General features: G+C 34.7%; 5 protein-coding genes across 16 annotated transcripts; 2 read left to right on the top strand and 3 right to left on the bottom strand.

Moving 5' to 3' along the window:
- Positions 1-9,082: 9,082 nt before the first annotated feature.
- On the top strand, positions 9,083-12,733 carry LOC110092514 (uncharacterized protein At3g27210). 2 transcript variants are annotated; one of them, XM_020817095.2, is made up of 4 exons: positions 9,083-9,490; positions 11,557-11,637; positions 11,758-12,163; positions 12,352-12,733. In XM_020817095.2, the coding sequence occupies exons 1-3, from the start codon at positions 9,364-9,366 to the stop codon at positions 12,159-12,161; spliced, it is 612 nt and encodes a 203-aa protein (XP_020672754.1). In that variant the 5' UTR covers positions 9,083-9,363; the 3' UTR covers positions 12,162-12,163; positions 12,352-12,733. The 2 variants fall into 2 exon arrangements, with proteins under 2 accessions (XP_020672754.1, XP_020672753.1); XM_020817094.2 differs by having other exon boundaries at positions 9,084-9,490; positions 12,380-12,733.
- A 3,468-nt stretch (positions 12,734-16,201) lies between these two features.
- LOC110092512 (nuclear pore complex protein NUP54) lies at positions 16,202-27,888 on the bottom strand. 2 transcript variants are annotated; one of them, XM_020817093.2, is made up of 10 exons: positions 27,770-27,873; positions 27,203-27,727; positions 27,076-27,129; positions 26,600-26,659; positions 26,403-26,513; positions 18,086-18,151; positions 17,930-18,016; positions 17,736-17,837; positions 17,386-17,532; positions 16,202-16,479 (listed from the first exon to the last, which is right to left on the bottom strand). In XM_020817093.2, exons 1-10 carry the CDS (start codon positions 27,794-27,796, stop codon positions 16,342-16,344), a joined length of 1,317 nt encoding a protein of 438 aa, XP_020672752.1. In that variant the 5' UTR covers positions 27,797-27,873; the 3' UTR covers positions 16,202-16,341. The 2 variants fall into 2 exon arrangements, with proteins under 2 accessions (XP_020672752.1, XP_020672751.1); XM_020817092.2 differs by having other exon boundaries at positions 27,203-27,888.
- Positions 27,889-30,516: 2,628 nt separating this feature from the next.
- LOC110092483 (F-box/kelch-repeat protein At1g67480) lies at positions 30,517-39,104 on the bottom strand. 7 transcript variants are annotated; one of them, XM_028699601.1, is made up of 5 exons: positions 39,034-39,104; positions 33,678-33,747; positions 32,660-33,563; positions 31,707-31,883; positions 30,517-31,238 (listed from the first exon to the last, which is right to left on the bottom strand). In XM_028699601.1, the coding sequence occupies exons 3-5, from the start codon at positions 33,175-33,177 to the stop codon at positions 30,785-30,787; spliced, it is 1,149 nt and encodes a 382-aa protein (XP_028555434.1). In that variant the 5' UTR covers positions 33,178-33,563; positions 33,678-33,747; positions 39,034-39,104; the 3' UTR covers positions 30,517-30,784. The 7 variants fall into 7 exon arrangements, with proteins under 7 accessions (XP_028555434.1, XP_028555498.1, XP_028555521.1 ...); XM_028699665.1 differs by lacking the exon at positions 39,034-39,104 and adding an exon at positions 38,926-38,959; XM_028699688.1 differs by lacking the exon at positions 39,034-39,104 and adding an exon at positions 38,774-38,835.
- A 9,272-nt stretch (positions 39,105-48,376) lies between these two features.
- On the top strand, positions 48,377-50,544 carry LOC110092509 (SWI/SNF complex component SNF12 homolog). Its single transcript, XM_020817089.2, has 2 exons — positions 48,377-50,116; positions 50,197-50,544. The coding sequence occupies exons 1-2, from the start codon at positions 48,648-48,650 to the stop codon at positions 50,267-50,269; spliced, it is 1,542 nt and encodes a 513-aa protein (XP_020672748.1). The 5' UTR covers positions 48,377-48,647; the 3' UTR covers positions 50,270-50,544.
- A 6,349-nt stretch (positions 50,545-56,893) lies between these two features.
- LOC110092467 (norbelladine 4'-O-methyltransferase) lies at positions 56,894-64,933 on the bottom strand. Of its 4 annotated transcripts, XM_020817025.2 has the most exons (7): positions 64,355-64,933; positions 59,452-59,620; positions 59,239-59,356; positions 59,038-59,120; positions 58,302-58,446; positions 58,027-58,158; positions 56,894-57,343 (listed from the first exon to the last, which is right to left on the bottom strand). In XM_020817025.2, the coding sequence occupies exons 3-7, from the start codon at positions 59,296-59,298 to the stop codon at positions 57,050-57,052; spliced, it is 714 nt and encodes a 237-aa protein (XP_020672684.1). In that variant the 5' UTR covers positions 59,299-59,356; positions 59,452-59,620; positions 64,355-64,933; the 3' UTR covers positions 56,894-57,049. The 4 variants fall into 4 exon arrangements, with proteins under 4 accessions (XP_020672684.1, XP_020672685.1, XP_020672686.1 ...); XM_020817026.2 differs by lacking the exon at positions 59,452-59,620; XM_020817027.2 differs by lacking the exon at positions 59,452-59,620 and having other exon boundaries at positions 59,239-59,415.
- Positions 64,934-71,677: the final 6,744 nt, after the last annotated feature.

The following is a 71,677-nucleotide window of genomic DNA, read 5'->3' on the forward strand; positions in this document are numbered from 1 at the left end:
AGAGGGTAACAAACTTTTTAGAGATATTAGTCGTCTACGTCGGTGTAAATAGGATGTGTTAGTGATCGTTTTAAAGGTGGTTGTCAAGCTTGTTAGCAACATGGTTGTAGATCAAGTGTCAATGACATGCGTCAGTTTTTATTGGTGATAATGACTATCGATTTTATTAGCAACAACAAACAATGATCTTTATGGCATCAACATTAATGTGAACAACAAGAGTTAGCATTAGTGTCGACAACATGTGTCAGTCTTATTGTTGACTAGAAGTTATGTTGTTAGCGATGACATACAACAATTATGTATGTGTTTGCATTGGTGTTAATGACAACCTTGCTAATATTGGGAATCATCAATTTCGATGTTGATGTCGAGCATCTTTGTTAGTTTTGACATTGGTGTTGATAGCATGTGTCAGTTTGGTTTATGATTGTCAGTGTCGACGTTGGTGTCATCGGCGAGCATTTATTTTTGGTCTTCGCAAACAGAGCTCTTGATTCTCTACCTTGGAATCCTTTTTTAGCCCTATCTCAATATCCTCAAATGTGTATAAATGATGTTTATTTATAATTTTTAGAGAGTGACATTCTAATCATCTCAATAAATAATTAAACTGCTTAGTCATATGGTTTGTTTTGATCTCTTTAATAATACAATAATTTTAATACTTTAATGTCATCAAAATTGAATAATCTTGAGCATCATGGATTCCTTTTTATGCTTGTTTTGACTAATGACAAGTAATATTCAAATATCGGAAGTGTGAATCTTACGATTATACTTTTGAGTGTTTGATTTAGATCTATTGGTTTGAATCAAGTCATTTTTGATATCATCAGATTCATCTTATAGAAAATATTTATTTCGATTATAATTTTATCAAAATTAGAGTTCAAATGATTGCCAAGTTAAGTTTATAAATTTTGAGAACTGAGAATCGCATCAAAAGTAGTGCTTGACCTTGGAACTTTTATTTGGTCCGGTCACAGGACGTAGCTCTACGTTCGGCTGCCAGTAGAATCGCGCCACGCATTATCACTATTTACCGCGCGCCTCGACAACCCGACTTGGAACGGACCAAGGATGGCTCGGTATTTCTCGATTTTGCTAGGTATTGCTCGATATTCCTAGGCATTGGTCGATTTTGCTCGGCAATAACCAATACCGAGCAAATACTGAGCAATACCGAGTAATACCGAGCAATACCGAGTTGTACTGAGTTTTTCAGAGCGGTATTTCTCGATATTGCCAAGCAATATCGAGCAATACCGAGCAAATACTGAGTAATATCGAGCAGTACGCAAACATAGCATTCCCGGGTTCCGGTCCGGGTCAAGTCGTCGGGCTGCCCGATAAAGAGTAAGAGCACGTGGTGACATGTTATTGGCGGTGGAACGTAGCTCTACGTCCGGTCAGAGGACGTAATAATTGTTATTGACCTTGATCGATGGATGCTCAATATTCAATTAATTACAATATTGTATTCATCTCAAAACATTCAAACACATCCTAGTTAGATTCTCCCCAATTATTTCACAATCAAAATTTTTTTATCTTTTTAATTTTTCAAGTAATTATTTTTCTGTTTGACACACATTAATTATTATAAGTCAGCTGTCATTCACTGAAAGGATGGAACTAAACCATTCTTATCAAGTTTTGTTGATAAATATTTTTAATATTATTAAATTGATTAATAATATTATTAATTTTTACATTAAATCTAATGATAATAATAATATTATTATTACTATTAACCATTGTACGGCAGGGCCCAAATTCAACTCATCTTATCCGATTAGAAATTTAGAAGAATCTGATAAGAACAGAGCGTAATATGGAAGCTTTAGCTAGCTGTATGACCAATAATATTAAATTATGCAACGTGCACACCATTTTACATGCAATTGAACCGATGAGACGTTGTTATTGAAGAATAATTTATTTGTTTATATGAATGAACGTGGCATTTAATACATCGCATGGCGGGCCGGATAAGTTAAATTATGGAAGTTGAGGGCCAAAGTAGAAAAACTTATATTGTTTTATAAATTTTTAAAAATAAAAATTGAATCTATCAATTGTTGTCAAAATTTTATATTGAGAAAATCTTCATTTTCTTAGAATTCGTCATTCATAGAAGATTTTTATTTTAATTTAAGAGTCTAAGCTCATTATAAAATGGATTACTAAAAATATAAAAACTACACAAATATGCCCACCAAATAAAAAATTAAAAAAAAACATATGTATATGAGGGGAAGCCAAAATTCAGAATCTTGGACCTAAAAAAACACGGGACAAACGTTTGGGCTCAGAGGCGGCCAAAACGCCAATACCATCAACGGGTGCATATATCTTGAATTTACTAACTGATTGCACTTAAGAAAAGATATACGAGTCCAAAAGCGTTGTTATGAGCCATAGAGTACTAGGCGGCCAATAATCATGTCAGAAGTCGTCACTTCCTGCTTGTCGGCGTATCATATCATATCAATATGTCTCCTTATGCCTCCCTTTTTGTATCATTTAAGATTACACCGTAAATCTTATTTTAAAAGAATGTCCGTTTGCCCACCCTCCTGTATAGGATAATATGTCTCCAACCAACTTGAATTGATCAATCATTTTTGGCTAGTCTTTCTTGCATTTGATACAACACTCAATGTTTAGTTTATTGTATTTTATTCATGGATATGAAATTTGCATATGAACAAAAATTAGTGGAATTCATGAAAAAAAATAGTGTTTTTTTCACATGTATGTATCCACGATAGCTGAATTATAATAAGTATGCATATCATATACTCATATAAAAAAGATTTCAATAATCATTTCTCAAATTTCTAAATTTATCAAAATTACATAATTTCTTTTCAATGTGTGTGAATGATTAAAATTATAACATACTAAAAGTTATAGGATAAAAGTTTGCTAAAAATTGATATATCACAATTTTTATAAAATTTTGACCAAATTAAAATTCATAAAATACAAAATCGTTAAAATCAGATGTAGGGTAACAATAGCCTTTCTCCAGACTAGCAAATTTCTTAATTGAATCGCCTAAAAAAAAAAGACTCTACAATCCCCAAACCCAAGGATTCTCTCTTCTTACCCTCTCTTGTTTTATCATTTCCCCCTATTTATCTTCTTTGTTAAACGAAACAAGAATGAAGAATGACTTTTGATAAAATATATAAGTGGATTGGGATTTTTTATAATAAAAAGTAAGCGATATATTGGTAATTATAATTTTTTTTTTAAGTTTTTAGTATGAAATTCATATAATTTTTTCTATATCTTCAAATATGGAACTCTAAAATTTATATAAAAAAAAAATTAATAAAATATCCCAACATGTCTAGAAGACTTTGGAGAAATCAGTTTGAAAAAAAGATACCTAATGGTCCCAAAAAATTCACTTGTACACACATGTATCATTTTTTATAAGGAATTAAAATTAAACAAGAAACATTTTATTTTTGTATATACACTACCTATAAAATTAGAAGAAAATTGTTATAATTAAATCACAATAATATCTATGTTATGGGAAAGATGTTTTACAAATTGGACTTATAACGACTCTTGAAATATAATTTGTATATTGAAAGTCAAAATATGAATTATTACATTAGTCCCAATCGTGGTATCAAAGTAACAACCTAATAGAAGACATAACCCTGAAAATGATAGCCTAAGAAGTAGGCCCCAACATATGGGAGGGAACAAGGATAAATCAATAGGTGTATCATGGCTAAAACCCAAAAAAAGAGCCTCTAATGTCATGTTAATTTTAAGAATTTACTTTAGCTTGAGTGCATTTTTAATGGTGGCCAAAATGGGGGAGACACTAACAAGTTTGACATCAAATTTCCGATAATTGTTTTCTCCTCAAATGTGGTAAATGATTTAGGGAACAAAGGCGCAAAATATTGTTGTGCATTTTGGATAAATTATCTCTATCCTTAACGTTCTCCAAGATTTGGAGCAAAGTGGTTTTAAAAGGAAATCTGAATGTTTAAGGCAACTAGCCTTTGGGAATGGCATTGGAAAGAGAGTAAGAGAAGGAAATATAATATATAAATTTGCCTTGCGCAATTATAAAGAATCCACTTTATTGTATTTGAAATAGTAACACTAGCCATTTTAAGCCCTTAAGGAATAGCCAACTATGAATAAATAAAGTATCTACGGACGTAGTTTTTGTGCCGAAACAACATTCATCAATTAGTCATCAATATATCATGGCAGAAGAAATTTATGAAGTCTTTGGTAGAAGACTTAGAAGGCCATTCCAAAACAATTGATCAACATGAATAAATATGTTCTTGAAGCTCCAAAAGGCAAAGAAAGTAGGAGAATCCATCCTCATAGCTACGGAAAGAAAAATTTTTGATGGTGTGGTCATAGGGTAGTGATTTGAATGAGGCATCATTTGTATTTTCTTAAATAAAAATTTTTATTAATCAAAGGGTTTCAAAAAAGAGAGGATGACACATCCCCAATTCAATGGAGTGATTGGTTTTGAGTAATAACAAACTTATAAATACAGATTGTGTGTGTGTGTGTGTGTGTGTATATATATATATATATTTATATATATTTGTTGCATTCTATATAGAGATGTATTTGCTATTAAACCAATTTGAGAAAAGATTTTTGCTATTCGAATGTTCGGGATGTTATTAGCTATATAGTTGAAGGATAAGGCAACAATAGTGGGATGACAAAGGCCTCCTTATTACTTAGGATGGAAAATGTTCCCCCACACAATCATATGGATTTAGTTAATAGTAAACTCACCATGTAGAGTAAATTTTGAGCACCACTTATTAATTATATTCATGCATCCCATGGGAAAGAAAAGAGACATACCCCAATAGCCAATGACATTACAAGTAAAAAAATTTCATGAGTTGATATCTCCCCACTAAAGATATACATTTTACTTTGTATCCATCTAAAGTGAAGCAAATTAAATTAATGAGAGGCCATAAATCAGCAAGTATAGGCCTTGGAGAACGAAAAACTCAAGTAAGTGAACAACATGAGCAAAAGGTTAAAGCCACTTACATCACATAAATTTCCATGGTTAGAAGTGCTTCTATGGAAGCAAATTTGGGTTTTAATGGGGTTAACCACAATATTGGAAGCATTTTTGAAGTCCCTCAAAATTTGGTTGAGATATATAAGTTTAGAAGAAGTGGCTTTCCAAAAAGAATGACATTATCAATATATAGGAGGTAGTAGAAGTGCTTGACCCAAGTAGATATGACAACATAGTATTTTCTTTCATTGATGGAATCATCTAGGAGGATAGAGAAACCATCCATAGCTAAGTGAAAAATATAAGGGGAGAGTGGACAGTGGAGACATTAGAAGAGGAGAAGTATTGACCATTCGATTGGAGCAATGCACATTCAAGGTAGAAACTTCAATCCATGATAAAGAAAGGGGAAAGCCTTTGGTATGGATTATGTGGATGAGATATTCTCGTCTAACGAAATCAATGCCTTTTTAATATAAAGTTTAACACAAAAGTAATGAGATCTGCTTGAGGAGTTAAAGTTGCCCATAATGTCATTAGTCAAACCTGGTTAACGAAAGCCTATACTATTTGATGTGGAGAGAATAGTTTGGTATTGAATTATACCAACTATAAAAGAGCCCCATGTAAGAGAGGTTGAGGAGCCCGACCTAAAACATGCATTTGTTAAAATTAATAAGTTTGTTTGGTGATAAAGGAACACCACTAGCCTTCTTCTCTTAATATCTACATCAATTAAATTTTCTCAAATCCAATCAAGCCTCCTCACTAAAGTTGGCAAATTTTGACAAGAAATAACCAAAGGTCAGCTCTCTCTCTCTCTCTCTCTCTCTCTCTCAAAAAAAAAAAAAAAAAAAAAAAGGGAATTGGCTGCATACAACACTTATAGATGAAAGGAGGAGATTGACTTAATGGAGAAAAGACTATGGATTGTTTTTTTTTTTTTTTTTTCATTTGAGAATGGGGTAAAAGGAGAACTAGGAGTTGTCCCATATGATCCAAATTCTCCTAAGACTATTAGAGGAGAAGTTATTGCATTCCCCTTCATTGTGGAATAGGTGATGAGTAGACATGAAAAAGTGAAATTAAGAAGAAAGGCATTAACCCTAGCTTCCAAAATGCTAAATATGTTCAATCATTTGAAAGAGATAAGGTTCTTATAGTGAAAATCATTATCAATTACATTAAAATATCTAACAAACATTGCTAGTGATTGTGTGATGATGGCAAAGTAGATTAGATACATTTCTATTAGTGATGTAAAAATATGACCAATCCTTCATAGATTAAAAAGGATTGAGGCAAACATATTATATTATGTTGATGATAGATGTCATGGCTATTACTTAGAATTGATTGTGAGCCAAGTTAGTCAATTGGTTAGATCCAATCAAACCATAATAAAACTTAGATTTGCATGGGGAGTGTAAACCAAAAGAGATCCAACAATTGTAAAACTCATTTTTAAATTCAAATGCCTGAGCTCATAAGTGAGGGCCAGCCTTTTAGTATTTTTATCGTAATACATTTTTTAATAATCTAGTTTAGTATTAAACCCAAAGACTTCTATGCCTTCACAATCTCCTCATCACATGAGATCACTCAACAGCCATCACCACTCATCAAATTGAATATCACCAAGTATTATTCATTTAGATTTTACTCAAAAATTCAATTCAAGGTACTATGAGAGTCACCGAAGTCTTGCCCAACAATGATAGAACCCATCAAAATCCCACGGAGTCATAAATTACATGAATTACTCTATTCAAACTGAATCATATATATTATAATATTACTTATTGGGGAACGTGAATCAATGCATGTATGAAGTTTAGCCTAATAAATCAGATCCATTTTAAACCTAAAAGCTTTAGTTTATGAATTTGAACCAACTACTTAATATTTATATATAAAAACACTTTAATTCTTTGTTATACGAACTTAAATCCTCAAGTGTCTTACTAGTTTAGAATTAATGATTAATCAATACTTAAAGCATTCCTTAAATGCCCATTCTTAAATATGGATATAAAACTTGAATCATAAATTATTCCACATAAGTTATTCTCAAGATCTATAGCAGGAGTTGCCCATCATAATTTTCTTCTATGGTTTTAGAATGCAGACTAATGTAGCGATTTACATGCAATATTTTTTTTCTTTTCTAAAATCATGTATGGGCAAAAGGTTATATGTACGAGATAATCTTAGAAGATTTAGAACATCATAACATTAAAGATTGCTATCCTTTATCACACTTTTTTTATGACTAGAGGTTTTGAGGATTTATGAGACTTAGCATTGCATTAAATAACTAAAGTTTTCCGCTTAAGCTAATCTTAGTATTGTGAAAATTTTGGATTTCATCTTCTTATTTATGTGGGTTGATTTGAGATAAGATTTCTAATTGTTTTTATTTTTATATAAAATTTGCATGTTATGTTCTTACATAATAGAATTTCCTCCCTTTTATTGTGTTGATTAAACTCAAATAATGTGAACAAAATGAATTTTGCACCTACAATTGTAGCATTGATGTTAATATTACATGAATAGACTTGGAGCTCCAAAAAGATAACAAATGGATGGCCAAGATGAGCTTAAAAAATGAGATGTCATGTTAATATTTTTTCCCCCAAAAAAATCTCTTGATTTTTAATATTTCTTTTGATTTTTTTGCTCATGAAAAATACAAGAGCATATATATAGTAAATGTTAACTGAATGTCACTCAATAATTGATAATAATGATAAGTAAATGTTAAAAAACAATGAAGAAAAAATAAATAGATCTCTTTCACTCATTCATGTTTTTGTCTTATTACACATTTGATATCATGGAATTTTTTATTTAATTTATTTTCTAATATATTTTATTTATAATAATTTTAAATAATGTGAATTATTTGAAAAGAGTTATGTTATATGCCCACTTCATTATTCCTTCAACATAATTAAGATCATATTTAAGAAAAAAAATTAGTATTTAAACAAATATTAACTTTTAATAAAAAATGACTAAGAATATTTTGACTAAGACAAAATGATCAAATCCCATCCAATTAGGGGTGCAAATGTCGAGTCGAGCTTGAGTTAGGGGTGTTTAAGTCAAGCTCAGCTATCCAATACCGAGCTAGAGCTCGAGCTCGACTCGACAGAGAAAAAAAAAACCTCGACGAGCTACTCGAGCTATAATTCGAGCTTAGTCCGTCTGTCGCCAGTGCCAACGTCGTTTCCAACATCTGTCCATCGTAACTAGTTGCTTGCATCGCCATACTGGCTTCTTAGCGTCGTCGCTAGCTTGCTTCTTTGCGTCGTCGCCAGCTTCTTCGTTTCAACCGGCGACGCCAGCTTTCGTTGCGTCGTCACCAAGCTAGCTTCTTCGCGTCGTGACGGCTTGTCGCTAGCTTGCTTGCATCCTTCGTACTAGGTTCTCGCATCGCAAGCGTCCGCATGATTTCATTTTCCCGGTGGCCATTTCATTTTCCTGCGATTGTATTTTCACGCTTGTGATTTCATCTGCGAGCTGCTTGACTGCTCGACGAACTCTTGAGTCGAGTAGTGTGCAGTTCGGGCTCGAGCTCGATAAACAACTAAGCTCGAAATCATGTTCGAGCTCGACTTGCGAGCTCGATAAGCTCTACTCGTGAGTTCGACAAGCTTGACTCGTCGAGTCTATTATTGAGTCGAACTCGAGCCGACTCGACTCGGTTGCACCCCTACTCCCTTTGAACATAAAAATAAATTAATCCATAATACACACAAAATATCATATAAGATATGTATTGATATTTTTCATTTCTCTTATCAAAATTTAAAATTTTGGAATGCAAAATGCAACTTATTTAATAAATATTATAATTATAAAAGTTTTTATTACGGAAAACGTTAACATTGTTTTAATTACGGTGTTCTGACTTCTGAGGACCAAATCTTTTTACTAATTTTGAAGGCCATAAAGTTAATAATGCCCATTTAAATATCTCGCTCTAAATAAAACTACAAAGAAGCCAATTCGTCTAACCGTTCTAATAAATTCTCCTCTCTCTCTCTCTTCCTCACACACTCTCTCTCTATCTGTAACTAGCCAGGCATGGCGGACAGAGACGTTCATCTCCACTAGTGCACCAGTCTGCACGAAGTGTAGGAGCGGTTACGACTTTTTCTCCGAATTACTTCCTTCGGCTTCGGTTTTGCCTCTCTTTTCTGTTCCGTTTCTGTTTGCGAAAGAGTTCAGAGACCAGTGATTCTTAGGTCAAAGGATGGCTTCGATCTTCATCTAGCCATCGGGTCCTTAACTATTTCGATATGGGGTTTTCCGGCGGTGTTGCTTCCAAGGTGAAAAGGCTCTTCTTTTCGTGGCAGGTGAAGGAGAACAGTCCGGATAATTCCAAGATCGTTAACTCTGGACTTGTTTTTGGTGCTACGGATTTTGGTACGATTCGTTTCTACTGATTTTTTGCTACATAAGAGGGTTGTTTTGAAAGTCCTTGATGTTTATTTGGTAAGTGATTGGGGACGAGTGATGCCTTGCGATTTTCTGGAAGGAGAAATAGAAGGGGTTTATGTTGCTTTTTCCTGATTTTTAGATCATTTTATTACGAGAATTCTTCTCTTTTTTTTTTCCAGGGCGTATATTGATGATTTTTCTTGTTACTTGTGTTTTACTATCAACTTTAGCTATCGATTAATCAGGTGGTCTGATTGAAATTGATCGAACTTGTAACAGTGATTTCATCTATGCCGCTTTCTTGTGATATCTTTTGTCATTTAAGGTATTGAAAAGCTTTGGAGTGGTTGAACTGTTCTCTTCTTTATTTTTGCTCACTCTGGTTAGGAATTTTATCATCGCTGTATTTGTATTACGAAAGATTGATTTATTGTCATGTGCTTCTGAAAAGTACAACAATCAGAATGGCTCCCATGAATGTTTTGGCCACAGTTGGCATGTACTAAGCATGTCTGGATTATTCTAGCTAAATGATTATTTACCATTATTATATTTCTTTGGTAATCTTCACTCTAGTTGACATTACAGCTTGCAATTTTTTGGTGAAATACTATATTATTTCTGAATTTATACTTAAATTTAAACTTACTGCATAACATGTTGAGTTTCTGATGAGATTGCCAATTTTGATCTTGCTTTGAAGAGAATATTAGATTTAGTTGCACTTATCTATCATGGCTGAATAATTCGGAAAGAATTTCTGACAAATGAAACTTGACTGGTAAGGCCTTCTCCAGTCGAACGTCAAACATTTGTATAGTGCGTTCGGTCGCTCCAGCCGAATGCTAAACTTTCCGCTATTGGCGTTGCACTGTTCTCCAGCTATATGTTTTTTTTTAACAATATAAATATATGATTAAAAATATATAAAATAAAGTATGGGAAAGAATATACTAGGAATTTTTTTTTTTTTGTGTTTGAAAATGGAGTTCAATTGGAGACAAATTTTTTCATTTTAATGTATTACTACTGCATTTTGGAGTGAAAATTGAGTTTTTCGGTTGGAGATGCCCTAAGGCATGGGCGGATCCCCATTTAGTTGAGGGGGGGGCAAATGCCACCCCTCAATTTTTTTTTTTTTTAATTTTAGTGAGATATTTTGAAATATTTTGGGTATTTTGGGTATTTTGCCCCCTCTCAAAAAAATTTTTTGCCCTCATTTAATCAATCCTAAGCATTTTTGCCCATCCCCCACAAAAAAAAATTTTTTTGCCCACCCTGAAAAAAGAAGCTGGATCCGCCCCTGCCCTAAGGTCTTCTTATAGCTGGATGAAACAAACTCCCTTGATTGATTGCATCTATCATGTATTTAAGATGAAAACAATCCTTTCATTTGCTTAGAATTGTCTAGGTTGTGCTAGTTTTTTATAAAGGATAACTAGTAATGAGCATGTGTACCTCCTGGATGGCTTCATCTGATAAATTGTGTTATATTGGCTAGAGAATGACCTCTAATTATAATCTAACAATTCCAGAGCTATGGGTATTCATCATGGCTACAATATGTAGGTTTTCTAAACCCCATAAATGAGATTGGGCTATGCAGAACATGGAGATAAGTGCATGCTGTGAGGATGATAGTAATATATTAAACAACTTTGGTAAAATGTTGAAATTTATAATGATCGATGGGCTAGGTTCGATGAATGGCTATGGTGGATTGACATAAACCATAAGTTAATTGGACCATGCTTAATTTGTTGTGCATTTCAAAGTAAGGGCAGATGACATTTTCAAAACTTTATTCAAATTTCGGCTTATTGGAGAATTTTATGAATTTTGAAATTCCATGAAGACCTTTCTAGCTTTAGAACTATACTGTATCTAGTTTCAGATCTCCAAGTAGAAGTTTTCTTCTATTTTAGGGAACAATGTGCTTGATTTTAGAACAGGTTAAACTTTTTTTCCTTACTTGAATAGCTTTCTCTTAATTGCTGATCAATGGATGGTAACTTCACTTTGCCTTTCCCTTGTGATTGTTTACCCTGTAGGAAGTAAACAGGATATGTTCTTTGACACACGGGGATGGTTGGATTCTGATTGTGAAGATGACTACTACAGTGTGAAAGGAGGTAGAATCTTTATGATTTTTATTCATAAAATATTTCTTTCATCAAACTATGAACTTATTATATTATTGTTATGATCCTCTCATGTTTAGCTGTGTTAAATAATCTTTTGATTTTATGTAGAATTTACTCCTTCCAGAGGTAGTACCCCTAACCGCTATTTTGGTACTGTGGGAACACCTCAAGTGAATGGTAAAGCATTCAATGATGACATGTTTCCTGATAGTAGATCTGAGCATTCTCCCACTGAGAAAAAGAAACTAGCTGAGCTTCTCCAAGATTCTCTGAGTGAGCAGGTAGGCAATGAGCTTACCAGCGGTGAGAACAAGTTTGAAGGTGTTGGAAAGTCAGATGAAGAAACAAATGGTAAAGCAGATATTCAAGATGTCGAAACAAATCAACTTTTAAGTTCGTCCGGGACGCCGAAACGGAAGAAAGAGAAGTCAGGTTTAAGTGCTGCATGTTGCATTCCAGGCTTGGTACCAAGCATCACCTCAAGGAAGCAAAAGACGGCCCCTTGCCATTAAAGGTACAGCAAAAGAGCAACACTTGATCTGCACTTAAAAAAGCTATCATGACTTTGAGAAGCAATAGGAAAGCCTTCCCAAACAAAGCCTTAATTAGAGCAGGCTTCGTTTGGGACGGCTTTCTTATTGCTTCTCAAAGCAGTTTTTAAGCTTTCGTTTGGGATGATTTTCTTATTGCTTCTCAAAGTAGGTTTAACTTGCTGCATGTTGCATTCCAGGCTTGGTACCGAGCATCACCTCAAGGAAGCAAAAGACGACCCCTTGCCATTGAAGGTACAGCCAAAGGAGCAACACTTGATCTGCACTTGAAAAAGCTATTACAACTTTGCGTTGGAAGTTTGTAAGTTTTGAATCTTTATATTTTTCTTCAAGTCTGATGTTTTAAAGTTCAGTGTCTTCATACTTTGAAATTAGTAGATGATCTCCCTATTTGATCGATTATGGGAATGCAAATCACAGTTAAGTGGGGATATTTGTATAGAGCCGATCTATTATCTTTGCCTGAGTATATGTTTGCAGAAACCATGTTCATTATAATTCCTTTTCCCTTGATTCAGTTTGTCATTTATCAATATTTGCTGCAATACTAATTTTTCTTTCTTTCTTTCTTGTTATTTCATTTAAATGCCTAAAATGTCATAGAAATGAGAGGGTGTTTATAAGAAAAATTACTATGTTTCGAGTAAAAGAATGCATTGCTAGCAGAAGTATAAAAAACTCTTTCCTTAAGTGGCAAACTTGTATTGCACACATCAAAATACCACCATTAGAAATAAAAAAGACTTACAGCTTTTGAGTCCCCATCAGTCTTTAAGTGGCGTATAATTTTAGACGTTTCATGATGGCACTGTAAATGTTTTTTTGTCTTTTTTTTTTCATGATGGCACTGTAAATGATTTGCATTCACTTTTTTTTTTCAATTGATTTTTTATTGTGGCCCACATTTTTGTGCTGGATGTTTTTGGGTCTTGATGCATTGATTGTCTGTCTCTTTGGAGAGGTTACGCTGTGCGGAGTTTGAATGCGTCCAGAGGTCAATTCGGACATGCCACGTCACCCAATGCACTGTGCATTGGGTGATGTGACACATCCTGATTGGCCTCGCGTCCGGACACCACACGTAGTAATTTTTCGTTACTTTGGGTGTAAAATATGATCTTGTTTTTGCTTCATGCTTTCTGAAGAGATTTTTATGTGATATGCATTTTATTTGGGTAGCCATTAATTAGATATTAGTATCCAATTGTTCGTTTAGGACAACTTTAGATCACAGTTTTTTTTTTTTTTTTGCTTTAAAAAAATTTTTATAATAAAAAACTGCATTACAAAATAGTAAGAAAGCCATCCCAAATCCATCCCAAACGAACTTACGATCGTATATCAATAATGAACTCATAATTCTAAGCAAATTGGGTGATTTTTATAAATACATATTTTATTTATCTTTTTGAGAGAGCATGCTCTTGTGCAAGTATTTAGGATATGAAATTTAACAAATTCTTAATATTTATTTATTTATTTTATTTTTATATAAATAAAATTGCAATGTATATAAAATATTTGAGCAAAAAAAATGTAAAGATTTAAGTACTACACCTCAAGAAATTAGATTTCATAGAATCTGTACTAAATGCTGTGTTAATTTTGTTTTTCTCTAAATAAAAAATTTATTTTCCACTTCAAAATATAGTATCAATTATATCAAACAGGAATTCATTTTCAATGTAATTTTATTTCTAATCCCTAAAAAAAGAATATTTTATAGATATTATTTTGCATCTCTATTTAAATTCACTCAAAATAAGCTAACGACTTCGTTCTGAATAGTGCAATGACGATATTACAGTTCCATCACTTCCATTTATAATCGAGATAAAATAAAAAAATGTATTTTAATTTGCCGTTTGTATGGACGCTCGTTGAAGATGCCCTTAGAATTTAAAATGATTCCATCCGGTGAAAATATCGAGAATATCGAGTGTACCGAGCGTGATGTATCGAGCATGATATCGAGCACTTTAGTGACATGACGTTTCGGTATTGGTTTCTGCATGCATTCGATAACCTAACGGAATAATCACTCCCTTAGAACAAGCAGCTCTTCTTGCTTTTAAGGATTAATTATTATGTGCGGATGTCGAATGCTATTTAAAGATTAATCAAAATGTGTTATTTTACCTGTGCTCGATACCGTTAATATAATACATTCTAATTGATCTCCTCACATCATTCTAAGTTTAGTCTCCTTATATAATAATTTCTCGGTTTTGAGGCCCCATCAGTCTTGAAGTGGCGTATAATTTTAGATGTCTCATATTGGCGCTGTAATGTATTGTCTTGCTGTTAAATTTTTCATGATTTGCTTCCACTTTTCTCTTTACGCAATAAGATTTTTTTCTGGGTCCACAATTTTTGTGGTGGAAGTTTTTTGGTAGTGATGTCTTGTTTGTTTCTTTAGAGGTTAAATCTGTTCACTGTTTTTGCATCATATTATCTAAACAAACATCTATATTATAAGCTTCTTGTTGTGGAATAATTATTAGGTGCGGAGTGCAGACAGAGAGAGCATCATCTGCACAGACACAGAGTACCAAGCGGTACCTAGTGGTACCCAGTGGTACTGAACGGTACCTAGCTGGATTTTATACTAGTGTGTAGATAGTTCTTCCCGTCTGCACTCCGCACCTAATAATCTCTCCTTGTTGTGGCCTTCTATGAAATAATTAGTATATAAGATAATAATTTGGGGATTTTAATTTTATTTGAGAATTTGTAATTTTGAGCAAATAGGGAGATGTTTTTAAATAAATCATTTTATTTATTTTCTAGAAAGCATGCATCAATAAAGGTATATTCAGGCTATAAAATTTCATATATATAAATGAAATTTAAAAGTGCATAAAACATTGAGAGAAAAAAATGCAAAGATTTTGTCTATATTAAAAGCAAGAATACTATCTTTTCCCAACAAAATGATAGAATTAACAGTTTCAGAAAATCATCATGGATTGAGAATTATGCAAATAAAATAATTTATGAAATAATAATAGCAAGTTCTCCTTGAAGTTTATATGTAAATGAATATGATCATATTATACTTTTAAGAAAAAAGAAATAAATTAATTAACATTTAAGATTTTATGTTCTTATCATTCATTTATGTTTATTCTTAATATTACGACTACCATAGTAACATATCCTAAATAATTAAATAGTAAATTTACAACATTAATAATTTGCATGCATATCGATATCATCCTTCTTTTGCATAATTTTATTTAAATTTACTTCAATTTAATTTAAATTAAAATTCTTTTTGAATAATTTTATTCTTATTTTCTAAAACAACTTTTTAATACAATTTTTTTTTAATAATTTTATTATTATTTTCTTGCTACCTTAAACATCTTTCTAATAAAAAATGTTATTTTTTTAACTAAAATTTATTTTAAGAACCAATAAGAAAATCTTCCCGAACAAAACCAAAGCATTAATTTGAGCTTGCGATTGATCAAAATGCCTAAACATAATAATGCTTTTTCAGACGTAATGCCTGAAAATCTCTAATTAAAAGAATAATTTTATTGAAATAGCTCAATTAGAGACATTCATAATATTTCGATCAAAGTTTCGTTGGTATAGCTTCCTTAATGTTTCAAGCTTACTATTTCTTGAAACGGCTTTTTAATATAAAAAATTTTTACCTAAAAATTTTTGTACTATAAAATTTTTTTAGAAAATATAAAAAATAATAGGAAAAGTATCCCAAATAAAGCCTAAAATAGGCGCGTTAAGGCTTTGTTTGGGATCATTTTTTTACTGCTTCTTAAAACAGCTTTCTAGTACAAAAGTTAAAATTTTTATACTCGAAAGCTGCTTTAAGAAGCAGCAAAAAAGCCATCCCAAACGAAGCCTAAGAAGCGACCCGTAATTTCCAAGTGGCTATCTTATAACATAAAATATTGGCCTGCAACCTAAAGTTCATTAAGTTGAAGAGAATAATAAATCTTCACGTAACGCAAAAATAAAATAAAAACAGGTTGCATGGACGAATCTTTTAGTTAGCTCAACTGCCCAGTCAAAATTGAATCCTTTTTTTTTTTTCATAAAATCCAGCGGCCACATGTTTAGGTAAATCCGATGCCAAAAAATCAAAATAATAATTATATAAAAAAAAAAATCAAAAGCTTTTCAAAGCTCGCCTACCTCCATCTTCCAGCTTGTCGCCGGCCTCCGACGTAATGATTTCCATGTCCCTTGTATCCTTCTTCAACACGTTGCCCAACCTGGCAATTGCTTCTGTTTGTAGCTGTAAAACCTAAGTGAAAAATGTCCAACTAGTCAGGTAATGGTAATAATAATATACCAGAGATGACTCTCATATCAAATAAATGCTTCAACTTCTCAAAACTTCTCCCAATGACTTCACAGAACACCGCAAGATGATGGAAGGCATGTGAGTTGGGAATGGGTGCTCGCATGGAGAGATTATTCTGCGCGGACAAAAGAGATAGCTTATCATCCAGAGACGAATAAGATGCAGCCACGTCATCCAGTACCGAGAAATACAGCGGACCGAGCCACAGTACCGAGTAGGGGATGACGTTACACATTTTCATTGGGCTCTGGACGGAGTTCTGCGTCCGCATAAAATAATTAATCGTTCTCATGTCACAAACCCAACACGGCAAGTGGGGGCATACAGATGCCATTTGGGAGGAGTTTCACAAACTTTAGTTATATTTATGAAGTACCAATATTTTCATATGGACGGTTGACATATCAAGCAGTGAATTCAAACAGTTGGAACTATATAGTATGAGTGTTTGGAACAGCTTTCTAATTGCTTTGTTTTTCAGACAACAATCGCAATTTCATTTGATAAAAAAAAAAAATTCGCAATTTCATTTGATTATTATATTCTCATTTTTTTTAAAATTTGAGGTGAAAAATTATTTTCTACGATTAGGTAAGTTGTTTTTCTCGTAACAACTTCACAATCAACTTTATAAAATACTAAGATTATTTCAAACAGATCCTAAATAATGGAAACAATTTTTAATATATATAGTGTAGAGTCTAATATGTGTTCTATATATTTTATGAAAATTTTAGTGCTGATATATTCATGCCTGTTCCTGTATTAGTGATTATTCATTATAGGTTCATTTTAGGTAGAAATTCTTTTGTGGAAAACATCACAACGGAAATATCTTTCCCTTACCACTTGCAAGTCCGCAAGGCTTCGCTCGTCAATCTTGACAGAACCAATATGATAGCTGGCTCCAATGCCACCAGCATTGGCTTGCAAACGAGATATGGATGACAAATTATGAACCTTTCTAGACAGCTCTCCTCCAGGTCCCTTAATCTAAGAGCATATAACATAGATGGTCAAGTTTTGAATGACCAGAGAGGAACAAACTGAGGCTTCATTTGGGATGGCTTTCTTGATGCTTCTTAAAGCAACTTTCTAGTATACAAAATTTAAATATTTGTACTTGAAATCTGCTTTAGAAGCAGCGAGAAAGCCGTCCCAAATGAAGCCTGAAAGTAAAGAAGGAACAGAGAGACCTGTCTTAGTATAGAATCCAACTTATCACCCAGATCAAGTTCACCTTTCATCAAGGGCATCCGAAGTCCTCTGCCCTCCAATGCTTCCACAATTCTCATAACCTTTGATCCAAAAAGATAAAGAATGTGCTAAAATTTTAATATAAAAGCATAGAGGAAAATCGTCATGAGGAGATATGGAATTCAAATCATACCCTCAAAAGCCTCCTTTGAAGGCATTGCTCTTTCTGATGCATCCTTTGGACCCATGGAAATACATCGGCTTGGATGTGCCTTTGAAGCTGTTGTATGGACAAAAATCATAGCAGCCATAAGAAGAAGAGTTCAGTCAGACAATACTGAAAGCATACCTCTTTCACATTAGATTGCGTCTTCTGCAACCTTTCAGCATCTGAAACAATAGTTTCATCCTGAATCTGTGACAAGAAAAATAGTATGATAATAAATTAATAATAAGCATTTTTAGAATTACAAATTTTAAATAAAGCAATTAAGAAATAGCAGAAACGGAATCTTCTACTACAATGAAAGTGATAAAGGTTTGAACTTGAGCAAAAATGGCAACATGAAAAGCTTCACTGTAGATATGTGTAGAGCTTTCTTCTCATTGCTATTGTTGTCATCTTCTTTATTAATAATCGCCATTGATTGTTAACTAACTCAAGTGTAATACTACATTTACTTTTATATATTTATCAATAAAGGGTTGAGTTTTCGATATAGAACATGATGAAGTTCTGCTAATATGTATTCCTCTGCTTCAGTTCTTGTTCTTGCAATTCAGTTTATATGCTGAAACTCAACATGGTATTAGAGCTTCTGATTTAGACAAAGGGGGGGTCAAATCAAACCCAAAAAAATTTGGTTTTGACTTCCCTTGAGCTTGCTAGCTCATTAATTTTTGAACTAAGAGTTAGCTCATTATGAGCTATGTTTTTAGTTCACTTATTAATTTATTAGTAGCTCATTAATTTTTTCTCTCTTCTCCTTCCCCTTGTCCATTAGTTTCCCGTGGATGGCTCTTGGGTTCCCGTGCCTTGGCTCCTTGGTTCCCACGGCTTCCTCCTTGGTTCTTGCGGTTGCCTCTTCGGGTTCCTAGCTGGGCTGCTTCCCGTGGCTTTTGGGGGGCTTTTCTGTGGCTATGGTGCTTTGTTTTCTGGAGTTGACTGTTGGCTTTTCATTTCCCTTATTTAATTAAGAATATGAAGGGTTTTTGTGGCTGTTTGTATTCCCCTCTCTTGTCTATAAATATAAAATGTTTTGTGGTTGTTTAAAGCATGTTATGTGAATGATTTTTGGAAATGTAAACATGGGGGTTTTGTTGGAAAAGCTTGCGAGCTTGTTCCATCTCTTCTACTCCTCTTCTAGGAAAGCTTGCGAGCGTCTCCTCTTTCGTCTCGGCTTCTAACCTCTTATTCTATCCACAAGTTTACACCCCACATGTATCCTTCTTCTCAAGGAAAGCAATTTATGAGTTTGTCTTTAATTTGTGTTTGTGTCGTTTGTAAGAGTCAATCGTTGTAAGTCTTTTATTTTATATAAGTAAAGTTTGTTTAATTTGTCCTTTTTATGCTTTTTATATTATCTAGAAAGGTTTAATTTTTCTAGCAAAAATTTGGGTCCCTTCTTTACTGTATCTACTATATTTTCTTTTAGACTTCTGCTTGTCTCTTTGCTACTGCTGCAATGAAACAGTCTTCAAATTCTTCCTCCTTTTCCCTCAATGCTATTCCTATTAAAATGAGTGATATACCCATTCCCCCCATGACCAATATAAAATCAGTGATTAATATTCAATTAAATATTAATAATCATCCTCACTGGAAAAGTAGATTGGACTATATCTACTTTTCTTTTGGAGATTCTTAAACTCTTTCCTGCTAATAGATTTGAGGGGTATCTTGATGGTTTCACTCCTAAACCAGTAAAACAACATCTCCTCGCTCATGGACCCATCTCCATTAATCCACATTTTTCCGCATGGAAGCTCATTGATCAAAATTTAGTTGCAGCCCTTCACCATTTCCCCTCCTTAGCTTCCTTATGTGCTTAACTTAGATACCCACGCATGACATTTGGCCTATGATTGAGTGCCGACTGCAATCCACAAATTGGTCTCGCATTTTACAACTGAAAAATGAACTTTATCAATTCAAAACGAAAGAAACACCTATGGCGTAGTATTTATCGAACATCAAGTAGAAGTTGATGTCATTGCTATAGCAGGTTCCTCCATTGAACACAAAGTTATTATATTATACACTCTCAATGTACTACCTCCTTCCTACAATGCTTTCAAGACATCTATTTGTACTAAACTACAAACGGTTAGTTTAGATGATAAGTATGCCCTGTTATGCAATGAAGAACTCAATATGCCCTGTTATGCAATGAAGAACTCAATATGCCCTGTTATGCAATGAAGAACTCAATATAGCTACCGATACTACTCACAACCAATCTTCTGCCAACTCCGCTGATCCTACCTTTGCATTTGTTGCATGTAGAGGCCGCCTCGCGGACATGGTTCTTCATTCTCCACTGGTCGTGGTCACCAATGCTCCTTGTCTCGTGGTGGTAGTTCTTCTTGAATACTTGCTCATGGTGGCAAATGTGGCCTGTCTTATTTGGACTATCAAATTTGTGGTAAACCAGGACATTCTTCTCTCAAATGTTGCATCGATCTGATCTGTCTTATCAGCCTAATCAACAAGCTCACATTGCGCATTAAACGGCTTCTTTTGCGGACTGGGTTCTGGATTTTGGAGCTTCTTCTCATTTTACTACTAATACCACTCAACTGCAATCGCTTCAACAATACTCTAGCACATCTCAAATTCAGGTTGTCAATAATAACAAGCTTTTCATAACTCATTCTGGTAAAGGAATTCTACCAACTCCTAACTGTATGCTTCACTTACCCCATATTTTTCCTGTTTCTAACCTCTCACATAATTTACTATATGTTCATCAACTAACTGTTGATAATGCTTCTGCTGTTATTTTTTATGCTCATGGCTTTACTATAAAGGACTCCACGACAAATCAAATCTTACTTTAGGGTCTCAGTTTTTAAGGTCTCTACCCTATTAAGCCCTTCACACATTTTTAGCCTTCCACCACATCTCTAGCAGCCTTCATCAGCTCTACTTCCAGCCCAAATATTTGGCATGAGAGTCTTGGCCATTCCTCGACTGCTACTCACAAGCTACTTTTAACTTTCTTCACTCACAACAAGGCAACTTCGTCTCTTTCTCACTGTTATTCATGTGCTTGTGCAAAATGTCATTAATTATCTTTTTCTTTAATTCATCCTAGAACTACTCAATATCTTGAAATTATTCATATTGATTTATGGGTGCCTTCCCCTATGTTATACATGCAAAATTATAAATATTATTTGCTTTTTGTTGATGATTTTACTCGTTTTTGTTGGTTTTATCCTTTAATATGCAAATCTAAAGTTTGCTCCAAATTTATTGATTTCAAGTTACTAGTTGAGAAAATTCCAGTAACCCATAAAAATACTTCAATTAGATGGAGAAGGTGAGTTTGTCAATGCTGATTTTCAATTACAATTACATAAATTTGGCATTCTTCGCCACATTAGTTGTTCTTATACTCCAAAGCAAAATGGTATTGTTGAATGAAAACACTGTCATCTTCTCGAAACTATAAATGCCTTGCTCTTTCAAGAAAATCTACCTTCTACTCTTTGGGTGGACACCCTCCTTACAACAACATACTTTTATCATAGACTCCATTCCAAAACTACTCATAACCTCTCTCCCTTTCAATGTATGCATCAACAACCACCCACATATAATCATCTTAAATTTTTTGGTTGCTTATGTTATCCATGGTTTCCTTCCAAAGTTCATAATAAAATTGAACCAAAATCCACTCATTGTGTGTTCCTTGGTTATGCCTCCAACAACAAAGGTTATAAATGCTTCAACCCACTCACAGGTCGCATCTATCTCAACATGTTCATTTTCATGAAACTATTTGTTCCTTACCTCTCAATCTCTCCACAGTCCAATAACTCTACTTCACCTCAGCATCCTCCTCCCCTTACGCTAGTTCCTTCCTCTAGTTTTTTTCCTCTTTTTTCTTCAAATACAACTGCACCTCCAACACAACATTCTGATACTCCAAATCTTGCAACTCCATCGACATTCGTCTGTGATGAACCTTCTTCCAATTCTACTGGTTCAGCTTCTTCTTTATCCTATTCTCTTATTTAGCCACCATGCATGTCAATGGCACAAACTGGGGCATGCCATGGCGCATAGCACGGTGCACATACGACAATATCTTCTTGGCCTGGTGCGGCGCATCAAAATAGTGCACGCTATTTGTGCCATACATGGTCAATGGCGCATGGTGTAAGGCGCAAATGACGAGTGCTATTTTGTTAACATGTTATAAATTTTAAATTGTAATTCATGATTAAGTAATAATTAAATGATAATCAATCCCAATATATTTCATGCCCGTGCTGATTTTGTAAGGCGCAAATGACGAGTGCTATTTACGGGTATTAAGTAATAATTAAATGATGAATACTTGCCTAGCTCATAACAAAATAGGGGAGTAGAGGGTAAATTCAAGTGCGGATAATAGGGTGAGGTGAGGGATAACTTAAATTTGACAAAGTTGGTAATACCTAACTGATTAAACTAAGCTAACTCTTTGAAAACCACAAACAAAATAAAGCCTGCATCTAAATCATTAAATTCAGATCTTTTATATATTCTAGGGAAAAGAATATCACTTTAGAATAGCACCCCATTTAAACAACAACATCAAGTTTGGACTTTTACAAGTGATGCAAAATGTCATAGGAAGAATACATACACAAAACACCTACGATAACATTTTTTCAACTTTTAGCTTAGGCAAGTATCAATCTCCTTGGAATCAAAACTAGAAAATATATGTAACTTGCTCTTAAAAATAATTTAAAGTTAGTCGAAATATGAAATTTAGTAAAAAAATTTGAGAATGAATAAAACAAAAATGCTTGCATTAGTAAAAAAATTGGCATGTAGCAAACTTTACCAATTCTCAATCTCATAAATAAAACCCATCACATAATACTTTAGATTAAAATAGCAAGGATAAAATACACTAATCAGAGTATAAAGGCGATACACCAATATAAGGAGAATCATTATGCTCAAAGAATTTGCATGATTGCATCAAACTAGCACGCACAAGTTCCAGATCAAAAATATTTTATTAAGTGGTTCATAAAAGATGCATGCCTCAAAGGTCCTCTTTATAATCCAAAAGATTCAAAATAAATAATTTCTTAGAATCCCCATAATCTAGTAAAGAATTGCAAGTTTCGATTCAGCTACATAAAAAACAAAATTTTTGTTCAACCATAGTGCCAATCCAACAACTTTTTGAATTTTGCAATAATGCAATTCAAAATATCAACAAATAAATATCTGATATTGACTATAATAAGAATCAAGTAGAAGAAAAAATCCAAATTAAATCAAAGACACGTGCCAAAAAGAAAGATAAAGCACACCTTTTAAGTAACAAATAACCGAGTAGAAGTGAAAATATAATTAAATTAGCAGCACCTTCCAAAGAAGGAAGACAAAGGATATGAATACAACCACAATAGGAAAACAATAGGGAAATTTTTATGAATAAGCATGATTTATATTTGTATTAACAATTTAAGCATGCCTAAAAAAAAATTTAAATATAGGCAAAGTCGCTCCTTTAAACGGCGACTTATGCTGACTAGGATAGTAGTCGTTATGATGACATGGCAAAGAAATGTTTGCATCAATAAGTCGCCTGAATAACGAACGATTTAATGCTATAGTCCTTTAATCCTGATTCTTACTACAGTAGCAAAGCCAAATCAAAGAAGGTAATTGCAAGCAGCAATATACCCAACTCCAAGTTGCATACAAATAAGGCAGCCAAACCAAACACAAGTTACGATGCAAAAAAAAAAAGAGTAGAAAGAAGAGGCCCATTGAAGCTCAGTTTTAGTACATAAAAAGTTTAAATGCCCTCATAAAAAGCTTTCCGCCACCTCATTCCATCCAAGGAAAATGATAAAGCTGACAAAAGGATTAAATTAGTTAAGATTTAGTGACTAGATGAGCTAAACTGAATATCTGAAAAATAAAATATAAGTCAAAATTGGACACACTTAAAAAGCCAAGGGCTTGTTTGATTATTTGAAAAAAGTCAAAAGGATACAGACATTAAGCTAGGATGATTTCATGCAAGGTGGTTTGACCAAGTATTTTCCTATTCGGTTGGATTACATCAAGGATCAGCCTTAAGCCTATATCTTTTTGCTTTAGTCATGAATGTTCTCACTAGACATTTGCAAGAGGTTGTACCTTACTGCTGATATTCTTCTTGTTGATAAGACTAGAGAGGGAGTTGAAGGTAAACTTGAATTATGGAGGTCAACCTTAGTACACTGATAAAAATAAAAATTTTATTTTCATTTAGGATGCTAAGAACACTAAAGATAATCATATTCTCACAACCTGCAATAAAAATTTAATCAAAATATCTCATCCCCCTATGTTGAATAACATCTTCTACGAAAAGCATGTTTTGATTCTCATTTTTACTGCACTTTACTTGAACTAAATATTTACTTCACCTATCTCTTTGCTTAGCTAACTTATACATATATATTTCGTCCTCCATAGTATCTAACCTCTTATATAAATCACTAAAAATTAATTCTTTATATCACATATTGCTTTTTTAAAATCCCTATAGGCCCTTCCATATATTTCCCAATTTTCTAAGATTTAATATATAAACCAATTTTTATAACAAAACTTCTTTTTTTTTTGCACATTTTGACCATACCAAGAACTATTTTTACTATTAAGAGTTTTTCCTTTTGATTATCTAAGCACATACTTTCCACTCTCCTCCTCCGGCTCCTTGCTAAAAATTAAGACCCTTTTTATTCACAAAAAGAAAAAAAAATCATTAGCTTCACATGAACTAAATTCACTCCAATTTAACTCCAAATACTATCTCAATCAAATCAAACCACACAACCCTGACCAAATTCAAAACCAACTTACCTTAGTCACAAACCCAAATAAAAGGTTAACCTCAATCATTTAGTGCAAAATTTAGATTGAATCAATCTTGCAGTGTGCATGAAGATCATCAAGCTTCTAGATATTTTTTCTAAATCATTGATAATGTTCTTAATAATATATGGTAAGAGCCTTTTTGTTATAATTGCAGATGATAGTGTTGTTCCTCCCAATCATTTCTTCTTCATCAGGTGAATTTCATATTCAAAATATAAATATCATAATAAATTTTCCTGTTGTCTCTACATTCGGGTGGATTTCCCATAAATTTGATTTCATCAACTCGATAATACAGTCAAAGGCCAACTCAACAGCACAGTAAAACGCCTTTAGTCTTTTCAGCACTTGGCATTTCGAATATACATAATATAGTTCTTCACAAACAAAGGGTATTAATACATCATGTTTACTTACAATTATATGCCTTATGTCATTTATAATTTTAGATCAGGTTAGCAAGTATAACATACTCATGCCTTTCTCATCATCCTTATTTGTTGTTTGTTATTTGTCAAGGATATATAATCACTTTCCATTTGGTCATTCATGACATTATCTTAATGTTAATAAGGTTAGAATGCCAATAAATAGAAGGCATTGGGACATAAATCAAGCTTGTTGATGATGGAATAAAAAATAGTTTTTTTTTTACCATTCTCTCTGGATATCAATTCCTCCTATTTCTCCTAGTTGTGAAGCTCTTCTTCTTCCATCCTCTTGCTCCCAACCTCTTCAGGCATTCATTCTTCTAGTCTTCTACATCTACTTCATCTCTTTAACTCCTCAAATATTCCACTACATTGGAAACTTCTCTTCTTAACAATTTAAGGTTAAAAATCCAACATGATCATCATTTCAGCAGCCCGTTTAGAATCACAAGGAGTCTGGTTGCATAAATAACTGATAAAGGCAGCATGAATGCTCAGGTTTATGCTGAAGTAGAAAAATTGAGTATGCATACAATACCTCTTACCGCTAGTAGTAAAGCTGACTTAAGAATATATGAATTTCAAATACCCCTATAGCCATAACTGCAAAATTCTATTCATCAAAGTATCAACTTCTCGATACCAAAATTACAAGTTCCGATTTTGTAAATTGTTTGAGAACATTGATTGGTACTCAAAAAGTAAAGTTCAAGTTGTTGCAAAAGATAAAATAAATATACGCTTTCTTCCTGATTTTGTCACAATTGGCACATGGAAGTGTCATTTTACTGCCACTGCAAAGAAAACATAATGATAAAACTAGGAAAATAATTAAAAAAAAAAAGATGACAAAAGTGTCAAGTTAGCAATAATTGATATCATAAAAGGAGAACAACCATCTATAAAAAGTTTAGAATAAATATCAAGTGAAAAGAAGCTGTCACAGACAATGCCTTGACTCCTGCACAAATTAATGAAACATGACTAATGATAGATTAAATGATGATTCAACAAGTAGAGCATATTCTCCATTATATAAAAATTGACAAAAAAGGTTACTTCAAAACTGCAACTGATATAACGGGGAAAAAGTTCTTCAAATGTTACAAACCAAAAACCTATAATACCTTGATTCGATTTGAAAGGCCCTTGAATCCCTGAACAAGCTCAGGCCATAACCTCTCCCGGTCCACACTCTCCATTCCCTCCAGCTTCCCCATTGCCTCCGCCCACATGATCTAAAACACCTAATTTAGTACACCGTCACGTAAAAACAGTTCAAGATAACCTAAACCAAGCTCACCCAAAACTAGATGGAACTCACATCAGAAACACCAACAGGTTTCACCCTAGCCGCCGGATCAGTCACGCTAAAAAGCAAATGCTACAGGAAAACAAAAAAGGGTCATAAATTTCAAAACCAAAATGGCACTGCATGCTTAGGGGCAGTTTGGTTGAAAGATTTAACAAGAATAAGGCTAAAATCTAGGAAAATATTTTTTTTTTTTTTGCAACCTAAAATAAATCCTGTTTTACTCATTTTTTTGGCTAAATCATGGATTTAGCAAATCCAGGTGATTTAAACTTCTACTCTCTTTTTTTTTCTTCATTTATCTTGTAAATCTTGAAAATACTTGCCAAAAAGTTTACTGGAATTTAAGCGAATTTAACATATATCATGCCAAACAGTTTATCGTGATTTAATCCTATGAGGATTTACTATATATGGATTTACAAGATTTACTAACATACTTGTATCAAAACAGCCTCTTAAATTCAAAACAAAATCAAGAAAATTACCCTGAAGGAATATTTGGGGTTGGCTGGTTCCTCTTTGTAGGCATCTACGATCGCCTGGCAAAGTAAATACCACAATAGTTAGACAGAACTTTCAACGGTTAGCCTAGGGTTTAAGAATGCAGCAGACCAAGACGTCACGGTCGGTGAGGTTGAGAGTGAGTGGGGCGACGGGTGCCATCTGTGTGGTAATTTGCGCATTGGGCTGGAAGGTGAAAGATGGGACTTGCTGCTGCTGTTGCTGAGGAAAGAAGGAGAAGGATGGCTGCGCTTGCTGCAGAGGTTGAACTGGTTGGGGTTGTTGGAGGAAGGGGGTCGAAGAGGAACCGAAAGCCGGCGTCGAAGGCGTACCGAACCACGGCATAGACGGCGTCCCGAATGCCGGCGTGGCAAACGGCGAGCCAAACGCCGGCGTGGAAAACGACGCGCCGAACGCCGGCGTCGAAAACGGCGTGCCGAACGCCGGAGATGAGCCGAATGCCAGCGTGGTGGAGGGCGTCGCAAATGATGGAGTGGAGGGGGTGCCGAACGCAGGAGTTGAAGAGGGGGTTCCGAACGCAGGGGTTGAAGAAGGGGTTCCGAACGCAGGGGTTGAAGAGGGAGTTCCGAACGCAGGGGTTGAAGGAGTGCCGAAGCCCGATGGAGAGCCGAACGCAGGGGTTGAAGGAGTGCCGAAGCCCGATGGAGAGCCGAACGCCGGCGACGACGAATGTGTTCCGAACATCTCTCCTGTTTGGAATCTAGATCAGTAATTAGGGTTTAGATCGGCGCCATGGCAAATTGCCGGAGTGCTAACGAGAGAAATAAGACGATCGATTCGATCGATTTAATACGATCAGCGCTCGGAAGTCGGAACTCTTTACTGCAGTCGAGTCGCCGAGTAAACCTTGATTTGTGTTTTTGCTCTAATTCGAACTAAAATTTTGACCTCTATTATGAGAGAACAAAATTAATATATTATGATAGTATATTCTGATAGAAATTAACATTTTTAAAATTCATCATAATTAATTTTAATAATAAGTATGCAATTTTTTTATTTATGTATTTGAATGGACTTTTTTTTTTTTTTTGGACTCTTGATTCAATTGATTCATTATAAAAGAAAATTATAAATATAATTATATTTATAATAAAACCTTTATTTAGGTAGGAAAGATAGCTATAAATTTTAATTATATTCATAATTTTGCTTTGAATTTTAATATATTTTATATAATTATTTTAAAATAAAGTATTCAAGATTTTTTTTTTACATTTAGGCCAATTAAAGCAGATTCGCACACACATCGCATATACAAGACTCAAACCCAAGACCTCTCAGTTGGTAGTCTAAGTTATCAATGTGAGCTATGTAATTATTCAAAATGTAAAAGTCTAGTCTCCGTTTCGACTAATTCGTTCATCGAGTTTGGCTCACAATATTTGTTGAGTTTTGAGTTGCACCCTATTCAGATATCCTTCTTAAGTGAATAAAACATTTAGTAGGATGCTAGTCATTTGAACCTATTTAAACCAACTACAACTAGACATTGATGTGGCGTATCATGGTACCAGAATATTCCGGTGATATCATTACCTTGCTTATATCTCCACTACCGCTTGCAGCTTTAGTTAGTTATTGCTTTCTCTGCCAATTAGTGGCCAGCTCAGCATTTAGCATTTCTTTTAGTATTTTTCGTTATTAGAAACGGCTTATGTAATACCTGGAGATAGCATGTTTTGGAGCAGATTTGAATACAGCTACACTGGAATTACCCACACTCTCTCTTATTCTTCTCCTTCGTCTCCTTCTTGCTTGCTCTGTTCTTTTCTTTCTTCTCTCTGTTTTGCAGGTTTACCCGGTTTTCACACCAGACATGATTCAAGCATGTTCAATTTTAAAGAACTCACCAAGCATCTTATCACTCTTATGCGAAATTAGCCTATCATATGTTGACTTCTTAATTCTTGCTTTTCATATCCTAAAATGGCTTAAAAACTTAGAAATATTATGGTCCCATAGTATTAAGAAATCAATCTTATCATCTTATCTCTCAATTTAATCTTAAAAAAAATGTCATTCTTGCAAATCCCTAAACCCACTCTGATAGCAATTTATTAAAGTTTTATACAACATATTTTTAAGCGAGTGGTCAAACTTTTCAAACGAAATAAGAATCAAAATAGTTTTTTTATTTTTAATGAAGGATCAAAATGATTTCCAACTATTTAAAAGCCTCATTTTAATACCTTGAATTTTTTAATAGGGATCTAAATGATCTCACTGAGGGACTAATTTGATCATTATTTAAGGAGCTGAGGGGCTCAATTAATATTTTTACGTAGTTAGGTACTATTTTGATTTTGCGGAAAATATTAGAGAAACAATTCAATTTTTTTTTTGTTCCATTTCCAAAATGAGAATTACTTTTTGCAATAGGGCATAATATTTCAAGTTATATGCTTAAAAAATTAAATCTCACATAAGGGAATGTCATTTCTAATATTTTATAATCAAGCCATTCTAAGCTACCTCTACTTTTTTTAACATGGACAAAATCTAATACACATACTCTCTTAATCAGGTCATCAGAAGATTGACATTTTATGCGACCAACCATCTAAGTCAACTCTCTCTAATCTTATCTGTCACAAGAGCCACTCCAATATTTTCACATATTTAATTGGTTTCACACTTCTCTAAATATACAACCACTCATTCATCTGAACATCCTCATCTTAGCAACACTTAACTTTATGCTTTATTTTAATGACCAACATTATACATCATAAAATATTATAGGTCTCACCACCATTTATAAAAATTTTCCTTAAGTTTGAAAGGTATTTTTTCTATCACACAACAAGTTTGATGCATTCATCTACTTTAACCGTCCAACCTAAATTCTACTAATAATATCCTCATCTATTTCACCATTATTTTGAAAAATAGACCCAAATCTCTAAAATGTATACTCTTTTTAATGACTTAATCATCCAAAGTAACAATCCCCCAGCCCCCCATGTCCCGATCTACAAACAAAGAAATTAGGGAAGAACAATAAAGAACATGAGCAATTATGAATAATTGGCACAAAAGTTCCTACAACAACAGGAGAAAATAAGATATTATCTTTTATTTCATCCACAAACTTAGATTCTAGATTTGCAATCTTCATTCATATCATAATCAATAATTCATGCATTTTGTCACAAACCAATATAAATCAAACTTATAATATGCCACCCAACTCTTAGCATGAAGAAATCAAGGAAATATCTCACTTGATCCACCATTATGATTTCTCCCATAAAACTAACCATACAAGTCATAAAGATAACCCTCCAATTACACAATGTAACTCATGGTCTACAAAAAGTTATAATTCATTGATGAACCCAAAACTAAAGCCAATAAATAGTTAGCGCTCCTTAACATCCCAATATGATTAAGCCATTTAATGACAAAAGCAGAAAAAAGTCACAACTCACAAAGGAACTACAAAACATTTAGGTTTTGTTTGGGACAATTTTTTTGTTGCTTTAAGAAGCATTCGAGTACAAAAATTTCAACTTTTGTTCTAAAAAATTGCTTTAAGAAGCAGTAAACAAACTATCTCAAACGAAGCATGCGAAAAAAACACGAATTAAATCAAAATACATGAGCTTAAAATTGTCAACCTTTTCAACAAGACAAATAAAAACATTAAAGGACAAGCGAAACTAAAGATTAAGCTTTGATAGTTGCAGTGCAAAGACAAGGACCAGATAGCTTCAGCGACGAAGTGTGCCACTCTGATCCAGCAGGGGCAGCCGGATCATAAATAAGCGTACCATATCCAGGATCCTCCTCCAGGGAGAAGAGCAGGAGCTTGTCGTCGAGGATGCCAAATTGGAAACCAATGGTGGAGCTCCCGGTGAGAGGTACCGGAATCTTCCTCCATGAGTTGTCTGCAGGGTCGAAAATGGCTAGCATTCTTTGATTCTTCCACTCCATGCAGAAGAGCTGCTTTCCCAGCACTGCATGAGCGGTGACCATAACACATCCAGGATTCTTCATTTCACACCATGAATGCCCTTCAGGGCTGTACACATCCACGAACCTGGAGTTGCCTATGGTGAAGCTTGAACGACCTCCCATGACATAAAGCTTGCCGCCGAAGCTACAGGCGAAACAGCCGTACCTGGGCCGCCGGAGGTTCTCGATCAGAGTCCATTCATTCATGTCTGGGTCGTAGACCTCTGCAATCGAGAGGCTCTCACCGTCTGATCCGTAGCCGCCTACTGCATAGATCATGCCATTAACTTCAGTGCAGGCGAAGTCATAGCGAGCAACATTCATCTTTGCAAGCATGGTCCACCTGGGATATTTGCAAGAATGTAATGGCAAATTTCATAGGGAAAAAAGAACATCCTTTACGTTAAGCTAATGCCATATAGTAAAAAGGTTAAGGGCATTTCCAACCGAAAGGTAAAATTTTCGTTATTTGGTTGCGGGTAAAAAGTGGGACGCCATCACCGCTATTTTTCTATCTCTACCGAACTTGCCGAAGAAACACGACAAAAAGAGAACGACCGTTACCTTCGCAAAAGGGGGCAAAATGGAGTTCGGTTGGAGATGAATCCCGAAGCTACAGGCGAAACAGCCGTACCTGGGCCGCCGGAGGTTCTCGATCAGAGTCCATTCATTCATGTCTGGGTCGTAGACCTCTGCAATCGAGAGGCTCTCACCGTCTGATCCGTAGCCGCCTACTGCATAGATCATGCCATTAACTTCAGTGCAGGCGAAGTCATAGCGAGCAACATTCATCTTTGCAAGCATGGTCCACCTGGGATATGTAATGGCAGCTTTCATAGGGAAAAAAGAACATCCTTTATGTTAAGCTAATGTCATATAGTAAAAAAAAGGTTAAGGGCATCTCCAACCGAACTCCAACGCTTGAACGGTTAAACTTCCACTAATTGATTGCGGGTGAACTGTGAAACGTCAATATTGACGTTACACTGTTCATCACCGCTATTTTTCTGTCTCTAACGAACTTGCCGAAGAAACGTGCAAAAAAGAGAACGACCTTCACCTTCGAAACGGGGCAAAATGGATTTCAGTTGGGGATTAATCACGGCATTTTTTAGATTCACGATATTTTGGAGTGAAAAATGAGATTTTTGGCTGGAGATGCCCTAAGCCTAAGTTATGAAGAATGACTTAGAAGGGGTGCTGAAAGTTTCAGCATACAAGAATGACTTGCTTTCGGCACACGGGCTGAAGCAAAGAATTTCAGTAACTCATTGAAGTTTGTATGGGGGTTGAATTTTCACACGGTAGGATATTTTAGCTTTCTTTAAAAGAAATAGAGCCACTCGTCAAAGACCAGAATCAATTAATCACCTACTTAACTAGCTCGAAATCTTTTTCAAAGCAGGCAAGCCATTCACCTATGAGTTACTATCAATATTGTTGGTCTTCAGAAATCATAAAGAATTTTCAAAGTGTTGCCGAGAAAAAGGATATCTTAGTATTGACAAACATCAATACATGTAAAGATACAAAATCATTTAGAACTTGAAAGAAATCATGAGGAACAAAAATTTATGAAAGGCAAACCTGTTAAGCCGAGCATCATATTGATAAACATCGGCTGAAGTACTTTGAATTCCATCATTCACAGAAAATCCACCAATAACCAACAGCTTTCCATCAAAAACAACTGTACTAAAACCCGCTTTTACTGAACCTGGCATTGGAGGAAGCATCCAGGTTTTGCCTTCTAACGAGCTCATGACTTCCCAGTGGCTCCCTTTCCCATCTATATCACTAGTTAAGAAATAGAGCCACTCCTCAAGCATACCAGTTTCCTTCCTCACAGGGATGAAGTCCTTGCTCTGAATAAACATCCTCCATCTCTTGCAAACAGCACCCATAATAGGGGTGTATTTTCGAGGAATGAGTGCGAGGCAGAACATTGCAATGTCGTCAGGTAAACCAGGCAAGATGGAACAGAATGAGTCATGTAGTGATTGTTGGTTTAGCCGGTTCGAAATTTTTGAGTTATGTTGAACAGCAGTAGAGAAACACATCTCTGATTCAACCACCCGTTTCATAACACCAGCAAGGTCAGGCATCCCTAACTTAGCTTTGTAGGTGACTAAATTACTTCAATGAAGGGACACTGTCCAAATTAATCTGCTGGTTCAGTAACGGAATCTCCAAATGTGCTGACAAACAGCATCTAACAATGGTAGAGATTGAAGAGCAATAGTTCATGAAGCCCATTGTTTATATAACGATTCATGATATGCATCATTAATAGGAATTTTAAGGGACAAAGGTATGAAAGATGCTTGAATATGTGTAGATTTCAATGTAGCCACCGGTTTTTTCGCGGCTATCTCAAATGCCATTCCAGAGCTGCTTCTCGGCAAAATGTCAAAAAGAATTGATTGTTGGTGTTTTAGATATTGATTCTCCGTGTTACAATAGTTCTGCTGACCACACATTGCCCTGGTACCTACGGTAATTACAAAGTAAACAGATAAACAAAGAGTTAACTAAAATATAGACATTATATGCCTGGTTTCTTGGACAAAAACACGTTTTAGATAGAGAGATTGGAGACCATTACCATAAACAACCAAAAAGTTAAGCAGTATTTATCCTGCAGTGGCTTCCATTTCCACACAATGCTGATACAACTGCAATGAGTCATAGGCAAAGTTGAGTGGGATCTTTTAGTCATAAAAGAAACACTATGGATTAAGGTTGATATTCAGGTTTAAGAAAGTGGGTGTCAACTAATTTAGGCTTCGTTTGAGATGGCTTTTTTATTGCTTCTTGAAGTAACTTTCTAGTACAAAATTTTGCTGCTTCTTGAAGCGCCTTTCTAGAACAAAAATTTTAATTTTTGTACTATAAAGCCGTTTCAAGAAGCAGTAAGAAAGCCGTCCCAAACGAAGCCTTAGTCAACAAAAATCTTGAAAGATATTGCCAAAGTACTATGATTGAATCCCTCCAATATCATAGTTGTGCTTTGCTCCCTCAAAAAAAAAAAAAGTCTAAGAAATCCCATAGTGCATGAAGCATCAAAATGAGTTGGGGTTTGGGAAGGACAGACATGATCATGTCATGCATTTTGCCCTAGACGATCAAGCGGTAACTTACAACCTATTTCAGTTCATGACAATAGGAACGTAGAAAATGTTAAAGCTACAGAAATTTCCATCTACTTAAGCATCCCTTCCTATGGTCATTAGCCAATGGACACTTCAAAAAGAAATGATATAAATGTTGTCACACCATGAAACTACTTTCAAATATCTGATTAAGTACGCATTAGGGTTCACTATCATAATTTTAATTAACAAAGCAACATCACAGAAATCATCCTCATCTATTATAACAAAAAGCCTAGATAATATTCATCATGGGTAATTTTATGCATTTTTTTACAACAGAATCCTAAAAAAGCAAGTTATAACAAGATTCAGAACCCATGTTGCTCATTAAAATGAGATATTAAATAAATCAGACTAATATCCTTGAAACGACCATAATTAAGTTTGATAAAAGTGTGCATAACCACGTTCAATCTGCTTGCTCAGACCAAGCACCAAGAAAATGAACATTTAAGGAATGCCTTCAAACCTCAAGCAAACAAAGATCAGATAAGCTAATATTCCAAAACAAGCAAAAACTCATAGATCCGAAGTTATAACGCCTTAAACTGTTAAAGAACTAAGACAAACAAACCAAGAAAAAAAATAAAAAAAATTCCCCTCTACCGATTCAATAATCATGCAAGCCTCTTTTCAAACAAAAATCCCTCAATAGTAACGCCAAAATAAACGTAGAAGTTAACTGAACCACGAACATCTAAATTAAAGAAAGCGTCAATCATTTATAAAAAAAAAAAACGAGGCAAGATCCAGCCAACCAATGAATTTTCCTTCCCGCAACAATTCCGGATCACAGAAAACTGGGCCGTTTTTCTTCAAATTTAGGAAAAAGCCTAGAATTCAACCTTTCGATGACAACCACATACCTCAATAGAAGTCTGAAATTCAGAGCTCCAATCAATTCAAGCGGAGGAGGACAATGATGATCAAGCGGAGAGGCAGAGAGATGGCCAGGGAGACGTATTTAAAGGGGGGTGGAAAGGGTTGAAAGGAACCGGATAGGGACGCCACACCACCAGCTCGTAATAGTAAGAGGCTGTGGGCAGTAAACGATAAGTAATTTAAATGGATAAATATCAATTTAGTTTATTTTATCTTCTTTTCATTTAACGCGGATTTCGGCCAAATGAAGGTTAGCTATTTTTAGATTTATTTTTGTATTTGAGAAATTTTTGTGAAATTTTTTATAATTTATTTTTAATTAACTTTAAAATATGAGAGCACATAAGTTTTTTTTTTCTATTTTTTTAAATCTATTTAAGATGATTGAATATTTTGTAAAGATAATTATGAAGTTATAAAGATTCTCTTTTTTCTTTAAGGCACCTATAAATACTTTAAATTTATTTATTTTTTTAAATCTGAAATCTTCTTTGATAAAGTTTTATTCTAATTGGATCAAACTATGCTTCATTAACTTTATCAAAGGTCTGAAGAGATTTGAGCAAAAATTGGTGCGATTTTTTAGTAAAGTTTGAATGATGTACTAACAAAATTTAAATCAAATTCAAATATGCTAAGAATAATGCTCTAAAATGACGGTTGCAGGATGACTCTAACTGATTTGAGTAGTGTTTAAACCATATTAGAATTTGGTTCCAATAACATTCAAATCCTGATCGACCCACGTTCAAATAAGATATTACAATAGTTTGAATATTTTAGAATTTAACATAAACAGCATATAGCAATAAAGCGGCGAACGGTGTATAATAACAATTCAAATAAGCTTTTGGTCTCCATCAAAATTACATAAATATGTTTTATATTCGCTTTGATCTTAAGATATAACAAAGTTCTAATTAAAAAAAAAAAAAAAACTTTTATCTATGATTGTTGAAATTGATGTGAAACTATTTTGTCCATTCGAAGCTCAACATCATAATTTTCTTATGTTGTTGAACAAAGAAAGCTCAACAAAAGGACAAAGAAATTGGCAGTGTAGAATGATTAGAAGTGCATGCACAAAGGAGTAGGGGAATGACAGAATGTTATCACTCAATATTTTTAGAAGGAAATACATGAGTGGCGACATAGGGATATTGAGGGCAGTTTCATCTGAAAGCAAAATGAGGCATTTTTTTTTCCAAATAAATAAATAATGTGGATATTTTGCTTATTAGATGAACCATGAGATTTCTAAAATGAAAAATTAAATCTTTTTTATGTCCTGTAACTTAAAATTCTAATTCCGGTCAAGTGGAGGTGCATTGATGATGATAGTTCGATAATGGCAACATTCTGACAATGAAAGTCGTGCAGTGGTTATCTGATGATGATGTTTGGACGGTGACAGCTAGATGCCAAACGCCAAATAATAGCAATCCAGTAGAGAAGAAAAAAACGGCGTTAGTCCAACGATGGTGGTTTGCATGATATAGGTGATTTGAAGGTGGAGGTTGAGCTTTGACTGACCGGCAATGATGATTGGGTGCAATGATTTGACGATGGAGGCCAAGTATTGGTGGTATAACGGTGAAGGCTGGATTTAGATGCTTTGATAGAGGCTGTCGGATAGAGGTTTTTCGGCAATGGTGGTCCAATAACTATGTTCGATGACAGTGACGGTGAGCAGTGGTTGAAAAATTGGCCAATATAGAGAGCCACGGAGAGCCAGAACCGAGAAATAGAGAAAAAAGAAAATATTTGATTAATTGGAGGTGGAGGATAAAGAGGTGTTTAAATAGAATACTACATGTACAAAGGTAAATACAACAGGTAAGATGAGGCTAATATGGACCGCAGGATGACACTCCCCTGCAAATTAATCATTCGTGGAACGAATGGTTGATTTGGAGCAGGGATCGTTGAAGCGAGCGAATGAGAAGGGTTTCTTCATAATATCAGCAATCTGATATTTGGAGGAAATATGCTGGATGACAATGTTGCCGGCATTGAGATGTTGACGAATGAATTTGTAGTCGATCTCAATGTGTTTAGTTCGTGCGTGAAAGACTGGATTCTTAGCAATAGCTATGACGGAGATATTGTCACAGTTGATTGTTGTAGGAGAGCTTTGAGAAAGATTTAGTTCTGCTGCTAGGCTCCATATATATCCAAATCATGTCAGAGGTAGCCGCATAGAGGGCCCTGTATTCAGCCTCCGTAGAGGATTTAGTAACGGTCACCTGTTTCTTTACCGACCATGAGATTAGATTTGGTCCTAAAAAAGTGCAAAATCCGAAAATAGATTTCTGATCAGAGGAGTCAGATGCCCAGTCGGCATCGGTGTATGTCCGAAGTTGTAAATCACTGGTAGTAATAGGTAATCCGAGATTTAAGGTACCTTTTATGTACCTTAATAAGCGTTTTAAAGATTGGTAGTCTTGAAGAGTTGTTGTTGCATATGTTGGCATACGCGATTTGTTGCGTATGCAATGTCTGGACGTGTTATGGTTAGGTACTGAAGAGATCTGGCTAGACGGCAGTATAGAGATGGGTCTTTAAAGGGTTGATTGTTGGTGTGCTGATGTTTTGTGGTCGGGGGAGTGTGCGGAATCTTGATCCCCCATTGTTGGCTCTGATACCATGAAAAATTGGCTGTGATAGAGAGCCACGGAGAGCCAGAACCGGGAAACAGAGAAAAGAGAAAATATTTGATTAATTGGAGAAGGAGGATACATAGGTGTTTAAATAGAATACTACATGTACAAAGGTAAATACAAAAGGTAAGATGAGGCTAATATGGACCGCAGGCTGACAGTGGTCACCGATGGCTACAGTCGGGCAGTGATCCAATGTCAGTAGTCAGGCAATTGTTTGGCATTAATGCTCGATTGGAGCTTCTAAATTCTCGATCCCTCAGCTCTCTTGAATTTCATGCCAATAGCCCTTTTCATGTAGAAAGTCATTCTAAAGTTTAGAATGAAAGAAATAACTTTAAAAAAAAATGTAGAAAGTCATTCTATTTTTAAATTTTGAGTGCAACACTTTGTAGAAATATCAAATATATTCAAAATAAAAAACTTCATTGGATAGCCTGTATTAATTTCCTTAATATAGGCAATTATTTAATCATTGAAGTACTTAATAATATCAAAACTAAGCTATCTTGAGCTCATTGGATTCGTCTCGTCGAGACACTCATCTTACTATAAGTAAGAAAAATTCAAATATCAACCAATCATCTAATTAATATCACTATGTTTTTAATTTTATTTTAGTATTAATTTTTTGACTCAAACACTTTTAATTAAATCCTCTAATTTGTTTGTCAATTCCCCGCCCCCCAGCAAGTTATAACAAGATTCAGAACCCATGTTGCTCATTAAAATGAGATATTAAATAAATCAGACTAATATCCTTGAAACGACCATAATTAAGTTTGATAAAAGTGTGCATAACCACGTTCAATCTGCTTGCTCAGACCAAGCACCAAGAAAATGAACATTTAAGGAATGCCTTCAAACCTCAAGCAAACAAAGATCAGATAAGCTAATATTCCAAAACAAGCAAAAACTCATAGATCCGAAGTTATAACGCCTTAAACTGTTAAAGAACTAAGACAAACAAACCAAGAAAAAAAATAAAAAAAATTCCCCTCTACCGATTCAATAATCATGCAAGCCTCTTTTCAAACAAAAATCCCTCAATAGTAACGCCAAAATAAACGTAGAAGTTAACTGAACCACGAACATCTAAATTAAAGAAAGCGTCAATCATTTATAAAAAAAAAAAACGAGGCAAGATCCAGCCAACCAATGAATTTTCCTTCCCGCAACAATTCCGGATCACAGAAAACTGGGCCGTTTTTCTTCAAATTTAGGAAAAAGCCTAGAATTCAACCTTTCGATGACAACCACATACCTCAATAGAAGTCTGAAATTCAGAGCTCCAATCAATTCAAGCGGAGGAGGACAATGATGATCAAGCGGAGAGGAAGAGAGATGGCCAGGGAGACGTATTTAAAGGGGGGTGGAAAGGGTTGAAAGGAACCGGATAGGGACGCCACACCACCAGCTCGTAATAGTAAGAGGCTGTGGGCAGTAAACGATAAGTAATTTAAATGGATAAATATCAATTTAGTTTATTTTATCTTCTTTTCATTTAACGCGGATTTCGGCCAAATGAAGGTTAGCTATTTTTAGATTTATTTTTGTATTTGAGAAATTTTTGTGAAATTTTTTATAATTTATTTTTAATTAACTTTAAAATATGAGAGCACAAAAGTTTTTCTTTTTTTCTATTTTTTAAAATCTATTTAAGATGATTGAATATTTTGTAAAGATAATTATGAAGTTATAAAGATTCTTTTTTTTCTTTAAGGCACCTATAAATACTTTAAATTTATTTATTTTTAAAATCGGAAATCTTCTTTGATAAAATTTTACTCCAATTGGATCAAACTACGCTTCATTAACTTTATCAAAGGTCTGAAGAGATTTGAGCAAAAATTGGTGCGAGTTTTTAGTAAAGTTTGAATGATGTAGTAGCAAAATTTAAATCAAATTCAAATATGCTAAGAATAATGCTCTAAAATGGCGGTTGCAGGATGACTCTAACTGATTTGAGTAGTGTTTAAACCATATTAGAATTTGGTTCCAATAACATTCAAATCCTGATCGACCCACGTTCAAATAAGATATTACAATAGTTTGAATATTTTAGAATTTAACATAAACAGCATATAACAATAAAATGGCGAACTGTGTATAATAACAATTCAAATAAGCTTTTGGTCTCCATCAAAACTACATAAATATGTTTTATATTCGCTTTGATCGTACGATATAACAAAGTTCTAATTAAAAAAAAAAAAAAAAACTTTTATCTATGATTGTTGGAATTTATGTGAAACTATTTTGTCCATTCTAACCTCAACATCATAATTTTCTTATGTTGTTGAACAAAGAAAGCTCAACATAAGGACAAAGAAATTGGCAGTGTAAAATGATTAGAAGTGCATGCACAAAGGAGTAGGGGAATGACAGAATGTTATCACTCAATATTTTTAGAAGGAAATACATGAGTGGCGACATAGGGATATTAAGGGCAGTTTCATCTGAAAGCAAAATGAGGCATATTTTTTTCCAAATAAATAAATAATGTGGATATTTTGCTTATTAGATGAACAAAACGAGATTTCTAAATGAAAAATTAAATCTTTTTTATGTTCTCTAACTTAAAATTCTAAGTCCGGTCAAATGGAGGCGCATCGGTGATGATGATTTGATAATGGAAACATTCCGGCAATGAAGGTTGTACAGTGGTTAATTGATGTTGGACATCAAATAATAGCGGTCCAAGTAGAGAAGAAAGAACGATGATAGTCCAACAATGGTGGTTTGCATGATAGAGGTGATTTGATGATGGAGATTGAGCTGTGACCGACCGACAATGATGATTGGGTACAATGATTTGACGATAGAGGCCAAGCATTGGTGGTATGACGGTGAAGGTTGGATTTGGATGCTTTGATAAAGGTTGTCGGCCATGGTGGTCCGATAACTATGTTCGATGACAGTGGCAGTTAGTTGTGGTCACCGATGGCTATAGTCGGGCAGTGGTCCAATGTCAATAGTCAAGTAATGGTTTGGCATTGATGCTCGATTGGAGCTTCAGAATTTTCCAAATCTCTCATCTCTTTTGAATTTCATGCCAATAGCTCTTTTCATGTTGAAAGTCAGTCTAATTATTGATTTTGAAAGCAAAACTTTGCATAAATATATTCAAAATAAAAAACTCTCTCGAATAGCATGTATTAATTTCCTTAATATAGGCAATTATTTAATAATTTAAGTACTTAATAATATCAAAACTAAGCTATCTTGAGCTCATTGGATTCGTCTCGTCGAGACACTCATCTTACTACAAGTAAGTAAAATTCAAATATCAACCAATCATCTAATTAATATCATGATGTTTTTAATTATATTTAGTATTACTTTTTTTTACTCAAACACTTTTAATTAAAATCCTCTAATTTGTTTGTCAATTCCCCCCCCACACACAAACAAAATGTATTATATCATCTCCTCAAGTTGTTGATATATAGTGTTTTAAAACATTTTAATTAGAATTTAGGAAATTGACAACCGAAAGTCAAGTCGATGGGATAAGCTTCGAATTAGAGGCTTGGAGCTGTTGCTGACTTGCCTCTTGTTCTTGATAAGGTTGTGACAATGGCGTGTTCTAAAATAAATAGTTTATTTGTAATTGCATAGAAGCTTAGGGTCCTTATGTAATCGGTAGGTGAGATTTGCCCTTTTTCTTTTAATTATTTGAACGGTTTTAGGAGAAAAAATGGCCGCTAAATGAAATTTTTAATTCTCATTCATATAAGATTTATTATATTTATTTAAAACTAGATAAATTTAAATAAAATGTAAGGATTTATTATAAAGCTAAATAAACTTTGAATAATGACTTATTTATTTATTTATGTTTGTAAATATATTTTTAATTAGGGGTGTCAGAAGGGATCAACGGAACTGATTTGAGCCTAACTCAGAACTCAATCAATTTAATAAATGGGCAAAAAAGGTGGACTCGAACTTGTTCTGCTAGTAATATGAACCTTACATGATAACCCATTTTAATTAAAATAAAAAAATTATTAACTTGTTAATCATAATTTTTAAATTAATTGATTAAAATAAGAAGATCATTCCAACAAATAAAATAATTTAAAGGAATAAAATATCAAACGGATCATTTTTGGGTTGAAATAGGGCTAATAGGTCAACCCGAACCTGAGTTTTTAAGGTCAGATTGATGGTCATGTTATTTATTAACACCCACGTACAGTCTTAACAGGTATCTAAGAATTTGATAAATTTAAATAAGATTTTAAAATTTAAATATTGATTAAAAATTTAATAAAAAATAGAAATTAATTGAATTAGTCCCCTAATTTTTTCTAAATGATCAAAATAATTAGCTATTATATAAAAATATAAATTTGGTCCCTTATAATCAATCCTAAGCAATCAAGTAATAATGCATCCCCAATAAATAAAAAAATAAGTTATGTTGTCCTCTCAATAGGTCAAAATTATTTATCTATATTTTCTAAGACTAAAAGAGTAATAAGTTAATAAAGTCCTTTGCTTCATTACAAATTCAGTAAAAAGTCCTCTTAGTCCTCAATAAGCAATAAACGTGTTCAATTTTGCTCTTTAAATTATTTATTTATTTAGATAGCCAAATTAGTGGTTGGAGTTTAAATGCAAAATAAAATAAATTTATTGGCGAGCTCCAGCCACCTATATTTTTGGTCAAGGTGGAATTCGTCACTACCAGCTTTCTAAAAAGTTAAAAGTTGAAATGTAGCTTTCCTTACATCGAATGACTAAAAGTATTTTCAAAAAAGGTTGATGCTTATTTCGTCATGCTTGCGGCTTGCCCTTCTACTTTCAATTATTAACACTTTCACCAACCCCCAAATCCTACGATCGCATCATGACCATTTGAATGTTGGGATACGAACGCTACAAAACGCAGCCAGCTGAAAAATGCTAGCTAGCTACTAGACTATAGTTGCCTGATACTAGGGTTGCCGTAGCGCGCCGGAGAGCAAGCGTAGGCAATAGTCGACCCTTCTTGCCTTTTACTGTTCGACGCTCCGCTCGCAGCCTCCCCACATCTTGGGCTTGAGAAATTTCAGTTAAGCTCCGCTCAGCAAAATACGCCTCCTATTTTTCCGATTCTTTAAGAGCCTTAATTAGAGTCTCGCGGAGATCTTTTGACATTAATCGGGCTTCATATACACTGAGATGTGCAGGAATCTTCGTGTGAGAGAATATTCTAATCTACTCCCTTATGTGAAGTGGATTTCTTTGGTGTCTATATCAATAGCATAAATAGTAAGTGACAGGAGTAATAAAACAATGCAATAATAATAAATTCGTGCAGCAGTAATAAATTCATACAGTAATAGAAGAAATACCTCATTTTTAAAAATTAAATAAATTATCAAAGATATTATAAAATAAAATTATGAATCTTTAATTAAACTAAAGCACTATATTTAGATTCAAAAATAAATTTTTGAACAATAAAAAATCGTTGCTTTTCTAAAATCACCCAGTAAAAAATCTCAAATAAATACTCAAAATGTGCATAATCTTAATATTTATAACATATAAAGAATTATTCGGTGTAAGTTTACTAATATAAAATTATCCTTATTTTTCAGTATTAGAAATATAAATTTAATAAAAAAACATCAAAAATATTAAATAGGAATAATGATTTATTACAGTGAGACGAGCAAATATCTAAAAATACTTGATTGACAAAAATTATTCCAAGACTTTCAAATCCTAAATTTTCTTTTCTCTCTCCTCACAATAAATAACTATTAACATAAATAAACAAGCTAACCTTAAACCTAGAAAATCTTAATCAATCTCACACTTCTTGCTCACTTCCCTAATTTGAAATCCTTTAACAACATATAATAAGTTCAAGAGCCCACCAAATAATCAAATCCTATAATTAAACTCAAAGCACGACCAAATAGCAATATGCATGTCAGTAATCAAATTATAACATTGATATTTATATGATCATGAATTTGTAGAAAAATAGTAAAGCTCACATGCAATAATAGTAGAAGTCGTCAACAGTAAAATAGTACGGTGCATAAGCAAGTAAAAAGAAGTACAATGGAGAAGCTAGTAAACCAGTACAAGTGTTGAATCGATAAAGTTGTCATCTTATCAATACTATCAATCAGTTAAAAATCATATAAAACGGTAAAACTAAAGTATCTATAAAGACTGACGAAATCATATCAATACAGTAAAATCATATATGAGTGTACATATATTGTCCATGTGTTTTATATCAGTATAATTCAATATATTATATGTTTGATATGTCACATGCTTAGTATTATTAATAAGTACAATATAGTTCTATAATGGTATTAATAACAGTTCAATAATAATATTATTGTCTGTATCAGTAATAATAAAAGTCTAATGCCAAAAGCAGTAAAATAATATACTAGTAGTAAATATGCACAATAATAATAATAAATTGGTGCAATAATAGAAACAATGTCGCAATAACATGCATTTCAATTGTCGCATTAAATAAGTAAGAAGTTATAGCTATCATGATGTTTTTCAATAATTGATAATCGATAGTCGATAATCATTGACTCAGTATACTAAATCATCATTATTTGTCTATCGACACATTAATAATTTCTTATAACTCTCAATCGTTATATCAATAGAGGATAATTTCCAACCATAGTATTTAAAAGAACCATAATATTTAAAGGAAAGTCCGTCAGTGCACCATCTTAGACATATCAATCAATCTAAAATTAATGTGTCAACTAGTATTTACTTATCTTTTACACATACACATTATTAACATAATATTATAATAGTAATATCGAACATCTATTACTCAATCACATATAGACATTTATTTCTAAAATATTGTAGTAAATAAATCATAATTGTGATTAATTCAAAAAGTATCAAAATATCATGACAGCGAATCCTACTAAACATAAATTTAAATTTTTAAAAATTAACAAAAGCACCGGTAATAGTATATAATAATATTCTAAAGCTTTAATTGAACTAAAACTCTATTTTTATATGTTAAAATAAATGTCTAAATTAATAAAAATTACATCTTATTAGAATCATTTGGTAGAAAATATCAAAAAAATACTCAAAATATTCATAATCATAACCTCTATAACATATAAAAAATTACACAGTTAAATTTTTTTTCAAAATTATTCATATTTTTCAATAACGAAAATACATATTTGATTAAAAAATGCTAAAAAATATTAAATTATTAAAATTAGTAATATGATAATAGTTCCTTATAATGAGACGAGTAAATCTCAAGCGACTGACAAAAGTCACTATACAGTCTCAAAATCTTGACTTCTTTTTTCTTTTTTCATTTTTCATTTTCTTCTCATTTCTCCTAACATGTCTCTGTTAGCCGAAATAAGAAAGAAAAAAATAGTTTTTAATAAAATAATGACTGGTATTATATAGTTATAATAAAAATAAAAAATAATATAATTAATTTTTATTATAAAATTCGTATAAATCTTTTGCGGCTTCAAATTATATAAAAACATATCTAAAATAGCTCATTTTATTTAGAAAAATTTGACAAAAATTGATTTGCAAAATAGACACTTGATGTAGTGGTTTCAATATTTGACACGATCCAAAAACCCGACTTAAAACTTTCAGATTAGGATTAATCCGGTTGGCAAATGAGTTAGGTTTGGCTTTCAACTTTCAAGATTTGACCCGTTTAAAAAATCAGGTTGAATTTGAATCAACCTGCTAGCCTGAAGTTTACCTAAATTTGACCGTCTTCCAACTTCCTCCGCAACTTTCAAAATAAGCCGGCATATTTGCTTCCAAAGGGATTTGATATATAACCAAATACACCCCTGAGCTGCTCCTCCAAGCTCTCCTCTAACCAGAACCCCTCACGTCCATCCAATGCCTCCTGGACCATCCTTATTAGCAGCTTCTATCCCTTCACCACTTGAAATAGTTTGAATAAGCCCCTTATCACTAAAGGTTTGTGCAAAGATCTCATCACAACAACTCTACAGCCATGCAAAACATTCCTGGCTTACAAATTCTGGCTCCAGCAAAACCATAACAAATTCCAGCTTCTTCTTGTGGGATTTCCAAAGGTTTATCTCTTCCTTCGGATTGAGAATTCCCCCAAATAGCTGCGTCCCTGGGGGCGAACTAAGCACCATTTTGTAAAACAGTGGCAGCAGCAGTGGCAAAAGCCTCAGCGTATGCAACAACAGTATGGCCATGACCCGTGTCAGATTAGGTTGACTTGGATTTTTGGCGGGTCGAGTCTGGGTTGTAATTTTTGACTCATTTATAAAATGGGTAAGGTTTGAGTTGTGTCGAATATCAGCGGGTCAGTGTCAGGTTTCACCCGTAACTCATTTTTGAACCCCCTAATTTGACGGTCCCCAAATCATCGCTTGTACTGATATGTGTCAATTTCTTAAAGATTTGCATTAATGCCCAAAAATTACGAGAAAAAATAGCATGATTAGATCACTGCAATATATATGTTATAGCGAAGAAAGTTTGTAATTTACTAATTTGGATTTATAATGACTCCTAAAAAAATTATTTGATTGAATAAGACGGGCTATTACTATCTACGCATCATAAATAAATGTCATACTCGATATTTTCTTCAAGGATTCAGGCTATAAATCGATATAAACTAAATCCGTATGATAAAAAATGAAATTAAATCAAACAAGTCAAAATTCATCAAAAAATCATATCAAAATAGGGGCTATTATACAAAATTAGTCATTTACTAAAACATTATAGGCATCTTTCGAGGATTTGTAAAACAAAAGAAATACATTGGCCATTCAACTGACGTATGTAATATGAACTTAGGGGACATTCAAAGCTAGGGGGATTGGAGCCCTCGCAGACTCCATATTGGTGAAAATTCTATTCGCGAATGATGGTGCAAGAGGTGGAGCCACTATGGCTTTGATACCATATCAAGAAACAAGAACGTGTAAAGCTAAATAAGGCCATTAGCATTCCTCATCTTAGACCTGTCAAAATTGGACCCGACCCGAACCCGACCTAAAAATTTTGGGTTTGGGTTGATCTGAACCCGAAGCGGGTCGGGTTCCGGTCCGGAAAACTGACCCATTTGCAAAATAGGGTCGGGTTCGGGTTGATCCGGAAACCCGAGAATGATCCGAATTGACCCGGAATAACTCATAAACCAGGATGCCCCACGACCGCCTGCACGCATGCGTCGCTCGCGCACTTGAGCGCACCCCGCGTCGTGCACTCGAGCGCTCCCCACGTTGTGCACTCGCGCCACCCCGCTACCCCTTTGTCGCGCGCGACCACTGCCCCGTTGCCGGCGCGCGACTCGCTGCCCGCGTCGGTCACTCGGCCACTCCCGCTCCGCAGCCACGATGCGCTGACGCACTTGCCCACGTCCACTCAGCGCGCTCCCGCGTGCGCACTCCGCTCAACCGCTAACTGGGAGCGCAGACAGTATCCCGCGTTTGCCCTAACACGTCCGCACTTGCAACACGCGCCACCTCCGACCTGCCTGCTGTCGCTGCTGAAATTAAGTGGAGGTCGGGTTGACCCGAACTCGACGTAACCTGAAGCGGGTTGGGTTCGGGTCTAGAAAAATCGACCCAGTTTGCAAAAATATGAGGTCGGGTCAACCCGAAACTTGAACAGGTGCGGGTCAATTTCGGGTTCAATCCGATCCTGACCCGTGACCTGAAATTGCACCCCTACCTCTCTCTTAATATTGAAAACAATGCACAATAAATGTAAATAGAGCTTGTAGTTGGAAGAGACTACTTTTAGCAACTCAGCATGATAGAAGCATGGAAGAAAAATATATGAAACAAAGTATAATACTACAGTCTGTGGCCTGATCATTAAAGGGTTTTAAACTTAATCCCACATTCTTATAATTACTGGAAGGGCATGTTACTTCATAATTAGTAGCTTATATTTATGTAAAAAATATCTTTACAGAGGTCTCATATTCATTAAATTTTAACTTTTCAAAAATTTCTTATCGTCGAATTGTTTAAGATTTTATATAAATTACTTCATTTTAAATTTCAAGTAATGATAAAATTTTATTTTCTCAAACATTGTGTATTTTTTCAGATACTTATATGGAAATTATTGTAATGTATATTTGATAAAATCAATATTACTTAGAATTTTATAAAGAAATAAGTATATTCGTAACGAATATAAGCAAAATGCTCTCGAGACTCAAATCAAATATTTTAGTTTCTTTTCTAAGTTTTATTTAGGACGACTTTTTATAACATGCTTTCATAATATCTAATTTTTAAGTATACAAAATTTTTAAATTTTTTATTAATAAACGGCTTTAAGAGAGCAGTAATAAGTCATTCAAAACAAAAAGTCCTTAATCTCCCCAACGCAGTTTAGTTTGATCTTATTAATTGAGAGGCTTTGATCTTAATGCAAATCAAGAATATTGAAACTCATATATATATATATATATATATATATATATATATATATTTTATTTTCAAATTTTTCTTAATCGATTTAAATGAAAAAAATGATATGTATGTAAATCTCAAAAAAAAAAAAAAAAAAAAAAAAAAAAAAAAAAAAAAAAAAAAAAAAAACTGAATCGGTCCGGTCCAAATAACTCCTGCGCGAGGAAAGTAGAACCCGGCTCTTGTCCTCCGCCGTCGATCTCACTTGGCACTTCCCCGTCGATGTAAAGCGCAACGGAAGTGAGCAATCTCTCCACGAATCCCTCTCCTCTCCCCTTCCCATCGTTCCCCAACCTTTTCAACGAGTTTCTTCTTCCAGATCGAAAGATAGGGTTTTGAACTGTTCTTCGTCAATTCCTTAATCAACATCTAGGGTTATCAAAATTAACCCTACGCTTCCATGTCATCAAACAACCTCAACAACGCCAACCCTCCACGACCCATCGCCGGCTCACCACTTGCCGGCGGCATGTCCTCTTCCCCTGTAACTCCGCTTCCCCACCTGCGCCCCCCTCCACAACCCCAACCCTCTTCAGCCTCCCCTTTCCAAAACTTTTTCCAGTCACAATCCCTACAATCCCACCTTGCCGCCCAGTCCCAGGCTTCCATGCTGGGCCCCGGTGCCTCTACCCCCTCCCCTGGGCTCTCTGGTGGCCCCAAAAGGCCCCCTCAGAAGCCTCCACCTCGTCCTGCACTGCCGGCATCATCGGTGGCTGCTGTTCACAGCTTCAAATCTGCAGAACTAACTCCTGCAATCCGCCGGAAGAAGAGGAAGCTCCCTGAGAAGCATCTACCAGATCGCGTAGCTGCCCTGCTGCCAGAATCAGCTCTCTATACCCAGTTGCTTGAATTCGAGGCACGGATTGATGCCGCCCTTTCAAGGAAGAAGGTTGACATCCAGGAATCCTTGAAAAATCCTCCTACATTGCAGAAAACCCTTAGAGTTTATGTTTTCAATACTTTTTCCAGTCAGAATAGGTTGGGTTTGGATCCAAAGAATGCTGAGCCGCCATCTTGGTCTCTCAAGATAATTGGGAGGATTTTGGAGGATGGGGTTGACCCCAATTCTGCAGAGGCTTTGGCTAATCCGAATCCTGCGTATCCTAAGTTCTCATCTTTTTTTAAGAGAGTTACTATTGGTCTAGACCCTATGCTTTACCCGGAGAATCCGACAATTATTTGGGAGAATGCAAGGTCGCCTGCTCCTCATGAGGGCTTTGAGATTAAGAGAAAAGGGGATAAGGAATTCAATGTGAATATACGGCTTGAAATGAGTTATAATCCCGAGAAATTCAAGTTATCTCCCGCACTGATGGAGGTTCTTGGCATTGAAGTGGACACTCGAGCTAGAATTATAAACGGGATTTGGCACTATGTTAAGGCTAAGAAATTGCAAAACCCTAGCGATCCTTCGTTTTTTACCTGTGATCCACCATTGAAGAAGGTGTTTGGAGATGATAAGATGAAGTTTTCATTGGTTTCGCAGAAGATTTCTCAACACCTGTCACCCCCGCAGCCCATACATTTGGAGCACAGGATTAGGCTTTCTGGTAATGGTCCTGCAGGCCATGCTTGCTATGATATTTTGGTCGATATTCCTTTCCCCGTGCAGAAGGAAATTTCTGCTTTCCTTGCAAATACAGAGAAACACAAAGAGATTGAGGCTTGTGATGAAGTGATTTGTGCTTCAATTAAGAAGATCCATGAGCATCGACGAAGGAGAGCATTCTTTCTTGGTTTTAGCCAGTCACCAGTGGAGTTTATAAATGCTCTAATTGCTTCTCAAAGTAGGGACTTGAAGCTTGTTGCTGGAGAAGCAAGTCGTAATGTTGAGAAGGAACGCCGTGCAGACTTCTACAGTCAACCATGGTATGCTCCTCACACTATCAAGATAAAATTCATGTTGCTTCTATGAATAAACTAAATTTGTTCTTGCGTCTGTTGAATAGGGTTGAAGATGCTGTTATCCGTTATTTAAATCGTAAACCAGCAGGTGGTAATGATGCTCCTAGTAGCACATGAGCATTGGATGAAAGATTTTACTGGAAATCAAGTTAGATTTGACAACCGGTGAAGTTCTAAGGCAATCATAATTATGCTTTCAGATTCTCTATAATTGTTTTACTCCATTCCTTGTATCAGGTAATTAATTTGGGTCACTTTGTGTAAATTATATCTTGCAGAACTGTTGTGACGCATTTTATCAGGTGCGTGAGTCTGAGATATTTTAATATGATATGTGCTGTAGTACTTGTGAGGATTTCATGATTCTAATTCCATCTTAGAGTTTTTTTTTTCCACATTTACCATTTGAAATGGAACACGAGCGCTCTGGCGCTCTAACTAGTTAATCTTGCTGAAACCTGTTGCAAAAAAATGGAATTATTTAGCAAATGGAACTATTTAACTGGAAGTTTTAATATTAAGAATTCATGTGGTTTTAATTTATGCTCAACGCCTATATCTTACCAATGAATTGTAGTGTTGTAGTATTAAGTACACCAACGAAGAGGACCTATGATACACCTTGGTATCAAAAATAGCCGACAAACAAGAGAAATTCAGCAAAATAACCAACGAACAAGAGAAATTCAGCACCAAACGGATTTTTTTATTGCTAGGAAATTAATAACAAAAGCAAGATACATGGTCCTCTTTCAAGAGGAGGACGTTCTCTCCTAAACCCAGACGCCACTAGGATTCCTCACAAAAAGAAAGCTACAACACTCATAACAAAATCTGTATAAACCTAAAATAAACCCTACTATTATTTGAGTCAGTTTGTGCTTAAGGCTATTTTTTAAAAAATAAAAAAATAATAAAAAAAGCTTCCTTCCTCCCTCTATAATCAAAGTCCTTCCTAATATGTTTCCCTCCTTAATTTAAAATATAATTCAATTAGGAAAGGTTTCAATGAGAAAAGAAAATCAATTATGAAAGAATTTCTTAATTGATTTTCTCCTAATATAATTTAGGAAATCTTCCTAAACAATTAAATATGATTTAAGAAATATTTCTAAACAATTAAACATAATTTTAGAAACCTTCCTAAACAATTAAATACTTCATAAATAATATAAACATAATTTGGGAAATCTTCCATAACAATTAAACATGATTTAGAAAACCTTTCCTAAACAATATATGAATATAATCATAATTATAAAACCTTCCTAAATAATTCCCCTTAATTAAGAACCTTTCTAAACAACTCATCTTGATTAGGAACCTTCTAAATATCTTCCCCTGGGCCGCACAAGGTGGGCCGCCCTGGCGTATCAATACTCCCTTTCCAAAGAGTCACCTTGTCCTTAAGATGTAAGGAAGGGAAACTGTCTCCTGATCATCTCTTTTAACAACAAAATCTGCTTCCTGTCGATAACTACTTAGCACATGATCTAGTTCTATATCCTTCATTATCTGCTCTTGCTTCACTCTAGAGAATATAACATTTTTCAAAATTTTAACATCTATTCCAATACCTTCACTTTTTCTTCACTTACTCCAGCTATCCCAGTCATCAACTATTTTTTTTTCTCTCAAAGCCAGAAAGGTTAAAAAGAAATGATGCAAAAAATAACAAGGAACCACATTGATGCAGTAAGAAGCATAAAAGTTATTGAATTAGTAGTTGCAGATCTATAGATCTGATAAATAATTAGTGGCAACATAAGTTCCAGACCCTTTGTAAAATGACTTATAGAGTACATATTGTAGTTCTTTGCAAACTTTACATGTTGCCCAACGAATCCTCATCCAGTAGCTCTATATTTTACTCCTCCATGTAGGATTGTCCGTTCAAAATAATGAGATTTTGTTCCAAGCAATAATGTAAAGAACACTAAGTACAATTGAAGTTGCATGATGGTTATATTTCCCAATGCAGTTCTGAATCCCCTTTTCAGCCCAATCTCCATAATCATGGGTAAGGCCATTAATAGACCAAGTTGGACGGCAGATTGAGATGCCATAGCAGCCTTCAGAAGATTATTTCCTCTCATCAATGCCTGTTTCATAATGGGGGTGGAGATATCATCCCTCCTGAGATGTTGAAAATCATACTGATGTAGCTCCCCCAAATGCGTTCACCATATACCCAGATCAATATGGTTCTTGGATAGGACAAGGTCACTTCAATGGCGATGAGTGTTCATCATTTCTTAAGGATGAGGTATTTTGAGTTCATTTGCTATGTTTTGACATAACTTGACTTGTTCCTAATTATTGCTGGATTACCTTCTTTCAACTAATGTTGGATGAAAAAATACTTGTTCATCTCAGTTGAGAAAATGTCGATGTTCCTTTGACTAGGAGATTGCATAACCTGAGCCTTTACGTAAGAATTTTATTGGTCTGAAGAAGAAGATTGTAAGTTGGGGCAATGATTTGGTGTCCAAGGATGTTGACAGGCCTGAGATCTGAATAGTTTTTTGGGAGTGCTATTCGAATTTGATGATTCCAACTGAGAAGAGGGTAGGTGTGAGAGTCCCGGGGAAGCTCTTAGGCCAATGAATTGTGGTAAGTTTGGGTTATATTGAGGCCTTTATTATGTATTATTCATATAGCTTATTTATTAATCATCCTTTTTAATCTTGCGGTGGGTCATACATTATTGATGTCCTCCCCTCTGATGTTGTGGCTGAGGCCTCCTAAGGGATCTACCCGTGGCTATACTTAACAAATCCCTCAAGACTTTGACGAAGGTTCTTGAAGTAGTAGCATAGAACTTAGGATAGAGTCTCCCAAGATAGCAGCTGCAAACTTCAATGAAAGGAGCATTATGTTGGGTCCTCTGCTAATGTTTTGCCAGCAGGGTCGAGCTCCTCATTATCGGCCAGGCTGATAGATGTGAACAAAGCAATAATGATGCGAGTTACAAGTTAGCTGATCATAACTGATTGATTGCATGCTTTCTAAGTTTTTCTTCTAGGGGAGGGTAATCTTCTCAAGTTGCACGAGGACAATGCAACGATGATTATAGAGGTTCTCCTAGACTTTGCGCGCTAACATCATGGATGCCCTCTAGGTCATTACATTGAAGTGATCTTCCCCAATAGAGAAGGCTGGAGTTTGCAAGCCTTGGCATTGATGAGTTGAGAATCAGACATTGTATGCCATGCATACCATTGTTTTGAAAGCCAAACCGGACTGGACCAGTCGTTTTGATCGGTTCAACCGGGAATTGGTTGGTTGGCCGGTTCAGGTTTTCTCTAAAACCAGCTTTGCAATGAACCAGATAAAACCGGTTAGAATCGGTGGTTTGATCGCCAAACCGGTTTTGGTTTTTAAGAACTGGTCGGCTCAATAGTTATTTATTTTATATAATTATTTAAAAAATAAATAAATTTAATCAATTAAATTGTTTTATTAAATTTAAATTTGAAATAACTTTATATTTGTTATAATAATTGATTTTTAAATAAACTCCAACAAAATTTACTCACATGACATTGCCATCCATATATATTTATATATGAATTAAATTTCTATTAATTGTGAATTAAAATCAATGAGTGAGATATTTACATTTAAATTTAAAATTAGTAATTTATTTATATTTATATATAACATAAATTAATAATTTTTTATGTTTAAATTTAAAATGATGGAATATATTATTTATGTATGAATTTATTTATTTTTAGTTCTAAAATTATATTATTTTATAATTACTACTTTGTTATCTTATCATTTAGATATCATTTAAATATTTGTGATATTTATCATGTCAATCAGTTTGACCCCGGTCGAACCATTGAACCTTAAACCTCCCTTTTTTCGGTTATATCTTTGGTTCGGGTTTTACAAACTTGATGCATGCTATTTGGTTGCTTGGATTTGGAGTCTCCCCCCTCTAAAAAAAAATTCTTTTAACAACGGTTTTTAATGCTAGTTTCTCGCAATTGGCACCAAATTTTAAGGATGAAAAGTGAGCTTACTTGAGATGATAATAATTGTGTTTTGTTGGTATTAAAGATAAAGACGAGAAAAACTCACTATCCTTGAAGTGAATCAATCCGGACTAGCGTAAGTAAATGAAAATAACATGTTAGAGAGTAAAAAATATTTAATTTGGGATGCCTTTGTTGTATTGACCTAAGCCATGATGGAAATGCCATTACAAGAGCTTTTATTAGTGTCACTTATGTTTTACAATGCCTACTATAATTATGGAGAAGGGTCGAGGAATACATAGAACTCCAAGGTTGAAGGTTTTAGTGACAATGCTTCTTTGGCTATTTGTTCAAGGGCCTCATGAGAGTGGTTAATTAGATATTGAGTTAGCCTTTATAGATGTTGTCTGGGTCATTTATACCTCTCGGTGCGACCACAACCTTGGTCCATGATTAGTAGTTATTGTATTGTTGCCATGAGAGATTGATGATTGGTAATAAACACTTTGATCATTGAGAATATTTCTTTATAAGAAAACCTTGAAATTGCAATGGTTCTGATATGAATGTTGTCTTAAATACACCATTGGGCATCCTTGTAGTTTCTCCGATATCAAGATGGACCGCCAGTGGTTGGGAGGGATAACCCAAGAAAGACTCCTTATGCTTGAAAAGAATTCCTAAGATCAAGAATAATTCCTCGAGGACTTAAAGGACTCAAAATATTGGTGCTGATGCCACACATAGGGCTAGGATGCGACCATTCTAGAAGTAGAAATTTGAGAAGTACAAGTCTGTTATGAACCCTTATGTGGCGTTGTATGGGGGTTTTTCGCCATCATGTAAATCCAATCAACATTGGGGAGTAGAGAGTAGGAACCTAAAAATTATGAGCCTCTCAATACAACATAGAGTTCAAGGTAGATAAAACCAAATATCATGATATTTGAGGGAATTTGGTTGATCTTGAACTCTTTCTCTCCTCACCCTTTCCCTCTGTCCATTGTTAGAGTCATGGAGGTGGTAGACTGTAGTGATGGCCTTCTCATAGCGGTGCACCTCATAGATGATTATTTTCATTCAACATTTAAGCTATGAAGGATAAGATTTTGCATGCCAAAGCATCTATTATTGATATTGGAGGCCACTGTGATGATGATCACTTGTTTAAAAATAGAAAACTAAAACCACTTCATTCTTGTTTTCATTGTTTTGAGAAACAACTCAAAATTATTTATAAAAAAGAAAAAAAGAAAAATCCCAAACTAGTCCCCAGACTATTCGAGCATGACCAATTTAGTTCCAAAATATCATAGTCCCAATTAGTCCCCCAACTATATATAATTGATCCAAAATAGTTCCTCATGTTGTAATTATAATATAAAATTGATCCCAATTTAGTCCTCTGACTTTACAAAATTTATTCCAATTTAGTCCCGAAGGGATCATTTGGGATTAATTTTATATAATCGAAGTATTAAATTGGAGCAACGCTATACTCTGGGACTAAAAGTAGCATATATGAATTGTAGAGGGGCTATTTTAAAATTTAACCCAAAAATTTAAGTGATTTACCATGCAAGTTTTATCTATATTTTGAAGTACTGGAAACATAAAAAATAAAAATCTAGAAAATTTGTGTTCAAAATTTTTCTATTAATTGTGTTATAATCAAGTCAATTATGCTCTTAAACATTTGGTTATTTTAACTTAATTGAGTAAACAATGGTAATAATTGAATTTTCCTAAATCTTCCCATGCTTTGGAAGATTTTGTGGAAGTGGCGATCATTTTAAAATTTTATAAACAAGTAAAATAATTTTAACACTGGCATATATGCAAAGTTATGTTGAAAAACATGGCATATTTGGCTAGTTTCGTTGAAAACTTTATATGACCACTAGAGTTTGTTATAAAACTTTAGTATTGATATTAAGGTTTCTCATGAATTCCTGGCATACATAAAATTTAGACACCTCCCTAGTAGCAGTATTAGCTTACAAGCTGTGGTGCCTGTCCTTTCAGGGATACATTGGACATCGATGACAAGAGCAACTATTATTTTTCTGCTTTATTTGTTGATTGATGTATTATGGAAATATTTGATTTTGTTTTAAACTAGTTTGGAGTTTCATGTTTATAGATATTGCTTAATTATTCTTAAGCGCCCCTTTTTGTTTGTAGAGGTCATAAGGCCATAAAGCTTATCATGAGTTCATAAAAAAGATTGAATTACAAAATTTTCTCTAGGGTTCTTCCTTTCAATTGATTCCCTCCAATTTTCTCCTATCAACTTCTTCCTCTCTTTTAATATCCTCTTCCTCCTCTTGCCTTCCTCTCTGCTGCAACTATACACTTAATTGGAACATCACCTCATCTCCCCTTGTATGACTCTTAATATCGCTCCTGATGCCATTTCCTTGTTCAATTTTCCTAACTTCTCTGCAGCTCGTCTGTTTCTCGATTTACTTTTCCTAACCTCTTTGGGGATCTTTCATGACAAGAGGTTTGAGTCTGTGAGAAATGATTGCATGCAGAACAAATGAATATCACGAAAACTCTCCTAAATTAAGTCAACTTCTTGAACTTAACTGCAACCACTTTCAAAACTTGTGAGGAACAAATTGTGCCTATGGGTCAAGGCATCACTTATTAAAATGCAAGCAAGTTCTTGAGATATGAGTTTAACTTATTATAATGCATGCACTGTCAAACGTTTTATTAGAACAAACTAGGCATATATGCAGCAACATTAAAATGAAAGCAAATTCAGTTGAGAAGTATCGTTCAACATCCATCAAAGTACATCTCTTATTTAATAAGATGTGGTTTTAGGATCCAGAACATAAGAAAAGTAGAAAGATAAAGCAGAAAATTGCATGTTCTGCTTCCTTCACAGCTTACTATCTCAAGCAACCCGCCTACAAATGGTGAGTCCATCGCCAATGCAAACCTGACACAATTCGATCCTTGGATCGGCAGCTAGTTCTTTGTTGAGCTTTATAGTGCTCTCGCGGTCCTCGTTGAAATCTTTGGGCATATCTGGATTCATTGGCGTCGCAACGCTGCCGAACCAGAGGGTGTTGTCATACAGTATCAGGCCACCAATTTTGACAATCTTGAGCAACCTTTCATGATAATTGCTGTAGTTCTCTTTGTCAGCATCCACAAATGCAAAATCAAACATTTCATCTTCATTCATCTGCGAGTAATAATTCAGGTAAATTGTAGTACAAAATTTACTTTATTTCAATTTTATGATGTAACATGTTCATCAATATACGACATAACTAGATAACGGATAGCACAGATGCTCTGAAATCATATTACATGGTTAAATAATGCTTGAGAATAACCTTAGATTATATATGCCATGTTTTAAAAATTGTGGCCTGTTCTACATAGAAGCACAAGTGAGAAAAGTTAGCTACAAATACCCATCCTGTAAAGCAAGTTGATGACAATTTTATGAGCACCGAGATTTTTTGTAAATTGATTCCTACTGTTGGCACATTTATTTTAAAGATTCTTCAGGCTATATCCCGTTATAATATCTTGCAAGTAAATATAATATTGATAAGATTTTGCTATAACATTCTAGTATTTAAAGGGCTTCATAGTTAGACCTATGGTGTGTAACTATGGAGCGGATAATCTATCTAGAATTCACATTAAGGCTTTGTTTGGGACGGCTTTCTTACTGCTTCTTAAAGCTGCTTTCTAGTATAAAAATTTTAATTTTTAAACTAAAAAGTCGTTTTAAAAAGCAATAAAAAAGTTGTCCCAAATGAAACCTAAATATCCATTTTATGTGATCTTATCCCGAGTTATCCTATATTTTCGTTCTTAACAATGTTTATATGGACAAGAAAAAAAAATATTTACCTCCTGAGCGAATTTGTCGAGAACTGGAAGAGCTTCTGATTCAATGAACTTGATCTTACCCTCAACACCTGCCTTCTGTATAAATGGCAGACCAATCTTGTAGTTTGACCTATCAACATCTATAGCAGTTATCTGTAAAAAGAAAAAGAAAAAAAAAAATCCGTGATGCATACTGTATTTACCAATGTACCCAATTTCATCCCCTCATGGCATTAAATAGCACCATGAAAGTGGAAGGCATACATAACACATAAAAATGCCGAGTTCTCACTTGCCTTGCCATCATTTGGCAATGCCAAAGCCGTAGAGAGAAGGGAGTAGCCTGTGAAAACCCCAATCTCTATAGTTTTCCTTGCATTTATCACCTTGAGCAGCATAGAGAGGATTTGGCCTTCCTCAGGGGGCACACTCATCACTGATCTGTTCTCATTCATTAAATACCAAGATTACAACAAAATAGTTTTTTTTTCCTTTGTTTTTTGAATCTATAAACCACACATCCATAATGAATCAGGCTTGCAAAGCCAGCTTAAGTTTTCTTTTGTAATGCTGAAAACTATTGTGTTGCATTGTTCTCTTATATTGAGATGAAAGAACCAGTTTCTGTGTTTTGTCTTAGTTGAAAAGCCATATAAAAAGCTAAGAAAAAGCTGCTATTGAAAGTCTCAAGTCTTGTTTAGTTCTGTGAAAGAAATGTTGCATTGTTTTGCAGAAGTGTGCATGATAATTCTCATATTATGAGGCTTTAGGTTTTGTTTGAGACAGTTTTCTTACTGCTTTTTAAAGCAGCTTTCTAGTTTAAAAATTTTAATTTTTATATTAGAAAGCTGTTTTAAGAAACAATAAGGCTTTGTTTGGGATGACTTTCTTACTACTTCTTAAAGTTGTTTTCTAGTATAAAAATTAAAACTTTTGTACTACAAAACTGCTTTAACAAGCAGTAAGAAAGCCGTCCCAAATGAAGCCTTAATCTTTGACAAATAAGCAGGTGAAAAAAGGATTAAGCATTGCCTGATGCATCTTTTCATGGTCTCCTCCCTCAGAGCCTTGAGCTGTTCATGTTCTCTAGGATAGACACTTGTGTGCAACATGTACTGCATACATTCATACATAGTTGTAGTGTGCCCGCTATTACTATCAAAGTGCACAATGGCTATTGAAACAGACTTGTTTAGAGAGAAATGAGGCTGAGAAGATGAGGAAAGGTCAAACCTGCAGGAGATCTTCACTTTGCAGGAGACACTTGTTGAAAATTCTACCAGGATTAGCCATTGAGAAAGATCTAACTTTGTTAGCTAAGTTCTCTCTCTATCTCTCTCTTTCTTTCTATCTGATTGATGAAAAACAAGAATAAGTTGCCGCAGGTTGGAAAGCGCTTCTTATGCGCCACTGCAAAGAACAAGTCGTTAAAGGTTGGTAGAGAACCTTGTAGTGAGCTCATGTTAACGGGATTAATAAGGAAAGTTTCAATTGGGTTTGGTATAATTGAGCTTGAATTTGATCTGAGTATAAATATCGAGGAAGCTGGTTTTTTGATCCACTGGCTTCCTGAGCTCAAATAAGCTCAGATTAATGTTTCGAGACGGTTTTTGTACTGCTTAAAGAAAATTGTTAGCATAAAAAATTAAATTTTTAACAAAAAAACTTCATTAAGAATCAATAAGAAAGTGCTCTCAAACGAAGCCTAGGGACGGCTTTTTTTATTGCTTTTTAAATCGGCTTTTTTAAATTTTTGTCCTAGAAAGCTGCTTTAAGAAGCCGCAAAAAAGCTGTCCTAAACGAAGACCAAGTATTTAGGGCAATTCACTCAAGAGAAATACTATAATTTTGTTTGTTTTTTTTTATTAGAAAAGAAAAGTTGAGTTACAAACTCATAAATATTTTTAAACATGCTTAACAAAAATAGAATCCCCTAAAGGCGACTTTCTTAGCATACATAAATTTAAAATATTTGAAATACACAGTACAATATGCTTTCAATTTTTTTTTTTTTCATAATTATACTACAATTCATAATTAAAGATCTGCAAATCTTTGCTATTGTTGATATTTCGACAATAATAAATCAGGACCGTTTATTCATTTCTATATATAATAATGTCAAAGTATGATTGGCATTTCAATCAGAATAAAAATCATTTATTCATTAATAATAAATTAATAATATTGATACAACTCCAGAAAGTTCACATTATTGATATGAATCTCGAGGTTTTTTTGAAATGAGACTTTTAGAACTAAATTCAGGATCATCTAAACTATGACTTCAACAAACTTATGGTCGAATTAAATGTTTGGACAAGATGAACCTATCGATGCTATAACTAATCTGATTCTAGTCAAAATGAGCTTAAATTAAGCATTTGATTTGGATACTTCTTAAGATAAATTGATGGATCAAATGCCTTCCAACATACACTTTACCGACAAAAATTTTCCAACACATAATAGTTTGACGCCATTTGTGAAAAATTTCCCAACATGCTATATTTCTTTAATAGCTGATAATAAATCTTTTACTCAGGATAGTCGAATATATATGGTGAAGGGCTGCACCCCAGGCTTCACTTTCGAGGTGCGAATGCATATGATGGAAAAACTTTAAATTCAAATTATGCAACTCTTAGAGGAGATTAAACAACAAATATATCTACCATAATTTGATAGGAGTTCTCCCACCATAAAATCAATAGTAATTTGGGTATGATGCCACTTATACAATATCATCTCATGTTGCAGTTCCTCCTCCACCACAACCTCATCAAAATTACTTAGATACGATAGTTCAATACATCCTTTTCGTGGTGCGATAAATCCATAATCCTCCACTAGTCATGGAAGATTTAAATCAACACCACGTTATTGAAGCCCCTTGCAATGTTATAAGAGATTTTTTTCTTTTCTATTGAATAAAAAATCCACGATAATATAAGAGATGTGTTATGAAGACTAATCCATTAGAGTTCCCTTTGAGTGAAATGAATAAACTTACTTATCTCCATAACTTTCGAGAATCTTCACCCCTAATCGATGCAATTCTTTAGCATCTCATTCTAGTGGGATTTAAGTTGCCAAAAATTGAACAATATGATATTATGATGAGATTTTTAATTTTTATGGGTGCATTGAGTATTATAGGACCATCATGCACATTCAACATGCCTTTGATACAACCCATCGCAAGATTTTTCCCACAACCCTTAAATGACAAGCTCGTACATTCTTTTGTGTATAACTTGAAGCAATCTGTAAAACAGAGATTAGAAAGAACTAAGGAAAACTGAAGCAGTAAGAACAAGCATTTATGTTAGAGGGATTTCATTTCACTGAATTAGTATTGAAGTCTCCTTATACATGTATATATAATAGAGAAGGGAATCAGAGTTTGTTATAATGACAGAGAGTGCAGATAGTGAGAGGCGTAGAGGTAGTGGCCTTTGGCTGTAATGGTCGTCTGTCCGAGGTAGTGGAGCAGTCCGATATAAGCAGATTTCCTTTTATAGGTGGTGGTCCTTATCTGCTATGCTAATAGCCCCCCCCCCCACAAACTTGTGATTCAGGTGCTCGAATTGCAAGTTTGTCTCTGAGTAGTTTGAAACGAGCAAGTGCTAACGGTTTGGATAAAATGCGCTCTCAAATAAAATGATAATCTATTTCGATGTGTTTCGTTCGAGCATGAAACACATGATTATTAGCGAGTGCTAAAGCTGAGGTGTTGTCACATGAGAGGATTATAGGAGAGCATGGGGCTACTTCAAAATCCGAAAGTAATCTTCTCAGCCAAATAATATCTGAGGTTGATGAAGCAAGAGACCTGTATTCCACTTCAGTGGAGGATTTTGCTACGATGACTTGTTTCTTCATATGCTAGGAGGCCAGGGAATTGCCTAGGAAGGTACAAAATCCAAAGATGGATTTTTGGTCAAGGGTATATGCTGCCCAATCAGAATCGGAGAATGAGTGAAGCTGGAGTGTACCGCGAGTGATTGGGAGACCAAAATGATGAGTTCCTTGGATATATCGTAGAAGCCTTTTGAGCATGTTGAAGTCTTTCTCGGTGGGATGATGCATATATATGTTGACAGATAATGTTTGTGGCATAGGCAATATCAAGTCTTGTTATAGTCAAATGCTGTAAGGAACCTGCTATATAGCTTTCGGTATTGCATAGAATCAGAGTGGAGGAAGTTGCTGGCAGTGGAGGTTGGTTTAACTGCTATAGGAGATTAGGATGGCTTGCAATCCGCAAGACATGCTGCTTGGACAAGATCCTGAGCATACTGTGATTGGCTTAGAAAGTAGCCATTGGATGTGTGGAGCACTTGGATACCCAGAAAAAAGGAGATTGGACCGAGGTCTTTGAGGGAGAACTGTGATTGCAGTTTGAGTATGAGCTCCGAAATGCTGGTTTTGTTGTTGCCTGTGATTAGAATGTCATCTACATACATGAGTATGTAGATTTGTATGTTTTGTTGCTTCAAGAATAATAGCGAAGGGTCAGACCTGTTGAATATAAATCTAACTGATTGAAGGAAGATTGTGAATGTATGAAACCATTGACGAGGGGCTTGTTTCAGCCCATATATAGTTTTATGTAATTTACAAACATAATTAGGATGGTTTTCATCAACAAAACATGGGGGTTGTTTCATGTAGACTTTCTCTTGTAAATTGCCATGCAAGAAGGCATTTGCGACATCTAATTGGAATACCGGCCAATTTTTATGAAGAGCAATGGTAAGCATGATGTGTATAGTTAGTATTTTCGCAACATGACTGACGGTCTCCTTGTAATCGATGCCAAACTCTTGATTAAAACCTTGTGCAACAAGTCTGAATTTATGTCTATCAAGAGTTCCATCAGATTTTAGCTTAGTGCGAAAAGTCCATCGGCAACAAAGTATGGTGCGATTGGGAGGGGGTGAAACAAGGGACCAAGTACCCTATTTTTGAAGCACAGTAAATGTTGAAATTTAATAAAATTGCAAACGATTGAATTAATGTCGAAACAAAAGCAAGGTTTTGTTTTAGTACTTTTTTGGAAAAAAAATAGAAGAATTAAATATCAAAAGATAATCAGACAAGAAAATGAAACATTTCAATGTTCAGTTGACATATTCAGTCGAAGATAATTCAGATATAAGTTTCAATACCTTTCAATTTAATAGTTTATCACAATGTTCAAATAGATCTCAATCCCAAAAGAGTTTTAAAAAAAATTATACTAGATGGTGGTCCTATATAAGATTGCAAAGCAAATAATGCTCTTAGGGGATTTGAAATCAAGATCCAACTACTGTTAGTAGATATCTTCAGTAGTGCCATCCCCAAAATTCAATATGTCATCTCTGTTTGGCAGTGAAGTTTGGAAGTGGTTAGCATGCATAAAGACTTTCATTTGAAGTATTCGCTTGAGTTTATTCAAAGATAGTCATTTGAGTCATGTCTATAGTGGTTACTTCAATTATTAAGTTACCAGTAAAATTCATCAATAATAAAAAAAGAGAGAGATGTGCTGAAAATAATAAATTGTAAGAGAAGCTTCTGCATTTACATCAGCAGCTCAATTCAAGCAAAAGTGAAGTGTCATCTTTAGCTCATGCGCAAAATGTGATCGAGGAAATTAGCAAGCTGAAGTTTAAATTGCAATAGTTTGGTTGGCCACGGCCCTCAAATACGGAAACAGATTGAATATTTTTTTATGCAAAATAAAGATATTTTATGATGGAAGTAAAAGTTTATTCATCTAAGATAAGCTATTTTTGGTGTTTCAATGCCAAAGAAAATTAGCTACAAAATAAAGATGAATTCAACCTGACATGCATTTCCTTAAAAGCTTATGACGGAAAAGCTAGTGTGAGTCTTGCACATAAAAGCAGCTATGAATATAGCTAATGCATACAGGATAAGTCGAATTAATTAAGAATAATTCCTTGTCACTTCTCAATGATTAACGCTTGAAAAATGATCCATGCAGAGGAGTAAATTATTGTTCTACAGTGCTATCCCTCTTTAAGGCATTATGACGAACATTATGCATGCGCAATAAGGGGTTTCTATAAAACTGCAGGCCACAATATAATATAAATAAATAAATAAATAAAATATAATGGATATAACTAATGGCATATATATTTAATTGTAATTAAAGACAATTTGTGTAAGGAGATATATGCCAGGAAAGCAAAATTGGTATGGGAAGGCTCTACGTTCAAAACCCTATTCATAACTGCCCGCGAACAGGTCGTGGCCACGATGGCCACTTACAGTTGTTGGTTCAAATCAGAATAAAACAAGCAAAAGAAAAAAAATAAGAGAGGTTACGCACACAGAAATTCAGTTCAGCCCGACGTCTCTCGAGCGCACGGTTCCTTCTCTCCCTCTCTTGCTCAAGCAACAATCAGACTCAGAATCTCTACCCGGAGCCCAGCCCGACGTCTTGCAAAGCTTCTACTACTCCAATTCCACCAATCGGCTCAAATCTGTTGGTCTCCTACCGCCACCTGTGGAAATCTCACCCCCGGCGCTCAAATCGGCTCATACGAACGGAAATTGACCGCCGACGGCACCTCCCGTTCGATCTCTGGCCTTCTTGTTGTAATCAAAGCCGATCCTGTAGAATATTACAAACCAAGAAACCAGAGACAGAGACGGAGAAGAGAACGGAAAGAGGAAGGAAAATAATATTGTATATTCATCTTATCTACAGTACATATGTGTGATATATATAGAATAGAGGAAGGAAGAGGTACACGTGTAAAACAGTAATAGGATAGCATCAATATATCTGTGTTAAGATATATGCTGCTTATAGACCCCCGCCTCTCTCTGCAACAAGGCTTGTTCCGATCTTCCCCGGCGTCTGCGACTCTTTGTCCGATCACTGCACTTGTAATTTCGGCTGCTTGAACAGTGAATATAATAGAGGGGAGAAGGTCATTAATAGTAATTACTATTAAACATTATATATATATATATATATATAACAATTAGAGGCGTCCCCGTCAGCAGTCAAAGCTTCTGAAGATCAAATCTCCTCGCCTTTTTGGAAAGATTGAAAAATTCTCAATCAATTAATTCAACTGCAATCTTAATAATCAACAAATGTAAATGGATATATAAATAACCTATATAATCTAATTCATTTTAATTAACCAATGGAAATTTAAAATCAGACAAAACTTAAAACTTAAATCAAAATTTCAATTAAGCAACTAATCTGGAAATTAATTAATTTAATATTAAAACTTTAATTAAAATTAAAAAAAGAGGTAATCTGAATTATTTTTTTTAATTTAATCAAACCATTTAATTTCAAACCAACTAAAGCCTTGAGAAATCCTCACATTCAAATATTTTCAGGGAGCGAACAAATGAAAAGACTAATTAACTGGCTACAAATTGTTTTGTCAATTAAATCACATAAGAGAAATTTAAACAATTAAATTACTATTCAAAATTTAAATTAACTTAAACCAAATTTAAATAGCTTAATAATTTTAAAATATATTCTAAATTTAAAAGTCACAAATTGATCAAATTAAATTAAATTAAAATTCAACATTTTTAATTAATCAACTTAATTAATTAATACAATAAATTAAATCAAAATAAAACATAAAATCAAAAAAGCATTAAAAAAATTAATAACTATGTTTTCTACTAAAAATCCAACTTAAGTACAAGTTATGACTCTCTCAAGCAAACAAACTCAAGCTCACACAAGGCCCGCAACAGTAACCTAAAACTATCTATTTGTGGGCTCCCTGAACTGATGCAAGTATCACGTACATGCAAGTAAACAGACAAAAGTCAGCACAATCACGAATAAAAGCAATGCTGAAAAAGTGTAATTCTAACTACTATAAATAGAACGAAGTGCTAGATAGCAAGTAGAGCAATAAACTATTGTAGTAGAAACAAACTACAAACACAAAAACATGACTTTAATACCATCGTCGAGGGAGTAAAGTGTTTAAAGCTATATCCTTGCTAATTTGAATCCTATAGGTTACTTCTAATGGAAGCAGTAAATCCTATCGGTAATTTTTTTTCACTTAATATATATTTATTAAGTGAAGCAATAAATTCCAAAAATTCTCTTGGCTACTTTTAAATGAAAACCATAAGTCTAATCTTTAGGAGTAATAGCTAGGAAGCAACCTAACCCTAAACCCCTTAATTAGGCATCTTAGCCTATATGACTAAGTTGTAAGACCCGATATTTGGGATACTTCTTAGCAAAGCAGTAAGACCCACACATTAGGGAACTTCTAAACAAACGACCATATAACCCAAAACTTAAAACCACAACGAGCAGCCTGGTTTATAAGAATTAGGTTATAAGACCCACCACCTGAAAACTTTCAAATAAAAGCTGTAAGTTCGACCTTAGGGGAATGTCTTAGGTAAAAAATGACATAACCTCTAACCCCCCATTAACAAACCTTGGGCTACTTCTAAGTGAAGCAGTAAGACCCGCATGTTAGAGAACTTCTATGTGAACGTCCCTAAATCTAAAATTCAAATCCCTTTGGGCATCTTAGCCTATAGGACTAAGTTGTAAGACCCGCCATTTGTGCTACTTCTAAGTGAAGCATTAAGACTCGCATGTTAGGAAACTTCTAAGTTAACGTCGCTAAATCTAAAATTCAAATCCCTTTGGACATCTTAGCCTATAAGACTAAGTTGTAAGTCCCGCCATTTGGGCTACTTCTAAGTGAAGCAGTAAGACCCGCGTGTTAGGGAACTTCTAAGTGAACGTCCCTAAATCTAAAATTCAAATCCCTTTGGGCATCTTAACCTATAGGACTAAGTTGTAAGACCCACTATTTGGGCTACTTCTAAATGAAGCAGTAAGACCCACGTGTTAGGTAACTTTTAAGTGAATGACCCTAGACCAAAAACTCAAAACCACTTGGGCATCTTAGTCTATAGGACTAAGTTGTAAGACCCGTCATTTGGGCTACTTCTAAGCAAAGCAGTAAGACCCACGTGTTGGGAAACTTCTAAATGAACGACTATATAACCAAAATAATTAAACCACTCGGGCCACTTAGCTTATAGGGCTAGGTCGTAAGACCCATCTTTAGGCAACTTCTAAGGAAGCCATAAGACCTACCCAATCAAAATTCTTCGGGCAACTCCTAATTGGAGCCGTAAGCCCCAAATTAAATAAATTAATTGAGCATCTTTTAGGGAAGTCATAAGCCCCTACCTAAATCAAATCATACGGGTGGGCAAAAGATGGGTAGAACTTGCCGTATCGGCAAGTTCATTATCCTGGCGTGATTGCAGATATCTTCTTGGCTAAGGAGGATGAATCTCCACTTGAAGATGTTTGAGTTGAACAGCTTTGGCCAGTGGTGAAGCTCGAGGGAGAAGAACCTCCTGCTGTGGTAATGCTGGTTGCCGAGACTCTCGCAGGAGTTGAAGGATCTTGTTCTGAGATTCTTTCATTTTTCGGATTCTCTCTTCCAGGGAGAGTCCCGAGGTTCCTTCTCCAATGACGTTTTGCCCTAGAGGGTAGAAAGATGTAGATATCATGAGTCTATGATTCATATACTAATTTCTGGACCGGTGGGAGTTGGAGCGAGAAGCTCCAATGATGCGACTGCTGCGCCTATTGACCATTATAGCAATATTTAGAGTTATGGAATAAGATTTCCCACAGACGACGCCAAACTATTGTGGGCTAGAATATATGCGGCGATAGAGTTAGAAAATTTTCATCTCAGCGTTGTAGTGATATCCAGCACACAAACAAGAGAGAAAAAAACATTAGGATTTTTACGTGGAAACCCTAGAAAGGGAAAAAACTACGGGACACACCCAGTTGAAATAATTCCACTAGTGTTTTATTTAAGGTACAAAAGGCTAACTCATTCTTAAATTTAGGACGATCAGATTATAATGCTACACTTTTGGATTGAAATCCAACTACATCGTCGGACAGAGTTTCGGCGTCACTTGGAGATCGAGCAGAATTCTGGCATCGTTTGGAAATTAGGCAGAATTGCGGCTACGTTCGGGCAGAATTCCAGCATCGTTCCAAAATGTGGCAGAATTGCAGCCTTCAGGCGGAAGTCCGACTGTGCTCGGACAGAATTCCAGCGGCAGTGGTTGAGGAGGAGTTTCTTCCCTCGTAACCTTCTTATCTTCTCTTCTCTTCTCCTTCTTATCTTCTTCCTCTTGCTTAGGTCCCCTCTCAAGAGAAATAAGGGGACTATTTATAGATTTTCTGAAATGGCATGGCCCGTAAATAGATGAGGGATCAGGGGCAAATATGGAGTGGTTCGGATGAATGGTCGATATTAAATCCTTCGATCATGGACTATTTATTAGGCTTTTGAAGGTCTTAATGACTTCAGAATTTTGCAATATGGGGCTCGTTGTATTTGACTCATAGAGCTGCTCGATTTAACTATAAGTTCGTCAAATTCGAAAACCGTTTGGCAACTCAAATTATGATACGAACTTTCCAACAATGCTTCGGGTCCTTGATTTAGACTCATTTGGGCTCGGATTGAGTCGAATTTGATGTCGTTGGGTTTGTATTTCCGAGACGCTCAGTTTGACTATAAGTTTGCCAAAATCGGAGTTAAGGTGAACCCGGATTTAATTTTTGAAGTTTCCGGGTTGATTTTTCTTCGAGATTCATACCCGATCAAGATAATTTTTTGATGATATATCAATAATAATTTTAACACTGGCATATATGCAAAGTTATGTTGAAAAACATGGCATATTTACCTAGTTTCGTTGAAAACTTTATAAAACCACTAGAGTTTGTTATAAAACTTTAGTATATATTGATATTAAGGTTTCTCATGAATTCCTGACATACATAAAATTTAGGCACATCTCTAGTTACAGTATTAGCTTACAAGCTGTGGTGCTTGTCCTTTCAGGGATACATTGGACATCGATGACAAGAGCAATTATTATTTTTCTGCATTATTTGTTGATTAATGTATTATGGAAATATTTGATTTTGTTTTAAACTTGTTCAGAGTAACAAGAAGAGAACGAGTACAGCTGTAATAAAACAAATGAGGATGCGAACAAATAACACAGGACACGTCAGCAAGAAACAAGAAATGATTCACATGTTTTAGATTAATTCTCAACCACATGTTTTATGTATGAAATAGTATAAATACATGTAATACATATGAGATACAATACAAGAAATCTATACATCAATATCTTCTCAAACTCAGATTTCCTGCTTCTTTATGGTATCATAGCAGCGATTCTTCATTTTTGCTGCTAGCTCAGATTCTTCAAAATTACACAAGTAAGCGATACCAATGGCTCAATCCTCTTCTTCCCAAACCGCAAATTCTTCATCCGACACAAATACTGATGTTTGCAATATACCTGCAACCTTGAAATTTGTCATTTCGAACATCAAGAACATTGTTCCTACACAATTATCGAATGATAATTATCCCATATGGAAATCTAAAATCACAAAATTGTTAAGGGCAAATGGATTTTACAATTTTGTGGATTCCAGTTTTACTCCACCAAATCGTCTACACTAGGCAAATGATGGACCATCCGTCATTAATCCGTAGTACACAAAATGGGTTTTGATAGATCAAAACCTAGCAGCTGCGCTTTGTTTTACAATTTCTACAGCCATTCTCCTATATGTTCTTCACCTTGATTCGTCAGCTGCAATATGGAATACCATCGAAAGAAGATTACAGGCATCTAACAGGTCAAGAGTAATTCAATTAAAGAATGAGTTACACAATGTTTCGATGAAACAACAGACCATGGCCGAATATTTGAACGAGGTTAAGACGCTGGTCGATAAAATTGCAGCTGCAGGAGCAACAATTGATAAAGAAGATGTTATACTATACACGTTAAATGGCTTACCTTCAATATACCAACCATTCAAAAGCACCATATGCACAATCGTACAACCAATAAGTCTTGATGACTTATACGCTTTTTTAATTAGTGAAGAGATCAATCTCAATGCAGAAGCAGCAAAATAACTCAGTTTCGCAGATCAGAATATAGCATTGTACACCAACAGAGGAAGAGGAAGAAGAGGAAGAGGTAGACAAAACTACCAGACACTAGAACCAACAGTCAACCCAAATAGCAATGCCAAATATGTAACAAGAAGGGTCACTCGGCCAACAACTGTTGGCATAGATTCAACAACAATTATGTTCCCCCACCACCAAAAGGCAACACAGCCCTCAGTGCCACGAATGAAAATCACAATCCAGATTGGTATCTGGATTCCGGGGCAACAGCTCATCTGACAAATGACATCAAAAATCTCGCATTAGGAGATCCCATACCATACAATGGTACAAACAATATACAAATTGGAGATGACAGCACCATTCCCATTACTCACACCGGGGCAGGCATACTACCAATTCCCAATCGTAAGTTACTACTATCTCAAATCCTCCACATTCCCCAACTTTCTCACAAACTTCTTTCTATTCACCACCTAACCAAAGTCAATAACATTACCATCACATTTGATGAATTTGGCTTTACTGTCAAGGACATCAATACAAATCAAATCCTGCTTCAGGGTCCAAGTCGTAATGGACTCTACTCGATATCCACCACATTATCCAAGATCAGACCCATCCTCACAGCCGTTCACCAACTCCCCGATACATGGCATAACAGACTTGGACATCCCAATGTCAGAACCATAACATCCATATCAAATAACAACCACACTTTCAGAATGTCAAAACCTTCCAATACTTGTACAACATGTAAACTGGCTAAAAGCCACTGGCTACAATTTCCCATTTCTATTTCTCGTCCAAAGTTCCTTTAGAACTACTACATTCAGATGTATAGGGTCCTGCCCCAATCACCTCATATCAAGGTTTTAGATATTACATTCTTTTGATAGATGATCATTCTCGATTTACAAGGGTTTTTCCTATAAAATCAAAATCTGAGGTGCCAGAAACATTCATCATGTTTCATATAATGATAGAAAAACAAATGAATTACAAAGTGAAACAATTCAAATCTGATGAAGGATCAGAGTTCATAAACAGAACACTACAAACTACCTGCAAAAGCATGGCATAATACATCAGATTTCATGCCCATACACGCCTAAACAAAACGGCACAACTGAGAGGAAACATAGACACTTGATAGAAACAACAAGGGCATTGATTAATACGGCATCAGTTCCATATATATACTAGCCTGATACAGTTCTCATGGCATCATACTTGATCAACAGAATGTCATCTCAGAACACCCACAACAAATCTCCATACCAGCTGCTATACAACAAGTCTCCAAACTACTCCATATTAAAAACTTTTGGATGTGAATGTTTCCAATGGATACCACCACAAAACAGACATAAATTAGCCCCCAGAGCTACATCAAGTATTTTTTTGGGATACTCATCATCTCATAAAGGATACAAATGTCCGAACCCTCACACAAACCAAATAACCATATCAAGACATGTCACATTCCACGAAAACACATTCCCGTTTACCAAAATTTCTTAGCCCAACATCACACCTGTCACCTCCAATGTTCCTAACAATCCCTACCTTCTCACACCCATGACACATAACACTACAAATACATCCCAGATAATCATCCCACCTTCAACAACATCTCA

The sequence above is a fragment of the Dendrobium catenatum genome, unplaced genomic scaffold, assembly GCF_001605985.2.
Source record: "Dendrobium catenatum unplaced genomic scaffold, ASM160598v2 fragScaff_scaffold_9, whole genome shotgun sequence".
In the NCBI taxonomy this organism is placed as follows: domain Eukaryota; kingdom Viridiplantae; phylum Streptophyta; class Magnoliopsida; order Asparagales; family Orchidaceae; genus Dendrobium; species Dendrobium catenatum.

Excerpts from the sequence above, each read along its gene's own strand:
- LOC110092483 (XM_028699601.1), bottom strand. The coding sequence starts at position 33,177 with ATGCCTGACCTTGCTGGTGTTATGAAACGGGTGGTTGAATCAGAGATG. Across the intron at positions 31,884-32,659 it reads TATGATGCTCGGCTTAACAG|GTGGACCATGCTTGCAAAGA; the intron begins GTTTGCCTTTCA and ends TACATATCCCAG. Across the intron at positions 31,239-31,706 it reads GAGAACCTCCGGCGGCCCAG|GTACGGCTGTTTCGCCTGTA; the intron begins GTACGGCTGTTT and ends CCGGCGGCCCAG.
- LOC110092467 (XM_020817026.2), bottom strand. The coding sequence starts at position 59,298 with ATGGCTAATCCTGGTAGAATTTTCAACAAGTGTCTCCTGCAAAGTGAA. Across the intron at positions 58,447-59,037 it reads ACCATGAAAAGATGCATCAG|ATCAGTGATGAGTGTGCCCC; the intron begins GCAATGCTTAAT and ends GAATGAGAACAG. Across the intron at positions 57,344-58,026 it reads TCGACAAATTCGCTCAGGAG|ATGAATGAAGATGAAATGTT; the intron begins GTAAATATTTTT and ends TATTACTCGCAG.
- LOC110092512 (XM_020817092.2), bottom strand. The coding sequence starts at position 27,796 with ATGTTCGGAACACATTCGTCGTCGCCGGCGTTCGGCTCTCCATCGGGC. Across the intron at positions 26,514-26,599 it reads AACCTGTTGGTGTTTCTGAT|ATCATGTGGGCGGAGGCAAT; the intron begins GTGAGTTCCATC and ends TAGGTGTTTTAG. Across the intron at positions 18,152-26,402 it reads GCCTTTCAAATCGAATCAAG|ATTCAGGATGAAACTATTGT; the intron begins GTATTATAGGTT and ends TTCTTGTCACAG.
- LOC110092509 (XM_020817089.2), top strand. The coding sequence starts at position 48,648 with ATGTCATCAAACAACCTCAACAACGCCAACCCTCCACGACCCATCGCC. Across the intron at positions 50,117-50,196 it reads GACTTCTACAGTCAACCATG|GGTTGAAGATGCTGTTATCC; the intron begins GTATGCTCCTCA and ends TCTGTTGAATAG.
- LOC110092514 (XM_020817095.2), top strand. The coding sequence starts at position 9,364 with ATGGGGTTTTCCGGCGGTGTTGCTTCCAAGGTGAAAAGGCTCTTCTTT. Across the intron at positions 9,491-11,556 it reads TTTTGGTGCTACGGATTTTG|GAAGTAAACAGGATATGTTC; the intron begins GTACGATTCGTT and ends TTTACCCTGTAG. Across the intron at positions 11,638-11,757 it reads CTACTACAGTGTGAAAGGAG|AATTTACTCCTTCCAGAGGT; the intron begins GTAGAATCTTTA and ends GATTTTATGTAG.